The following is a 72089-nucleotide window of genomic DNA, read 5'->3' as shown; positions in this document are numbered from 1 at the left end:
AATAAAGTACTTACTCTTACTCTAATCTAATCTAATTATTCATTTAAACTAGATAAAACTTGATCTTTATAAATATTATAACTACTCCCTTAATTCTGCATTATTTACAACATTCTTAAGTATTTAAAAGGTTTATTTTGTTGTGACCCTTATTGTACCATTTACATTAGTCAGTTAACTGCTTTAATTTAGATCGCAGAGATCTTTGAGTATCAGAAACTTGTCTGAATCTTTCTTTGCTCTGTCTACCTTTTGGTTGTTTATTTCTGGCTCCATCCTCTCCATTTCTAAATTCATCTGGGTATGTCCTCTACTTTTCCGGGGGTTTTTTCAGCCCCACCCTCTCCATGTCTGGATAATTCTATCTCCGCCCCTACAGTGTACAGTTTTTTTATAGCTCCACCCTCTGAATCAGTGACTAGATCTTTTAGCTCTGCCTTCTCTTTATCTGGATCTTTTTGGCCCCACCCCATTCTTTTCTAAGTTTATCTGGATATGTCCACTATTTTTTCTGGATCTTTTTAGCTCCACCCTCCTAATGTCTGGATCTTTTTAATTCTGCCCTCTCCTTTGCTAAAATTATCTGGATCATTTTGGTTCTGCCCTCTCTTTTTCTAAATTCATTTGGGTCTGTCCTCTACTTTCTGGATCTTTTTTTTTAGCCCTGCCCTCTCCACGTCTGGATAATTTAGCCCCACCCTCTTCTTTTCTAGATCTTTTTTGCTCCGCCCTCTCTTTTTCTGAATCTTTTTTGCTCCGCCCTCTCTTTTTCTAGATCTTTTTTGCTCCGCCCTCTCTTTTTCTAGGTCTTTTTTGCTCCACCCTGTCCTTCACTAAATTAATCTGGGTCTATCCTCTCCTTGTCTTGATATTTTTTTAGCCACACGTTTACCTTCTCTGGATCTTTTTGGTCCCACCCCCTTCTTTTCTGTGTTTATCTGTGTTATCTGGGTATGTCCTCTACTTTTCTGGATTATTTTTAGCCCCGCCCTCTCCTCCTCTGGATCTTTTTTAGCCCCGCCCTCTCCTTCTCTGGATCTTTTTAGGCCACTCCCTCTCCCCGTCTGAATCTTTTTAAGCCCCTCTACTTTCTGGATCTTTTTTTTAGCCCTGCCCTCTCCACGTCTGGATAATTTAGCCCCACCCTCTTCTTTTCTAGATATTTTTTGCTCCGCCCTCTCTTTTTCTAGATCTTTTTTGCTCCGCCCTCTCTTTTTCTGGATCTTTTTTGCTCCGCCCTCTCTTTTTCTAGATCTTTTTTGCTCCGCCCTCTCTTTTTCTAGATCTTTTTGGCTCCGCCCTCTCTTTTTCTAGGTCTTTTTTGCTCCACCCTGTCCTTCACTAAATTAATCTGGGTCTATCCTCTCCTTGTCTTGATATTTTTTTAGCCACACGTTTACCTTCTCTGGATCTTTTTTAGCCCCGCCCTCTCCTTCTCTGGATCTTTTTAGGCCACTCCCTCTCCCCGTCTGAATCTTTTTAAGCCCCTCCCTCTCTTTTTCTGGATCTTTTTGGCTCCACCCCCTCCTTTTCTAAGTTTATCTCGGTATGTCCTCTACTTCTGGATCATTTTTAGCTCAACCCTTTGCCTGTCTGGATCTTTTTGGTCCCACCTCTCCTTTTCTGGATTCATCTGGCTCTGCCCTCTTCTTTTCTAGATGTTTTTAGCCCCATCCTCTCCTTCTCTGGGTTCCTCTGGGCCTACATCTACTTTTCTAGATCTTTTAACCCCGCCCTCTCCTCATCTTGATCTTTTTAAGCCCCTCCCTCTCCATGTCTGGATCTTTTTGGTTCCACCTCTCCTTTTCTGGATTCATCTGGGTCTGCCCTCTTCTTTTCTAGATCCTTTTAGCCCCGCCCTCTCCTTATCTGGATTATTTTGACCCCACCCCTCTTTTTCTAAGTTTATCTGTGTATGTCTTGTACTTTTCTGGATCTTTTTAGATACACACTCTCCATGTCTGGTCATTTTAGCACCATCTGTGTCTTCCCTCTTCTTGTCTGGATCCATTCTATCATTGATTGATACTTTTTGATTGATGGCTCCACCCATCCATGTCCCAATATTTCTGGCTCCACCCTCTTCTTTAATTGATTTTTTATCCATTCTATCTTCGATTGATCTTTTTGGCTCCATCTTCTCTCTTATTGGATAATTCTGGCTCCGCCTTCTTCTTGTCTGAGTCTTTTTGGCTCCCCATTATCCTTATCCCAATAATTTTAGCTCCATCCTCTCACTGGCTCCATGCTCTTCTTGTCTGGAATGATCTGGGATCAGTCTCATCCTGGTAGAATCCTTATGGCTTCATTCTCTGCCTGTTTAGATGTTTCTGGTTCTGCCTGGATCTCTTTGGCTCCACCCTTCATGCTTCACACTTACCCCGACGCAAAGCTTAATGGATCCACCCTCTGTCTGTCTGTAGCTTTCTAGCTCCTCCCTGCAATAAAACCCCTTCAGTGCTTCTGCACATTTATATACAGTATCTGCTGTGACTCACTAACTCCCTGCCTGTACAGTAGATCAGTGATCCAGAGGAAGTGATGAGCGCAGGTCATCCAAAACCACCAGCATCTCCAGTATCTCCTGAGACTGAACACCCAGCTCTTAATCTGGAGGTGTGAAGACAGTTTTCAGAGAAAGAAGCCCAGAGGAGAAACACACCTAAACCAGTATCTGAATTCACATCCTCACCTCTCACACACACTCCTCTCCCAGTCCTCCCACAGCTCCCAGTAACATAGAACAATTTCCACCCAGTCAGTCAGAGTGACATGTCCTCTGTGTGTGTAAGATTCTCAGCTCAGGTCATGTGAGTAATGGTGTTTAATGTTTATGAATCATTATTATCTTCTCGACAAAAACCTGTAGAGAACAATATATACAGATTATAATGAATTAATATATTGGGTTTAAAAGGGTATTTGCCCCTTTGTTTTTGCTTTTTGGTATTTTTCAGATTATCAGTATTAGAGAAATGTCAGAGAAAGATAACCTGAGTAAATAAAAAAAACGTGATTTTTAAATGATAGTAATCTATTCAAACTAATCTGGGCCTATATGAAAAAGCAGTTAACCCCCATGAATTAACTGTGTTTAGCTGAGCTCAATTTCACTACTAGCCACAACCAGACGTGATTACTGCCAAATCTGAAGAATCAAGAAATCACTTAAATTGAACCTGTCTGACAACATGAAGCAAGTACAATATCCTAAAAAGCAGCACATTATTATACTCTGATCTAAAGAAATTCAAAAACAGACAAGAAAACAAATGTAAAACACTGGTGAACCTTCCCAGGAGTGATCAGCCTACCGGTATTACTCCAAAAGGGCATGGACAACTCATCCAGAAGGTCACAAAAGAACCCAGAACAACATTTTAAGAACATCTAAGGTCAGTGTTAATGATTAAATTATCACATATATATATATATATATGCCATATAGACCACTTCTGTTTCTGAATCAGTTTCTCTGATTTATAGGTTTATATTTAAGTAAAATAATTGTTGTTTTATTCTATAAACTACGGACAACATTTCTCCCAAATTATGCATAAATTATTGTAATTTATTTGCATAAAATGAGAAATGGCTGAAGTAACAAAAAGATGCAGAGCTTTCAGACCTCAAATGATGAGGTATATTCATATATTCATAAAGTTTTAAGAGTTCAGAAATCAATATTTGGTGGAATAACCCTGGTGGTTTTTAATCACTGTGTTTTTCATGCATCTTAGCATCATGTTCCCCTCCACCAGTCTTACACACTGCTTTTGTATAACTTTATGCTGCTTTACTCATGGTGCAAAAATTCAAGCAGTTCAGTTTGGTGGTTTGATGGTTTGTGATCATCCGTCTTCCTCTTGATTATATTCCAGAGTTTTTTAATTTGGTAAAATCAAAGAAAATCATCATTTTTAAAAGGTGTTTAACTAACACACACAGGCTGTGAGAATGTATCATTACTCATACTTGTGCGCAGGCTGATTGTGTGGAATGTGTGTAAAATGACTAGTGTGTACTATTAGGTTCTGTTTGTAATATTAAACACACACACACACACACACACACACACACACACACTGGAACACAGTGGGTGAGGAAGCTCTCTCCGGCCCACTCAGCCATGCCTGTCACAAAAATGATGCCACCAAAGAGAGACGTGTTAAACAAGCATGAAAACGGCAATGACTCAGCCGTCTCTCAGAGGGACAGAGACGGGGGGATTGATAATAACACCAACACACACACACACACACACACACACACACACACACACACACACACACACACACAGGAAAATTTACACCTACCTTAAATCTCACTCTTAATCCCTATTCAGATTGAATATGTTTATAAGTGGGATGTGTGTATCTATATCCTCAGTGAGAAATATAGTACACACTCATAAACAAGGAATAAAAAGGAGTCTGTGCGTGTGTGTGTGTGTGTGTGCGTGTGTGTTTGTGTGTGTGTGTGTGTGTGTGTGTGTGTGTGTGGGATTGCAGAGCTATTCAGACACCAGGAACAAAAAAATGATTAAACATTTACAAGACCTATTTTAGTAATCTAGAGTAAACCGTTAACTTTACACTCTGCAGCCGGATTTAGATGTGCCAGTGTGTCTTTGCTATCATAACGACGGGAAAAGTACACCAAGTATAGATACTAGAGTTTAATAAAATACTTCTGTAGAAGTTGAAGTACCAATTTAAGCTTTTTACTCTTAAGTAAAAGTGTTTAAAAAAGTGCTGCTTTCAAAACTCCTTAAAGTATAAAAGTAAATGTAACGTAAGACTAAAAACAAAAGCTTAGGCCACACCCACAGAGTCCTATAGTGCACTAACCCCGCCCCCTCCCCAAAACACATTTTTCTAAAAGCTGTAATGACTATAATGTTCTATTATTAAAATGTTAATGTTGATCATATAATTTGGGATTTTGCACTAGGCTCCTCCCTAGTGTTTCAGCTGCATATATGCTGATTGTAAATGAATGTATTTTAGTAGAATAAAGTAAATATATTAAAGAAGTTTAGTTGGGCTGGAGTTTGTCTGGAGTTCTCTTGAGTCTCTGCACGGATCATCTTCATACTAGGCTATATACGTCTGCTATGTTCTTACTGGAGTGTTTGGGGTGTGATGGATCACAGTATAAACCAATAGGGTGTCAGAATGGTATATGTTTATACGTCTCTACATCCAATCACAATCAGATTCACTCTATCTGGATGGAGAGATTTATCTGGATAGGGGTTTTATTGAACGATGAGAAGCCGGAATGAAAACGAGCTGAAATGAAATAGGAGTAACGAGGCTGTTTTTATTTAAATGTAAGGAGTAGAAAGTTCAGATAAGTGTGTAAAATGTAAAATAATTACTCCAGTAAAGTGTAGATATCCAACATTTCTACTCTTAAGTAAAATAACAACACCTCTGAGTATGACATTGTCTCTCTTGAGCAGACTACTGAAATAATCAATAAAGATAAAGCCGCTACACTTCTGGGGTTTGATAGCATCAGATCAGCCCATAAGGACTCAGATTATACTCTCCTCCTTCTATCTGGTGTTAGAGTAAATGGAATAGTTTATCTATATTATGTCTGTACTTCCTCGTGTTTTGTTTCTTTATTCTGTGCTGAATTGTAAACTCTACACTCGCAAAAATCAATAAAAAATAATCATAGAGTAATCAAAGTCATCAAGCCAAACAATGAAACCACAAAAGGGCAAAAGAAACAAGAAGAAATGATAAACTGGTAATCAATACTAATAAGGCAAGAGATCAATAACAGGTTGGTAAAACACAGAAGATAAGGTTTAGTACGCAGCAAAGAGGTTGGCAATACTTCGCTCAAGAAAACAGACCAACAAACAAAAGATAATATATATACAGCTCTGGAAAATAATAAGAGATCACATAAAATTATGATTTCTTTGATTTTACCAAAATGAAAACCTCTGGAATATAATCAAGAGGAAGATGGATGATCACAAACCATCAAACCACCAAACTGAACTGCTTGAATTTTTGCACCAGGAGTAAAGCAGCATAGAGTTATCCAAAAGCAGTGTGTAAGACTGGTGGAGGAGAACATGATGCCAAGATGCATGAAATAAACTGTGATTAAAACCAGGGTTATTCCACCAAATATTGATTATTTCTGAACTCTTAAAACTTGTGAAAATGAATATGAACTTGTTTTCTTTGCGTTATTTGAGGTCTGAAAGCTCTGCATCTTTTTTTTATGTTATTTCAGTCATTTTTCATTTTCTGTAAATAAATGCTCTAAATGACACTATTTTTATTTGGAATTTGGGAGAAATGTTGTCTGTAGTTTATAGAATAAAACAACAATGTTCATTTTACTCAAACATAAACCTATAAATAATAAAATCAGAGAAACTGATTCAGAAACTGAAGTGCTCTCTCTCTCTCTAATGTGTACCTGACACACATATCTACACCTACATCATTATTTCCACTGAGGCAGAGTGTAACACCGTGCATAATTACGTTAGATTTAACGCCACACATCATCCTGCGTGTGTGTGTGTGTGTGTGTGTGTGTGTGTGTGTGTGTGTGGCTGAGTAAAACTCCATGTGCACACACACACACACACACACAGAAACATGGCCATGGTGCAGCTGTGCAATCTCCCTTCATCTCAGCTGGGAACATCTGAGCAACAACTCTCCCTCCCTCTCTTTCACTGATACATAATTCACACTGGAAGACTGGATACAGTGAATTTACTTCAATAATGCTCACTTTATTTGTCATTTTAAATTAATTCATGTTTTATTTTACATAAATTCTACACAATTCTATGTTCATGATCAGATAAATAAAGTACTGGTGGTCTTTTTTATTACATATAACTTAAATATAGACATGAAAATTTAAATGTGGTAATAAAACAACACAGAGGGCAGTGAGTTATCGTTATAGAATCATAGAAATAAGTAATTAAAGTTTAGTTACTAATAAAATAATTTACTTTAGGGGTGGGCAATATGGCCCTAAAATAATATCACGATACTTCATGTTATTTTCGCATTGGACTAAATAAAAAATATAATTTAATCAGATTTGTAACAGATTTGTAATAATGCACTCCAAATATCTCCATATATCCAGGATTAAAGTAAAATAAATGATACTGGACAGATATAATCTGTCTCTAGTAGATATATAATGGGAAATAATGAGAACAGTGTGAATTTTTCTTTTGCTAAAAATAGTAAAAAAAAGTAGTACCCAGAGCTGTACATTTACAGTGTTCAAAATGTAGGGTTAGCAACTTAAATGAAGCATAGTGATTACCCGTTGAGCAAAAAAATAGCCTGCTTACATGCAGCACAATGTTTGTGTTTTTTTGTGTGCAGTTGTGTTCTATACCTGGCAACCCTGAGTGTGGAAATATAAATAGGGAATGGCAGTGGGCAGATTTGGAGGCTAAAACCCACACAGATTACTGTGATGCACCGCACAGTTCCAATAAGAAAATACTGTCTGAAGCTCTGCTGACAAGAGCTGCCAGTTTTTAAACTCAGCATGTTTTTTTCCCTTAGTATCTGATTATACATCCTGATTATGTTTTGAGTTACTAATGATCCTTTAAATTATGTATTTGAGTTGTAATTAAGTAGTTAAATTAGATATAAAATCCAGGCTAACAGTATAAATGAACATGTGTCTTCATATAAAGACCTGAAAGCAATAAAGAACAGCAGTGTTTACTGTAAATTACCCCCTTCCTGCCCAAAAGAGCCTAAAATGTGCTATATCTGCAGGGGTGGTAGGTCTGTAGGTGGATGGTATGAGGTCAGTAGGATGAGATGTGGTTTTGTGAGCTGCTGCAGCTCCGTCTGAACCTCCAGCAGAAAGACCTCTTTCAGAAACCAGCCCTACGTGACTGTGCTGGAGGTAACCATAGCAACAGTTCAAAAAAACTAGGACGCTAGGTCACCGACAATTCGACAAACACGTACGAGAGCGAGCACAGCCAGCCACCTGTGAACAGCAGAGGTTACTGCTACTGCCATCCGTCAGAACTGAAACCTGAGATTCTACATTCAGGAGAAACATGAAGAGAAAGGATTACAGGAAACATGAATGATTAAACCTGTAGACTGATGTGGGAAAGTAGTGTGTAATGCTTGCGTAATGCATGCACCGTAAACCCATACATCATTTGAACTCAAATTATTCTTTAAGTCTGAAGTCTGTTTTACATAAAATGTTATTTTTCGAAACATTATTCAACTATTTTGAGTTAGTTGAAGATTAGATTTGTGGGCACATATACTGTACTATTCAAACTGACATATTTGGGTTGAACCAACTTATAATAATAACTGAGTTTAGTCTGTTTTGTCATTAGCAGCTTTTTTTCCATTGGCTTCTGTCACAATCTATTTGCATACTGGGTGTGTCCAACAGTTTCTCAAGTTTTTACACATTACTTTAAAATAACCGGCTGCCTTAAAAAAGTTAAGTAAACTCAACTAATCCGGTCTTACAGTATAAGAAAAATAAAAAAGTTAAATCAGCTTCCCCTTTAGTTGTAATAACTTGATGTTCTAAATTATGCTAACTCAAGTTTTCATTCCCTATTACTTAACATTGTTAAGGCAAAGTAAATTCAACTTATCCGATCTTACAGTGTGGAGTTGTAGAGGTTCCTAATGGAGTTCTGGAGTTCAGCTCCAATTTTCTCACACAGTTCCTGGAGTTTTGCAGTAGGAAATTTTGCAATACCATCCTACACATTTCCATCAGGGATACTCTTTTTTCACCAACGTCACCATCGGCTACCAAAACGAGGCTGTGGGGGATAAATAAAAGTAGTGTATAAGTGTTAAAACCCTCTAACGTGTCATAGACAGTGTTGGGCACGTTACTTTGAAAAAGTAATTAGTTATAGTTACTAGTTACTTCTCCAAAAAATAACTGAGTTACTCCACTATAAAAGTAACTAGTTACCAGTAAAAGTAACTATTGTTCTGTCTGTTTTGATCGGGAGACGAGTCTTTTTAACCTGCAGAAACAGATCCAGAAACAGTGTAATCACAGTTAATATGGTTAGCTCTGTTACCTTTCTTTTGGAAAAATCTCTGTATATCCAGATCTGTTTTAACGTCAGCTGCTCCGACTAGCTGCCCGAACTCACAGCGGGGCGGAGGGGGGGCTTCCCCACACTCATCCTCCTCTGCGCTCCGCAAACCCAGCAAGCTGATTGGCTGTTTCTCCTTGAACTGATACCATGATTAGTGTTAAGAGATTTAATAATTAAATCTCTCATTAATAATTATTATTATTATTATTTTTTACAATACAGGAAATTTACGGGAAAATGCTAATACGGGAGGACGGCGGGAAAGAGGAGTAAAATACGGTAGTTTCCGGGCCAAAACGTTAGACTTGACAGGTATGCTTTTGTAAGAAAAAGTTCATTGAGCAGCTAAAGTAACGTTGCATTAACGGGGTGTAATGGGGAAATGGTAACGGTGTTATAGTGACAGTCAGAGTAATTAGATAGTAGATAGTAATTAGATCACTGATCGTAGAAACCAAATTATACTCTTTGAACTCTTTAGGCCTGTCGCGATAATTACATTATCGACTTATTGCATTATCTTTTTTTAACCACGATAATTGGTTATTTTTGCCGACGTCAATAATAGCCATTGGGTTTCCATGTGAGAACAAACCGCAGCTAGATTTCAGCGATTCACGGCCGTCTCTCAAAAAATCGCGACATCTATCGGTTAGGAAATCAGTGTAGTGCAGCAGTGACGGTGTCTCCACACACACACACAGAGCGGGGGAGTGTGTGTGTGGAGGTGTGTTAGCTTGCGAACGCATTTAAAGCTAAAAGGACTTTCTCAAAACGAAACAGCTTTAGAGAACGTTTAGAGTAGTCCACTCTGGATGGACTTTGTTTTACAGCTCCAGTGTGGAAGTATTTTGGGAGTATTTTGTAAATCTTTTTGTTGTTACTTTAATTTGTTTAAAGTTCCGCTTAGTGCAGTTTTCTCAGAACCCAACTCTACAACACGAGTCATCTCACCAACCAGGGCTGTCCATGGTGCTGGAGATCAGGATTTCTGTGTACAGTCAGGACTCAAGAATCCATGCATGGCTGGTAATGCATGATGTGTTCACCTGACTGAACTCACCTGGCCTCCAGCTGCTATAAACCTACAGCTCAGAGATCAGTCCAGAACCACTCTTATACACCTCTCGTATAGGTAAAGGTATAGATAGGTATTATATAGGTTATTTTTGCTTGATGGCACCAAAGGGACTTCTACGGTGGCGGAGAAAGCCCAACGCAGTGCAAATTGAAAAGCGCTGCAAAAGCACAAAACACATCCATCAAAATTACAACACAGGCGCTGCAAATAGAAAAACGCGCTGCAAATAGAAAAACGCGCTGCAAATAGAACCACAACACAACGGAAGTGAGTCACAACACAACGGAATTTTCCCGGGGACCTTAAAAGATACTGTACCAGCTAAGCTGCGTCTTCAGTAACGTCTCGGACTTCACTATGTGTACAAAGGACAATAAGTGGCAAACAAGGCGTTTTGGGAAGCAGAACTTTTAATGATATGCACACAACCGTGGTAATCACAGGTAATAAACATAACTTACTTTTCAGAAGCTTGTTTGCCACTTATTGTCCTTTGTACACAGCTGGTACAGCATCTTTTAAGGTCCCCCGGGAAAATTCCGTTGTGTTGTGACTCACTTCTGTTGTGTTGTGGTTCTATTTGCAGCGCGTTTTTCTATTTGCTGCGCCTGTGTTGTAATTTTGATGGATGTGTTTTGTGCTTTTGCAGCGCTTTTCAATGTGCACTGCGTTGGGCTTTCTCGGCCACCGTAGACTTCAGTTCAAAATGTGAAACTCTTTTATATATTATATAGATGTAAAACACAGAGTGATCTATTTTAAGTGTTTATTTCCTTTATTGTTGATGATTTTGGCTTCTAGCCAATAAAAAAAATCAGTGTATAAGAAAATTGGAATATTAAATAAGACCAACTGGTACTTTTAGCAGCGTGGGCAGTGGACCAATTCCTGCTGGAAAATGAAATCCTCATCTCCATAAAAGTTAGAATTCAGCAGAGGGAAGCATAAAGTGCTGTAAGATTTTGTGGGTAAACAAAATGTATTAGAATGTATTATATGCCATCCATGTGTTGAGACAGTGTAATATGTGTGTTTTAATAAAAAAAATTTAAATTTCAGGAATTATAATATATTATGTATCATAAATTATTTGAGTAATATTGTATAAATTAAGTAATTGTAATTAGGTAATATTGTATGCAGAAATGAAGTGAAGTTCACTAAAAGAAAGGATTGACTGAAGTTCAGTTCACGTACAGGGTTTGGATAATGAAACTGAAACACCTGGTTTTAGAGCACAATAATTTATTGTGGTGACGGACAGTTCTGGTGGAAGCAGGAGAGTTGAGGTGCACATTGAATTCTGCCGTGATTTGATCAGCCGTGTTTTTATGTTTTTTGGATACAATCCGGGTTAGCACCCGAACATACCTTTCAGACAACTTCCTCTTACAGCATCCACAGTTAATCCTGTTGGATGTGGTTGATCCTTCTTGGTGGTATGCTGACATTCCCCTGGATACCGTGGCTCTTGATGCATCACAAAGACTTGCTGTCTTGGTCACAGATGCTCTAGCAAGACGTGCACCAACAATTTGTCCTCTTTTGAACTCTGGTATGTCTCCTATAATGTTGTGAGCATTGCAATATTTAGAGCAGAACTGTGCTCTTACCCTGCTAATTGAACCTTCACACTCTGCTCTTACTGGTGCAATGTGCAATTAATGAAGATTGGCCACCAGGCTGCTCCAAATTAGCCATGAAACCTCCCACACTTTCATTGTCCAACCCTTTGTATATACTTTATGTAATATTTAAGTCTTGAGTTAAAGTTACTTAAATGTATCTGAAATTAAATTTACTTAAAAAAAGCGAATGCAGAAAGTTGCTCATCATTTTTTTGTGTGTGTGTGCAAAAGAGCTGCTCTGCTGGTGAACCCTGCTGTTTCCTGGCTCCTCTGGACTCAGGTTTTCCCAGATAAAGAACATCACAGACAGGAATCACCTTCCACTGCCCAGAACACCAGAACACCAGAACATTGTCCAGCTTCCACTGAAACTGGGTCAGCCATCATCACCCGCGAGGGGACCGGAGAATCAAAGCTCCAGCCCAATAAGCCGACTGACACACTGACTCTACTCGCCTTCATGCTCTTTCTGCTTCTGAAATATACTGCTTCCATACTGTACTCCACTCTTTTAGAGTATATTCACACTGGAAAATATATAACAGGATGTTGTATACCATGTGTTGGTAGATATTGTAGTAGAACCACAGGTGTGAATCTCTAGACTCCACCAATTAGGTCTCTAAAAATTCCCTAATTCCTTCAAAATCGGCTCATTTAACAAAAAAAAAAAACCCACCCATTCAGCTGCTACTCAGCTGTACATCCCCCATCACTAGTGATGCCTCAACACCAGGAAGGTGAAGACCAGCACACGCCTCCTCTGACACTTGTGAAGTCAGGCTCCGCCTCTTTTTTGAACTGCTGCTGATGCAGCATTGCCGAGTAGCATCACAGCGCTGATGCTCGGAGGAAAGCACAGCAAGTCGGTTCTGATACATCAGCTCACAGACGCAGCCTTGTGCTGATCCACATCACCCTAGGAGTGATGAGGGAAAAGAAAGAGGGCCATCTACTGTACCCACCCAGAGAGAGCAAGACCATTTGTGCTCTCATGGGGCTCTGGCAGCTGATGGCCGATTTTATTTTACTTTGTTGTACATACTTAAGGAGCATCCCTTAAGTATGTACAACAAAGTAAAATAAAATCTGGGTTGTATTCTAGGTTTAGGTTGTATTCAGTAAGTGGAGCACCTGTGTTTTCTGTTGCCAAGATAGCAATACACCGGAAATTTACCTGAACACACCCATTCAATTTCCAGATCACCTTACCCATCAGTGTAGATATATTCAGAAGCACTGTTGCTATTTAAACGATGCAGGTGGAAGGCATGCTTTAATAGACTGTTTGTGGGGTGTAAGAAAGCAATGAGCATGTTTAATCATTTTCTGAGCATGGTAATCTTTATCTTTATCTTCTGGATGCTACTGAACTAAACTAGAATTGTAACAGTGGATTTTTTCCACTCTTTTCACCTCTCTTCTCTCTCTCTCTCTCTCTCTCCCTCTCTTCATCTCCTGCCCTCTTTCTCCCCTTTGCACTCTCTCCCATGCCTCCCTCTCTCACTCTCTTCCTCTCTGTTTCTCTCACTCTCGCTTTTCCTCCCTCCTCTGTCCTCTGTCACCCTCTCTCACTCTTTCCCTCACCCTCTCTCTTTCCCACTCTCTGTCTCCTTCGCTTCATCTCTCTCTTTCTCTTTTTCTCTCACTCTTGCTTTTCTTCACTCTTTCTCTCATTCGTTTCCTCTCCCGCTCTCCCTTTCTCTCACTCCCCCCTTCTCTCTCTTTCTCTCTCTCTCTCCCTCTCTCTCTCTCTCTCTCTGTATCTCTCTCTCTCTCTCTCAGTATCTCTCTCTCTCTCTCATTCTCTCTGTCTCTCTCTCTCTCTCTCTGTATCTCTCTCTCTCTCTCTCTCTCAGTATCTCTCTCTCTCATTCTCTCTGTCACTCTCTCTCTGTCTCTCTCTCTCTGTCTCTCTCTCTCTCTCTCTCAGCGGTGGGTGACAGGTGCTGTAATCCTGTGTGATGTGGGATGGGGAGTGGATTTGTGAGAGGAACACCAGTAAGCCTCTGGTTCTACAGCACTAATGGCAGATTAAAACAGCACTGAAATGCCACTCGCAAAGGTTACACTATCATTCACACGCTAAACAGAGAGACAGACTGTCTGACAGACACAACAGAGGGAGACAGGTGGTGAGACACAGAATAACAACACAATCTCTGCTCACCTGTAACCTGTAGCACGATAAACACACTCTGCCATGAATCACAACCAGGCTGCATCACAATTGCGTAACAATAAATAATACAGACTCGTTTTTTGAGAAAGAAATACAGCTCTGGGAAAAAAGAGACCACCTAAAAATGATTTGATTTGACCAAATTTAAAGAATCTGGAATATAATCTAGAGGAAGATGGATGATCACAAACCATCAAACCACCAAACTGAACTGCTTGAATTTTTGCACCAGGAGTAAAGCAGCATAAAGTTATCCAAAAGCAGTGTGTAAGACTGGTGGAGGAGAACATGCCAAAACTGTGATTAAAAAGCTCTGCATATTTTTTGTTATTTCAGCCATTTCTCATTTTCTGTAAATAAATGCTCTAAATGAGGATATTTTTATTTGTAATTTGGGAGAAATGTTGTCTGTAGTTTATAGAATAAAACAACAATGTTCATTTTACTCAAACATAAACCTATACATAGCAAAATCAGAGAAACTGATTCAGAAACTGAAGTGATCTCTTCATTTTTTTCAGAGCTGTATTTAAGATAGATAACATTGTGAAAGTTGAGTATGCTTATATACAGAGGTGTGAAAAAGTATTTGCCTCTTACAGATTTCTTTTCTATATATATTTTTTTATATTATAATTGTATTTATTAAAGAAAAAAACAATCCAAACCAATCTAGCCCTGTAAAATAAAAATATTAAAATATTCTCATTTAGCGCATTTATTTGAGAAAATGAGAAATGGCTGAAATAACAAAAAGATGCAGAGCTTTCAGACCTCAAATAATGCAAAGAAAACAACAAGTTCATATTCATAAAGTTTTAAGAGTTCAGAAATCAATATTTGGTGGAATAACCCTGGTTTTTAATCACAGTTTTCATGCATCTTGGCATCATGTTCTCCTCCACCAGTCTAACACACTGCTTTTTTTTTTTTTAGAGCTGTATGCATACTGTAGTGTCTTTCAGTACTGCATTCATCCACTCAGCCACAACACAGGCCTGAATTTGTCTACAGCAGTGTATAGAGTGAGAAGTGAAGCTTCTACAGTATATATGAGACGAGTATCTCTGCATCACAGTGATCTCCATCAGCTTTGTGTCTCCACTAAGCTCCAGTTTCTGTCCATTAGAGTAAAGCGCTGTCTGAGTAAACGACAGAAACACCTCATTATCCTCCAATCCGTCCAGATGCCGGGTTTGGAGTCGAGTTTAGCCGCTTGGACGGGCATTAACTGATCCAAGAAGAGTGTGGAGCAGAACTCACAAACACGCCACGCTGCCAAGTGGCTTTCATGGATCAAACGCATGTTCAGAAATCACTCACGCGGTCTGAACGTGACACACATAGCTCATGAGCGTGTTACGAAATCGCTGCATTGTGTCTTCAGATCTCCTGGGGTGGCGCCAGGCAACTGGCATCGTTTCTTTTCTTCTTTTCTTTTAACAGAGTGAATGTAGATCAAACGAGGCTTGGAGGTAGAAACCACACTCTTCATTTAATAACGTATAGAAGAGTGATCGCAATCACAACTGTGCTGATTTACACCGTGAATATACAGTATACATCTAATATCATCAGCTAATTTTAGGTGACACGGTTTATTTTGAGACATATATCGTCGCTGTCCTATGAAAAACACTTATCTCCATTTTTGACGATGTTTAGTTTACTACATAATTTGAACACACAAACTGTCCCTTACACTGTGCCAAAATTTCTTGATGAACGGACCAATAGAAACTCTTAAAAATGACCTGAATTAAACTCTTTTTACATTGACTTCCATTGAAAGTTTACAAGGTTTTTTGTCTCTCCTGTAAAGTTGCTGTTTTGGAGATAAGTGTTTTTCATTGGGCCGCGACGATATTCAATCTCCTGTTTTTTCTCTATTTAACATTAAAGGTGTGAAAAGTATCTCCGTTCATTACTCTGTAGGTAGAAGTATAGATACTAGAGTTTAAAATACTTCAGTAGAAGTTGAAGTATCAACTCAAGCTTTTTACTCTTTAAGTAAAAGTATAAAAGTACTGGTTTCAAAACTAATTCAAGTATAAAAGTGAAAGTAATTTAAGGAGAAAAAATAGAGCCATTAAGACTAAAAACAAAAGCTTAGGCCACGCCCACAGAGTCCTATAGTGCACTACCCACCTCCCCTTCCTCCAGGGGGGGTGCAGGTGTGATGGATCACAGTATAAACCAATAGGAAGTCAGAATGGTAGATGTTTATACTTCTCTACATCCAATCACAATCAGACTCACTCAATCTGGATGGAGAGATTTATCTGGATAGGGGTTTTATTGAACGATGAGAAGCCGGAATGAAAACGAGCTGAAATGAAATAGGAGTAACAAGGCTGTTTCTATTCAAATGTAAGGAGTAGAAAGTTCAGATAATTGTGTGAAAATGTAAAAAATATTACTACAGTAAAGTAGAGAGAACCAACATTTCTATTTAAGTAACGAAACAAAACATTAATGTTAATTACTTTGGAACCTTTTAAAATCGGGCTTGTTTATATAGGGTTTATAAATAGTTTGAAAATGAGTTTATTAAAGGTTATTAATTCATTACTTTATAATGTGTTGTAGCTGCTTATTAACATTTTTTACATTCATTAGAAATATTTACAACCCAATTTACCTATTCACAGGCCATGGGCTATATACCGCTGTTGGACAATGAAACTGAAACACCTGTCATCATTTTAGTGTGGGAGGTGTCATGGCTAAATTGGAGCAGCCTGGTGTTAAATCTTCATTAATTGCACATTATTGCACCAGTAAGAGCAGAGTGTGAAGGTTCAATAAGCAGGGTAAGAGCACAGTTCTGCTCTAAATATTGCAATGAACACAACATTATGGGTGGCATACCAGAGTTCAAAAGAGGACAAATTGTTGGTGCACGTCTTGCCGAAGCATCTGTGACCAAGACAGCAAGTCTTTGTGATGTATCAAGAGCCACGGTATCCAGGGTAATGTCAGCATACCACCAAGAAAGACCAACCACATCCAACAGGATTAACTGTGGATGCTGTAAGAGGAAGCTGTCTGAAAGGGATGTTCGGGTGCTAACCCGGATTGTATCCAAAAAACATAAAACCACGGCTGATCAAATCACGGCAGAATTCAATGTGCACCTCAACTCTCCTGTTTCCACCAGAACTGTCCGTCACCACAATCAATTATTGTGCTCTAAGACCGGGTGTTTCAGTTTCATTGTTGAAACCCTGTATATGTGGGCTACAAGAGTAAGTGATAAAAAAAAACTTTGAGGGCTTTGGAGACCCACCACCCAAATAATGAATATAGATATAGATATAGAAGTTGAGAGTCTGTGAGGTTCTACAGGTGAGATGTTCCTCACCTGTGCGCTGAGGTTGATGGGGGTGAGCAGCACATGTTACTTTAGATACATCATTAGCATTCCCCCCGTCCACAGCGTTACGCTCCAGCTCACGCTCAGCCTCGCTCTGACCTACATTCCTCCCGCCTGCCCTGCCTGACGAGCAGCATCACGTGTGAAGCCTGGACCCTGATGCAGAGCCACACACACACAGATACATACACACACACACACACAGATACATACAGTACACAGTAGTTAACTAATGAGCTCCCACTGAGGAGCCGGCTCTGCTGGGTTGGTTTGGTTGAGATGATTAGAAGAAGCAGTAGCATCTTTATTACACTAACTGTACACTAACACAACCATACCATCACTGTCACTAAATAAAATGTATGTATCTCATGTAATGTAGCTTGTCATCAGCTGCCGGAGCCCTGAGAGAGCACAGTTGGTCTTGCTCTCTCTCTGGCTGGGTACAGTAGATGGCGCTCTTTCTTTCCCCTCATCACTTCTAGGGTGATGTGGATCAGCACAAGGCTGCGTCTGTGAGCTGATGTATCAGAACCCAGTTGCTTTCCTCTGAGCATTAGTGCTGTGATGCTACTCGGCTATAATGCTGCATCAGCAGCAGTTTAAAAAGAGGTGGAGTCTGACTTCACATGTATCGGAGGAGGCGTGTGCTGGTCTTGGCCCTCCTGGTGTTGGGACAATAAATAGTGATAGGGGAGTCGACATCTTGTTTAGACTTTTCTCAAGAACAAAAAAATGAGGAAGAAGATGAGGTTCAATGGTTCGTAAAGAAGATCGGTAAGTATAACGAGCCTTTTAAAGGAAACATAAAATGCAAAACTCACCTGCTCCAATAAAAACTCCAAAAAAAGATTTTGGTGTCAGGAATCATTTGCTTCTTTAAGCCTTATTGTGACATCACAATAAAAAACCTGCATAGAACCACTCTGGCTCCATCCCTCATCCGTCAAACCCAAACAAAGCCCCACCCACTAGATCAGTTCATTCTGCTGGCTGAGCACCTGAGACAGTACACAGCAGGATTAGCCAGTAGACTTCGTCTGAGGGAGGGATCTGTACCTACTCTCTGTGGCTAGTCATTAGATGTAAGTAAAATAATGAGTTTTGTGCTTCTATCACAGTTAAGCATGAACTAGCATGTAGTAAATGCTCACAATAAACATGAGGCAGGGCCAAAAACAGCGTATTTGCATAAAAGTGACAGAGCCCTTAAACATCTCATTCTGAAAGGAACTCAAACTGATGAGAATAGAGCTGGTGAGATTTTATCTTTATGTGAAAGTGATTTTATAGCCCATATACCTATTCTAACTAAAGAGAGATATAATATGTCCCCTTTAAAGGTCCTGAGTTATCCCAAGTTATCAGTATGTAAATTAAATGTTAATGTAATTCAAAATATGTAACTAAGCATGTAAGCTACCGTGCTATTAATTATGCAATTACACATTAATTATTAATCAATGACACAAATGTAATGTATTACAAAATGACTCTAACAGCCCTGGACTTCAAAGCGTTAATTCTGCATATATTTACATACAATCTGTATCTCTGTCCTATCCAATTAAATTCAGTGTATCTCCTGCTGCACACCTGGACGTGTTGGCTCCGCCCCTAATTTGCATCGCTGAGAGAGTGTCAACCAGAGACAACCCAGATAAGCAGGAAGGAGAACCAATGAGAGGAACCAAGAATCTACAGGAGAACATCTTCAATATGATACAAAAAACAATTCTATTTTACCCCTTGGCCCTACTTTTTATCCCTACCCTTCTGTTTTGTGTGTATCTTTCTTGTTAAAAGTGATGATCAGTACTATATTACCACATGTTAATGTGTAGTTTTAATGTTTTATGGGTTAATTCTTCATAACAAGCATAAAAAAGATCACTAGTAGTTTGTCTCAGTAGCTAGCTAGCTTATCTAACGTTCCCGTTCCACCTTAAATGGTGCAACAGACAGCAGGGGCTTCAGAATTTAAAATAAAAGCTAATCAAAGCTAATTTCAGCTCCCCATCACAGATTAATTAAGGAATGGACAGTAATAATTCATTTCGGAAGACATAAAGCCCTAAAGTTAACTAGTTATACAGCAGCAGCTAGGTTACTGAACTTTGGGGATTGGGCCTTAGAACATGACCCAAAAGAACCACATGATTCAAGATAAGAAGCTTTCCAGGAAAAAGAGAAAGGTAATCTAAGAAAAAGCAAGACTCAAAAAAAATTATTCAATAAGTAAGAATCTGAAAAGAAGATGAAATTAAATGAGAAAAAGGAAAAACAACAAAAATAGCCTCAGAACCTGCCCACTACCATTCCCCCAGTCCCATTTCCATCCCCTGGATTGCCAGGTATAGAACACAACAGCATGCAAACAGTGCTCTGCAGCCATGGAAACGGATGAGATGACTATTTATCTGCTGAACAGGTAATCACTGAGCTTCAGTAAGGTTTGCTAACCATAGTTGGATAATTAACCACCGCCACTAGCGTAGTAGAGATGTGCATTTGAACACATTCACTTGCATTTATTACGATTTGTTCCAATATAGAAGAACCTCTCTTATAAGTTATGGTTGGTGGAGTGATGTATGGTGACTGTGTAATGTGTGTAATGTGCCTCATGTTGAATGAATCTCTTTAAAATGCAAATTGATTAAATGTGTAGTAACATATTACAAACAGTAATTACAGTTGAATATTATGATAACATTAATAACATTAAATGGTATATAATAAAATAAATATATTTCATTATTCTCTATGATTAACTCAGAGGGAAGAGAAAACTGAGATGTAGTGAGTGTGTGTGTGTGTGTGTGTGTTTTATGGGACAGTGTGTAAAGTAAGCAGCTTTTTATGGGTGCAGACTGGAAGACTGCAGTGTGTGTGTGTGTGTGTGTGTGTGAGCAGCTTTGATCTGGCAGTGCTGCAGCAGAAGCAGCTGAACACCCAAAGGGTTAAAACACAAAACATTCTAAACCACCACGCTCCACTGGCCTGCCCAGCCTTTATACAGCACGCATTAGCAATTCAAATCAAACCTCTCTCTCTCTCTTTCTCTCTCTCTCTCCCTATCATTCTCTCTCTCTCTCGCTCTCTGTCTTCCTCTCAATTTTTCTCACTCTTGATTTTCCTATCTCTCTCCCTCTCGTTCTTTATTTCTCTCACTCTTAGTTTTCCTCTGCCTCTCTCTCTCCCTCTCTCTCTCTCTCTTTATCTATCTCTCCTCTCTCTCCTTTTTCCCTCTCTCTTTTCTCTTTCTCTCATTTTTCCTCCCTTTTTCTCTCTCTCTCTCCCTATCATTCTCTCTCTTTCTCTCTCGCTCTCTGTCTTCCTCTCAATTTTTCTCACTCTTGATTTTCCTCTGCCTCTCTCTTTCTCTCTCCCTCTCACTCTCTCTCTCTCCCTATCATTCTCTCTCTCTCTTTCTCTCACGCTCTCTGTCTTCCTCTCAATTTTTCTCACTCTTGATTTTCCTATCTCTCTCTCTCTCTTTATCTATCTCCCCTCTCTCTCTCCTCTTTCCCCCTCTCTCTTTCCCTTTCTCTCTCTCTCTCATTTTTCCTCTCTTTCTCTCTATCTCCCTCTCTCACAAACACTCTACATCTACTTCATTCTTTCTATTTCTCTCTCTCTATGTCTCCCTTCTTCAAATACATGATCCCTCTCTTTCCCTCTCTCTCTTTTCCCCTCTCTCTTCTTCGCCCTCTCACTTCCACTCTCCCCCTCTCTCTTTCTCTATTTTTCTCATTCTCACGTTTCCTCTCTCTCTCTCTCACGTACACTCTATCCACTCTCTCTTTCTGTCCCTCTTTCTCTGCCTTTCTCTCTCCCTCTTTCCCTCTGCCTCTCTCTCCCACTCTCTGTCTCCTTCGCTCCATCTCTATCTCTCTCTCTCTCTCTCTCTCTCTCTCTCTACAGGCCAATCTAAATCACTTCTTTCAGCTCCATTTCCCCATCATACACAACTATGGGGAAGGCAGCACTGAGAACCCGCATTATGTTGGGTGTTTATATATGTATATATGTGTGTGTGTGTGTGTGTGTGTGTGTGTGTGTGTGTGTGAGTGTGTGTGTGTGTGTGTGCGTGTGTGTGTGAGTGTGTGTGTGTGTGTGTGTGTGTGTTTGGAGGCATTCTGCCATCTTAACCAGCCCTCTCTTTTCAGTTTCCATCACGCGAGTCATTCTGAGAGAACAGCTCCATATCTGCTGCTGCTGTGGGCAGGGTTAGGTGTGATTAGAGCATGGTCTTTTAGAAAACAGTCAGAACCCAGATGAAGCTCAGGGTGGACGGGCAAAATAGGAATCAAATAGTCGGCAAATCAAATAATCGGCAAAATAGGAATTAATCAACCTTTAATTCAACACAACCTTTAAATTCTATAACAGTTCTGTTAGAGAGTATTCACATTAGCGCATTAGAGTCTTGGTTTACCTTGGAAGTATTTTTTTGTATTGTAGATTAATACTAAAGTCACTCAAACAGTGAAGAAAAACATACAGTTTTATTTATTAACCCTTTAACATGCATGGTCCAATATACGGGTTACAGGTGTCGGTGACACATTCTGAAACCTTTGAAATCTCCGATAATTCCAGATCAGTAACAGGAAGCAACCCCAATTCTGCATGTTTGAAAACAGATGTAAAAACTAGACAAACATAATGAAACTAAAGATTTGGAGGACAATAACTTTTTTATTTTTATTCAGGAACATATTGATTTTAAAATGAAATTGATGTTTTATAATTTTAATCATTATATTTTGACATTAGCAGATTTACTTAAATATTATTTGTAATATTTTCTGTTACAATTACATTATGAAATTATCATTTTCAGTAATGTTCCTTATCAAACATGACAACTATTTATGTAATGCTTGAAGAGAAATCCTCAAGGTTTAGTGGTGTAATTTCTGTCAGAAAATGGACAAAATCCTGGCCTGTTAAGAGGTTAAACAAAAAGTGTTAAACAAACCAGAATATGTTTTATATTTTAGATTCTTTAAAGTAGCGTCTCTTCCTTACATTAGACAGTTTTACACATCTCTGCTGGATTTTCTCCGTCAGCTTTATGAGGTAGAGTCACCTGGAATTCAGGCTTTCAGTTAACAGCTGTGCTGTGTCTGGCGTTACAAACTTAATTTTTCATTCCCCATTACTTAAAAAAATTCAGCCTTAAAAAAGTTAAGTAAACTCAACTTATCTGGTCTTACAGTTTAACAAAAATAAAAAAGTTAAATCAACTTCCTCTTTAGTTGTATTAACTTGATGTCTTAATTTATGCTAACTCAAGTTTTTATTAACCATTACTTAACTTTTTTAAGGCAACCGGTTTCCTCAAATTTTTTTTAAAAGTAAATTCAACCTCAGTGTATATAAAATTTGCTGATGGTTGTCCCTCTGTTTTTTTAGGTTAAGTTAAGTTTTAAGCTCCACTGTTGGGTTTTCACAGATGCTCGGTTAATTCCTCACTGGTGTAACTTGGTGCCAAAGACCTCAAGATGTTCACCAGCTTCCCGATTTACACCCCGGCTAATCAGGATCTTTTAAAACACAATGTTCCCCACAGCTCAGTCTCAGGAGACTATGCAGATGGATTGAACCGACGTGTCCGGCTCCTTCTGCCAGTGGACTCCTGATTAACAGCACATGCTAATCAGGGGAGGCTCTGTCTCTCGTCATCGCGGCTCTGCGCCCGAGACACAATGTGGATCCTGTGGAGGCGGCTGGGCTAAGTCAGCTTATTTAATGAGGCCTTTTCATTCCAGCAGCTTTACGCAACATTCAGCCTTTCACTGTCCGCATTTGCATATTTTCATCGTAAGAAAGCGTTCATTAAACATTCATTTGTTCACTCGCTCTCATTTGCATGCCTTCGCCCCTCTCGCTGAGTCTTAACACACTTTCAGATCAGATCAGAGACGGAGAAAAGAAAGACGGGGAGTTTTAACAGATTTGACGCCCAAACAGAAAATCAAAGCTGACAGTAATCCCTAAACATCCAGGACCCGTTTCTTCTTCTTTTCCTCCACATGAAGAACAGCAATCTACAGCAACGGCTGCTCCCTCGTACAGAAAGAAACAGTGCTCTATATAGGCGGCAATTAAGGGTAAATTTGAATTCCTGTTTAACTGTACCCTAGTGAAAAAAAAGTATTATGCTATAGTGCACTAAAGTGTTTTTGTAATCAGCATAATTAAAGAGTGCTAAAATGGAACAACTTTTTTTGTACTTATTAAACTTTATTTGTATAAAAATAATACAAAAGTCTTACTTAAATTGTGCTAAGTGTGCTTAACTGTACTAAAATTGAACTATTTTACATATTTCATTCCCATCCAGAACGACCATGTACGTGTTTTTCTCAGACGTCCTCTGAGAAAATTACAGCCTGAATTATCTACTGTTTTTCTCTGAACTCTTTTCGTGGTCCTCGGGTAATTTTAGTCCTGTCCGGAGTAAAGCTTAGATTCTCTGCCCGAACCCGACCTGACCCGAGGCCCGACCCGAAATCGGTCGGTTCGGGCCGAGATTTACCACCTCATTCCTCGGGCCCGGTCGGGTCGGGCTCCAGAAAATAGTCTGAGATGTAGGCATCTGTTTTTTAATTTGATTTTTATTTTTAAATAAAGCTCTGGTGTGATAATCACAATGTTGCTAACTAACCAATTATTATTGTAACCAAATAACGAAAACTGAAAGTAAAAAAACTAATTTATTTATAAGCGCTGTTTTCAATCCCATAGTTCTACAGCGGGGGGTGTTGTGCCAATTCTGTCCACGAAGCAGGGTGTCAGGGTGGGGTGCGGGAAGGACGCAAACGCAAACTATACAAACATGTATTAACAAAAATGAACACAAAATAAACATGGAATACACTTAACAAGGAAACCAGGACTGAGCATAAAAGAAAAACATGAGGACCACTAACAGACGTAAAAACGTACAAGGATCGACACGAGAGAAGGGAACACGGACTTTAAATAGTGGTGGACACACACGGGAAACAGGAAACACCTGGGACTAAGGGGCGGAGCTAAAAATTAACACAGGTGAGTGGAACACTACTAAGACAGGAGACACAGAGGAGCACAGGTCACGTGGGGATATAACAGACATGATACAGGGCCAGAAAAGGTAAATAAACACAGAAACATGAGAACAGACAGGGACCACGTGCTGGAGCTGGAGCAGCGGGAGCTGCTGGTGCTGGAGCAGAGCCTGAAACTGCTGGTGCTGCAGTGTATGCAGATTCCAGGGCTGTGGGAGCAGCATATGCAGGTTCAGGGATGGCAGGAGTCGAGGAGCGCGGATGAGCCACGGGAGTCACGGAGCATGGCGTCTCAGCCGCTAGAGTCACAGGGTGCGGTTTAGCAGCCGCGATAGTCACGGAGCGTGGCATCTCGGCCGCGGGCTTCACGAAGCACGGCGTCTCGGCCGCGGGCTTCACGGAGCGCGGCGTCTCGGCCGCGGGCTTCACGGAGCACGGCGTCTCGGCCGCGGGCTTCACGGAGCGCGGCGTCTCGGCCGCGTGCATCATGGGAGTCGGGATGGCCTTGGGAGCTGGGCGGCCGAGAGCCGAGTAGAGTACAGCCCCTGGGGGAAACGGCAATGGAGTGCGGGCTGGTGCGGGGTAGAGCTCTTCCTCCTCCTCGGAGCTACTGGGTGCACATCCCAGGTAGTCCCACAGGCTGCGCGTCACCTGCCTCGGGTACTCATGGCTACTGCCTAACACGGGAAGAGACCCGAGGCTCACCGCACCAACCCGTAGCGCCCCCCCAAGAAAATCCTCCCCCATGAAGGGTACTTCTTCGGGCAGGCGGGACCCTTTAGAGCGCTTACCCCGAGGCTTCCTCCGGCTTCGGTGCCTTGGGGTCTCCTGCGCCAGGGTGCCTAAGGGGGCACGGCGGATGGCCATCCTGGACCCGAGCCAAGGGTTTGCTGCGTCCATTATAGGTCGATCCTTCCAGAAACATGAGAACAGACAGGGACCACGTGACACAGGGAGTCGGATTCGGCACAACAGCGGCAGCGCGGTGGCACCACATGGTCCGCGGTGTTAGTTGTAAGCGCTCGCGCTAGCCGCAAAATACGACAGAAAACACTGAGGGAGCTGCAGAATTATGTATTGGACTAGAATATGAGCACGAGGAGATAAAAGAGAAACAGGAGATACAGTGTATGAGAACCTTTACCTGTGAGTAGCTCACACCAAAACAAATCTCTGTCTGTCTCTCTCTCTCTCTCTCTCTCTCTCGCACGTGAACTCCTCCGTGTTTGACTTGCAGCACTGTGTGTAGCTGTTCTTAAAAATCATTTTAATTAAATAATAGTTCTATGCTTCTATGTTCAGTGTTAATTAACATAATTCTGATCATATTTCGCTCATTCAAACAGCCCGAAAACAGCCAGTTTATGGGGCGGATCGGGTCAGGCTCGGGCTCATAATGATAGTTCATGGTTCGGGTCGAGTCGGGCTTGGGCAGAACGTGCACGGGCTCGGGCTGGGTCGGGTCGGATTTTTTGTCAACAGCGAGTGGAAATGGAGGAGCTACTGAACATGATGTCACGTGACCCAGAAAACAAACAACTAAAAAAAAAAAAAAAAAAAACTCACTGGTGCTCCTGTTTTTTTTGTTTCAATTTCAATCCGGATGCAGGAGTTTTGTCACTGAGTAGAAGTGTGAGAAACTAATCCCATTTGGATAGGACTTAAGGAGTTGTCCATATAATGAATGTTAAGGATTTTAATTTTATATTTAATATACTGTATATTTAGGCGTAGATAAATATAAAGCATTTAATATGGATTATCTGTTTAAATCCACAGGGAGGAAGACGCTGTAATAAGGAGTGCGCTCCTGTTAAAGGTGTGTTAAGACGTGATGGCCGTGTCCTCTGGTCCTGTGCAGCGATGTGAAGGAGAGGCATCAATCTCACTGACAGCATTGGAACATCCTGTCTGTGAGCCAGGACTATAACAGCTGTGCCATTTATCTCCCTGCCCGACTGCAGCCGCATACAGAGCGCCGCCGTCCCCATAACATACATCATCCTGCCTTTCTGCACTTCACCGCCATTTCTGCACCTTTCAGCTCAGACTGACCAACAGTACTGGAGCTGCAGAGAGGCAGAGAGCACCTGGAGGTGAAATATTCATCCTGAATTGTGTGGCTTTAGAGATAAAATCCATCACAGCAGCCACAGCAGAGTCAAACGCTCTGACCGCTGATAACGTTCACGCCATAATTCAGACGCTCAATTCATCCAGAACAATCTGAAACAGTTTTCCAGTGAAAGTAAGTCTTGCTTCTGTTGGTCTCAAACTCTAGAAGAGGCCAAATGACACTCTTGCACAGTAAACTGAACTTCTTTATTAAATAATCAGTGCAATCCAAAGCCTAGGCTGCAAAATGTTACCAGAATATGTTTTAGATTTTACGTTCTTCAAATTAGGCACCTCTTGCTTAGATGCCAGGATTCATGGGGCCCGAATTGTGAAAGAGTGATTCAGGGTTCAGGGAGCATGAGATCATCATTTTCACACAGAGACTGTAAAAAAAAAGATGGACGCCGTGTCGCTGTTGCCATTCATTCAATGAAAATGAAGCCAAAATCTTCCTCCATGTTGGCGATCCTGATACCCGAGTCTGCGCATTAGAGACCAGAGGAGGGAGAAAGACTGTGGAGAGACAGCCTACTCATTTAAATAACCCCGCCCCTGAGGGCTGCCTCGAGGTCACAGGCTGCGGAGCGAAGCAGAGCGGAGCTGACGGTCTGTTATTGGTCCCGCCCATAACCAGCCCTTTTTTTAATAGAGCTGAATAACTTTTTAAAAAACGAATTCTTTGGGGATATAAAATTTTGACAATATAAGCAGAGGTTACACTAGCTGTTACAATTGAATAATCGAGGTAGAATTGCAGTATATTGGAAAAAAAAAACGTGATTGAAAGTTGTCTGTTTTGCCTGTTTTGAAACCTATGGGGATGGGTGGAGTTACACAGCTATCTGAAACCGAACAGCAGGGGGCGCCCGACCTGTGGTGGCTTCACTTTTGAGAGACCATGCTCTGTCCAGATATACACAGTCTATGTTTTCACACATGGATTGAGAGAGAGTTCACCACAGAGTCCAGATCTTAACCTCATTGAGAATCTTTGGGATGTGCTGGATGGAGAAGAGCTGCTTTGTGCAGTGGTCAGACTCTACCATCATCAATGCTGCTGCAAGATAAAATTAATCCAGAAAAATTAATCCAGTGAAAAATTAATCCAGCAACACTGGATTGAAATAAATCTTGTGACTTTTTTTTCTAGAGATGAACAATGATATCGGAAGTATGTTGATATCAGCCGATAATTGCGTTTTCAGAAACATTAGCATCAGCTGATTTTAACTTGCTGATGTATGTATTGTATTTTCATTACACTACATTACATTAGATAGCATGTAATAGGTGCTTTCATCCAAAGCGACTTACAAATAATTACCATAATATTTGGACTATAAGGTGCACTTAAAATCCTTTAATTGTCCCAAAAATTGTCAGTACGCCTTATAGTCCGGTGCTTCTTATGTATGAATTCTACCAGTCAGGTATTAAGGAGCAGTAAAACCACTCCGCTAAAGTACAGAGTTATACAGGAGTTTCACTTTAGTTTTTTTAGCTTTACCACCGAGGCTGGAGCAGTATTAGCATTAGCCGCTAACCGCTGTTTCTCCATTCAGAGTATTATCAACCTGTAGGCTGCTACTATCCCTGGCTAGCACTTCTGGAGCAGCATTAGCATTAGGCAATAACCACACTAGCTCTTTCGACGTTCATAGGTGAGTATATCGGACTGTAGTCTGCATATTTACCGTCTAAAAACAAGCTACATGGGACAAACTGCTAGCTAATATCGCCCTGGCTTACCTGAACACTCAGGGACCCTCAGTGTAGCGCTGTTGGGCTGTCAGTTAGCCGCTAATGCTAATGCTCCAGCCTTAGTGCTGGAGACATTTGGGAATCTAAGCTAACTGTAAATAAACAGAAGCGCTGAGAGACCCAAGAGAGACCTGCTGAATTAGAAGTTTATTATAGTGTCTCTTAAAATCCACCCTATAATACAGTGCGCCTCATAGTGCAACAAATTTAGTGTATATATTAGCAATAGAGGACATAGAAGTTCAGGGCAAAAACAATTTTTGTCTGTATATGGAGGCATGAATGTGTGTGTGTGTGTGTGTCTGTGTGTGTTAAATCTGTATAAATTCACCTCACGAGAATGATGTGTGCGATACGTTATCAGCACAGGACCATAATATCCTGCTATATTTAATGAACTCTCTGCATCATCTTCAGATGGCAGGTGACAGTGAGCTAGGAGCTTCTGTGACTCTAACAAGCCCCAAACCACACCACCCAATCACATGATACAGCTCTGGAAAAAAAGAGACCACTTAAAAATGATGAGTTTCTTTGATTTTACCAAATTGAAAACCTCTGGAATATAATCAAGAGGAAGATGGATGATCACAAGCCATCAAACCACCAAACTGAACTGCTTGAATTTCTGCAACAGGAGTAAAGCAGCATAAAGTTATCCAAAAGCAGTGTGTAAGACTGGTGGAGGAGAACATGATGCCAAGATGCATGAAAAAAAAAACTGTGATTAAAAAACAAAGTTATTCCACCAAATATTGTTTTCTGAACTCTTAAAACTTTATGAAAGCTCTGCATCTTTTTTTGTTATTTCAGCCATTTCTCATTTTCTGTAAATAAATGCTCTAAATTGCAATATTTTAATTGGAATTTGGGAGAAATGTTGTCTGTAGTTTATAGAATAAAACAACAATGTTCATTTTACTCAAACATAAACCTATAAATAGCAAAATCAGAGAAACTAAAATGGTGTTTTGTGTGTATAGGATGTTAATTTGATTCCTGCAACAATCTAATATCAAAAAAAGTTGGAACTGTGACATCTGGCTCTTAATGGGAATACGCCCAAAACACACCCATGATTAATTAATTAAGAGCATTTCGAGCTGCGTAAGGTGTACTTTTCCCATCGTTACGATAGTGAAGACACACCGACTCGCCCTAAATCAAGCTGCACAGTTGACTGCCTGCCTACAGATCATTAAAACAGAAAGGGTGGTGAGAGCTACACATTTAACTCTGAACATCCTTAACATAAAGACTATAAAAGACAATTTCAGATCTCCTCATTTTCTCAGACGTTTGGACGAGGCAGTGTTTCTCTGTCTACAGCACTAAACAGAATTTATCTAAACATTAAGTGAAAGGAATGGCATATTTTATGACAGAAAAGTGTGCCCCCCCCTGTAATGTGGATTATCCTGAGTGGAAGTGGGTTGGGGAAGTGGGTGGGGGTTTAATGTTATGGAATTGGAATGATGTGAAAGCTGCTGCAGGGCTGAGAGAGACACAAGAATACCAATTAGTCTCCCCCGGACACGGAGAGGACATCTCCCTCCACAGCCCGCCGTCCTTAATCAGAGACTATTAACACACACACACACTGCTGACATGATAAGCCTCTCTGACAGCCATCACTGATCCCAGGCCACACATCGTGAGTCGTCGCTCATAATCTATAAACACGTCCATTTATCTGCTGCCTTTAGCTACAGCCATCGATCCACATCGGCGCACGCAGGGGGTTTAAACCCCCCCTACTGGGCAAAACCAGTCATTAACATCACGTCTCATGTAATTAAGGCTAGAGCAGAAACTCAGGCTTAAAAATGTCTAGAATTATACTGTAAATCTGATTATGATTATACGCACATTTGTTGACAGAAACTGAGAGATTCAAAAGCAGCATCCGAAGTGAGAGAAGTATTAATATTAGAGTTTAAATCAGGCCCAAAAATTCAGCCCGACCCATAAACTGTCATTATGAGCCCAAGCCTGATTTAAACCCCACATTTTTTAAAGTAAGTAAAGCCTTAAAACTGAGCTTTTTAAATCATTTGTTGTATCAGGCTGTTTAAATGAGAGAAATCTGTTCAGATTGATGTAAATTAACATTGCAACACTGAAGAAGCAAAGACCTTTTATTTAATAAAAACGTTTTTACAAAACAGGTAGGCACAGCGCTGCAAGTCACATGTGTAACGCAGAAAAGTGGAGAAGCTCACGTGTGCATGAGCCCCAAGGCTGCGTAATTATAACATTTTAATCTCTAGTGCAACTTTTTTATTTAAAACACAGTTTGATTTGTTACTTTGCTATATTGTGATTATCATATTATAGCTTTATATAAAATTAAAATAGCCTTTAAAACAGATGCATAAGTCACAGACCATTTTTTTTTTAGCATGAACCGACCCGGCCCGAGGAAAGTGGTGGGAAATCTCGGCCCGAGTTTGGACAGAGAATCAAAGCTCTAATTAATATACAATACAATACATACAATTAGGTCTGGGAATCGAAATTTGACATCTAAAAAAGACACCGAACGAAATGTCTCAGTACTACTGAGTACCAAAAAAAAGGTTAAAAATAAGTGCCTGTTTTCGATTCTTTGCATGAAACGTGCATAAACACGGCAAACTCGGAGAGCATGCACAGCACGGTAAAAACAACTGCTACAGTGCCCTGCTGAACATAAGCAGAGAGTGCACAAAGACACAAGATCATTTAAATTGTCCACACACTGCCACTGTGCTGAAATCCCTTAGGCACTCATACTGTCTCTTTTATGCTCGCTTTCATTCGTGATGTCTCTCCTTCTCTCTTGCTCTCCCTCTCTTGCCAAATAAATGTCCTAAAATACAGTATCTTCAACTAATACTTGGCTAATACTTGACTGATGACTGATGGCTAATAGATATAGCGCTAGAAATAGAACTGCTTGCATTTGGTCAACTAAAAGCAGTGTGTAAGACTGGTGAAGGAGAACATGATGCCAAGATGCATGAAAACTGTGATTAATAACCAGGATTATTCTACCAAATATTGATTTCTGAACTCATACAACATACGTATTATTGTTTTTAAATTGATAAAGTTCTGGAAAAATTAAGAGACAGTTTCAGTTTCTGAATCAGTTTCTCTGATTTTGCTATTTATAGGTTTATGTTTGAGTAAAATGAACATTGTTGTTTATTCTATAAACTACAGACAACATTTCTCCCAAATTCCATATAAAAATATTGTCATTTAGATCATTTATTTACAGAAAATGAGAAATGGCTGAAAGAACAAAAAAGATGCAGAACTTTCAGACCTCAAATAATGCAAAGGAAACAAGTTCATATTCATAAAGTTTTAAGAGTTCAGTAATCCACATCTTGGCATCATGTTCTCCTCCACCAGTCTTACACACTGCTTTTGGAAAACTCAAGCAGTTCAGTTTGGTTTGGTTTGATGGATATATTCCAGAGGTTTTTAATTTGGTAAAATCAAAGAAACTCATCATTTTTAAGTGGTCTCTTATTTATTATTGTCTAGAAGAAAACGATTATGGATATTTTAGCCGTTAGACTTGATGAAAGCAGCAAGAAAAAAGATCTCAAACTTACCAATGTGTCACGTCCTAGCCCTGTCTCATGTCTCTCTGTGTTATTCCCACGTGACCTGTGCTCCTCTGTGTCTCTTGTCTGTAGTTTTCCAGCACATGTCTCATTTGTAGCTCCGCCCCTGCCCCAGGTGTTTCCAATTCTATTGTGTTTCCTGTTTGTTAAATAGGTCCCCTGTGCCACTTGTCCTCTGTCGGTCTTTGCACTAACCTCTGTTGTTTTGTCTCTCTGTGTTTCTCCGCGTCTCTATAACCCTAGCTCCGTGTTTATTCCTAGTTTGTTTCCTGTGCTCCTTATTCCGTGTTTTTCTCTGTTTATCTTTAGTTCCCTGTTATTTTCATTTGTTTTCTCCCTTGCCCTGCTCAGTTTAGTTTTCCTAGTCTTCTTTAGCTTCTTGTTTATTTCCTTGTATATATTTATCCCTGCCCAGTTTAGTTTTGTATTTATCCAGTTCCTCGTTTGTTTCTTTGTTTATTTACTCCCTGTTTGTTTATCATTAGTACTTCTTGTTTGTTTAGTTTATGTTCTCTAGTTTCACTGGTTTGTTTTGGTTTTTGGTTATTTGTTTATCTAGTTTTAATTTATTTGGTTCACTCCCTTGTTCCTTGTATATATCTCCCTGTTTTATGTTTTCGTGTTTACTTGTTCCTTGTTTACTTGTTATTTATTTATTAAATTATTATTTATTGATTTCACCCTACCTGCACTTGCGTCCGTCTCCTCGTCTCCCTGCCTGGGTATTTCCTGACACAATGAAATTAGAGATTACTGCAATATATGCAGACCTTAAATACATAAAACATATGATTATTCCATTGATGAATACAATGAACAATTAATGACATGTTGTTATTTTGTATTCCACTATGAGCACCTACACAGCTTTAAGGTGACTTCTGGTTCACGCATATATAATGGGAGTCTGGCCATCTACAGGTATGTGTTACTATTCTGTGTGGTTTCTCTGACGCTGTATATCTCTGTATATCTCTGTATATCTCAGGCTTTCACTCTTCCTGTCTTGAGGTATCAGTCTCAGGTTCATCCTGTTGTAATATTACCAGCCCGGCGCTGATGCTGATGTGAAGATTAGCCATCAGGGCTACAATAACAGCCTTCTGATGTTATGAAGAACAAAACAGATCTGATGATGAAAAACCAAACAAGAGCATAAAGGATTCACTTTGTTCTGCTCTTATATCTGCTCGTCATCACCAGCCGTCTGCGGTAGTTCCTGTAGCTGCTCTGCACTGCAGAAAACTCTTACAGATCATTATCAGAGTACTGTTCCTTATGGCCCTTAAACCTTGCACAAAAGTTTAATTCGTATGACTCTTTATCAAATTTATATATTATTATTTTTAAACTGAACAAATAAATCATAATTTACAGCCTAATCACTTTTTATTTTCACTTATTTCTGGACTGGACAATTTAAGGGAAAATTAGCATTCAGTGTTAACATGTGTCGTCATTAGCTGTTAGCTTTTAGCCTCATAATCCTTCAGACACAGGGCTAGGTTTATGGAAAAAAGGGGGTTCTGGGAGTTTTAGTCATTAAACTTGATGCAAGCAAGAAAGGTGGCAATTGTGTATTTCAAATCTCAAACTAAATGTAATTAGAACATTAATACCTGCAGATTAATAATTTGATGGAAACATGGGGCTAGTACTGCTAGCAACCCTAACAACCAGGCTTGGAGCATCTGGCTAGCATTGTTAGCGCCTCCAGTGACTGGGCTTGGAGCGTTGGGCTATCACAGTTACAGCCTCCGGCAACCAGGCTTAAAGCTTTGAGATAATGCGATTAGCGGCCTTGGAGCATCAAGCTATCATTGTTAGCAACCGCAGCAACCAGGCTTGGAGTATCAAGCTAGCACCGTTAGTGAATCTGGCTACGCAGTTTGGAGCGCCAGACTAGCAACATTAGTGACGTAAGCAACAATGGCTTGGAGCATCAGAGTAGCATTGTTAGTGACCCTCGCTAGCAGGCTTAGAGCGGCGGGCTTGTGTTGTTAGCCATCCCAGGAACTGGGCTTACTTAGTCAAGTTAGTGCTTTTAGCGACCTCACTGACCAGGCTTGGAGCGTCGGATTAGCAAAATTAGCGATGCAGGCGACCGGGCCTGGAGCACCAGGCTAGCATTGTTAGTGACCTCCGCAACCAAGCTTAAAGCTTAAGGCTTGGAGCACCAGGCTAGCGTTGTTAGTGACCCTGGAAACTGGGCTTGGAGCATCAAGCTAGCGTTTTAATGACCCCAGCAATCGGGCTTGGAGCGTTAGGTTAGCGTCGTTAGCGACCCCAGCAACCGAGCTTGGAGAGTCAAGCTAGTGCTGTTAGCGACCCCATTGACCAGGCTTAGAGCATCGGAATAGAAATATTAGTGAAGCAGGTAACCAGGCTTGGAGCACCAGGCAAGCGTCATTAGTGACCCCGGCAATCGGGCTTGGAGCAACAGGCTAGCGCTGTTAGCAACCCTACTGACCAGGCTTGGAGCATCAGACTAGAAACTTTAGTGACACAGACAACCAGACTTGGAGTGTCAGGATAGCGTTACTAGTGACCCACGCAACCCAACTTGGAGCATCAGGCTTGGAAAGTCAAGCAAGCACTGTTAGTGACCCCAATGACCAGTTAGCATCGAGTTAGCATCATTAGTGACTCCCGTAACGACTCCAGGCTTAACGGGCTATAGCGATGGCCTGGCCAGGCTGCCCAACATGCAAAATAATGAGCCTCCATATTCGCCAGCTGCTGTATTCATCAGATAACTAGCCTGGGAGCTATCTTAGACAAATTATCCATTTGACCTTGTGAAAAGCTTCAGTTTCAGCTAACCAGTTGCCTGATGAATTCAGCAAGATTTACTGTGTATTTCCTTGCTAGCTAGCAATTCTACAACATGATATATATATATATATATATTTATAGCTAGATATTTATCTAGTCACCAGTTTAAGGAGTTATTGTATTTGTGGTGGTATTGTATTGGTGGTTGATACTAACCCTTATATAAAATATAACTTTTAAATAAGTGAAAATGCATAAAAAATAAACCCAAACAACACACAGCTGTGAACCCTTTTCCCCTAAAGATCCTAAAAGTTGCAGTATTTCTTCATTGTTCTGGGAAGCGTGGTTTAATAGTGAAGGTCAGAGTGAATCTGGTTAAAACTTGGTAAATGTTACACATTTATAGGCATCACTACAAAGAGGCGCGTCCTCCAGAGGAACAATTAGCAGTGAAGTTCTGAGGAAAAACAAGGGGTGATTTGCATGAGTTCATGAGGGACCGGGAAACTTTTGACTCTTTGAAGCACGCTGCCGTCTTCCTTACATAATTAAGGCTGGAATTGCGCAACGGACGCTCCGGCTGCACACTCTGCACTCGCGTGAGCGACGGTGACCTGGTTTAAATCAGCAGACAGAACGCTAAGCCAGCAGCAGCTTCAGCACCGCTCAGTGCAGCATCAGCTAAACTTCTCCACATCATAAACACCATCATTCACTGCTCAGGGCCGAGTTTGGGTGGTCTGTAGAGGTGGGCGATATGGAACTAAAACAACATCACAATATATCACATTTTCCTACCAAAATACTTTCTCTCTCGTGTGATTTCTGAGGCTGGTAACTCTGATGAACTAATCCTGTACAACAGAGGGAACTCTTGCTCTTCCTTTCCTGGGGCGATCCTGATGAGTGCCAGTTTCATCTTCTTTTCAGATTGACTGATCTTCATTTTATCTTTATTTAGTTGAGTAGTTCTTGCTTCTCATAATCTGGATTAGAACATTACTCAAATATTCACTATTCACTGTATACCTGTAACTCTACCTCTTCACTACTTTACTTTAACTGATGCTCTCAAACACTTTATTAAGAGACAAGGAATTCAGCACAGCTGTTAACTGAAAGCCTGAATTCCAGCTGACTCTACCTCATAAAGATGACTGAGACAATCCAGCCAAGATGTGCATCTGAGGTGCTACTTTAAAGAATGTAAAATATAAAGTAAAATAAAATATGAATATGCTGCTTTTCTACAGCAGAGCGTTTCTCAAAGTTCTGTCCCATGTTGCTTGAAACCTGTAGCCTGCTCAATAATGTGGAACATCCTATTAAGTAGTTTGTTAAGTAGTTTTCGTTTAATTGGGCTCACCTGGCAAACTAACTATCACAGGTGTCAGTGATTTCAGTGATCCAAAGATCCCTGAGTTTAATTGAGAAACAAAAAAATATATCTTTATGACACTTAAGTCAAATTTGCATAATAATTTGGAACACAGTGTATGTGTATTATAGGCAAACATATACATTAAAAACCAATACATATAAAAAGCTTTCTAACAGGGTTGAGTTTTATCCATTACAGTAATATCAGTGTAGCTGAAACCCTAAACCACCGGCTGCTCTATTGACCCGCCGTCCGCAGCCGACCCCACGCTGACCAATAGGGGAACAGAAACCACAGCCGAAGCTTTTAGTACAGTCAGAATGATCCTAAAGCACAAAAGCATGCCAAAAAAAGAATATTATTTTGTTATTGGAAAACAATGCAATTTCCATAATGTGTGTCTTCTTCCTCTGAGCTAAATGGTGAATGATGGGATTACTGGGGGGGGGGGGGGGGGGGGGGCTGTGGAGGATTAGGGAGCGCAGAGGCATGAGCAGAACAATAGGGGCTACTGTACAGAAATAAACCAAACCTATTTCTGCTTTTATACAGAGGAAAATAAAAAAAAATAAAACCCAATCTGAAAATGGAGAGCAGAGAGAGGAGATGGTGAGGAGTCAGTGTAACGTTTAGAGATTCATTTTCTGACTTTATCAAGCTAAGTTCGAAAATAAAGAAGAAATAGGTTTTCATCCAATTTTTTAATCATTTATTTATTCGTTTTAGCCTTTTCCCAAACAGAATTTCAAGAAAAAATTCAAGAAAAAGTTGAATGCTCAGTGTAACGTTTATTAATTTAATTTTAAATGCAAAATTTAAATGCAAAAATAGAAAATTAGATGTAAAAACTCATTATTTAATTTTTTATGTAATGCAGTGTACAAGCAATAAGTTTTCCATTTGAAATTAGAAATAAAAAATCCTTTTTACCAATCTTAGTTTTTCAATCTCTGCCCCTAACAATCGTAATTTCAGGAAAATTTAAAAAATAATCTTTTATTTTCTGATTTTTAAATTTTTGCATTTTCCAAGTTGGATTATACCATCAGATTTGTGTTACAAGATGCACAATCTGGAGATGGACAAATAAAAAAATTGAGTGAAAAAAATTTAACTTTTCATTTTTCTTAAAATTCTGTTTCCGAAAGTGTAAAATGAAATGAAAAATTAGATGAAAACCCATTTCTTCTTCATTTCGAATTTAGCTTGACACAGTCAGAAAGTTAAACTGCTAAACATTACACAACTGACCATGGATAAAACTTATTTCTAGCACACTGCACTACATTAAAAAAAAAAATTAAATTAATAAACGTCACACTGACCTTGAATCTCGAAATATTCAGATTTGTCCTTTATTGTGCCTTGTAACACATATATGATGTTATAATCCAGCTTGCAAAATGCAAAACGGAAAAAAACTGACAATAAAGAAAAGATTCATTTTTTTTCATTTCTTTGCTCTGGAATCAGGAACTCTCTAATTAGTTATTAATAGAGCAAGGACTGAATTATTCTCTACAGAGCTGCTTTCCCAGTAATTCATCTTCACATAAGAGTGGAAAAGCAGTGACAGACTATAGTAGTACAGCAACTATCGATGATTTTGATAATCAATTAATCTATCTTTTTTTTTTCTTCCAATTAATTGATTAAATAATAGAGTAAAAGGAGGGAAAGGAAAATCTGATTTCCAGCATTTATTAAATGTTTTTAGCATAAGGGGCCCCGAGTGGTCTAAAGAAAGCACAGTTGGCCTTGCTCTCTCTCTGGGTGGGTACACTAGATGGTGCTCTTTCTCCTCATCACTCCTAGGGTGATGTGGATCAGTACAGGGCTGTGTCTGTGAGCTGATGTATCAGAACCCAGTCGCTTTAAGGCTTGAAAATACTGTTGATGGGTTGTAAGCCAGCATTGAGCATCGCAACGCATCTTGTGCAGAGTGAAAGATAAGGCCCTTAATGTTTAATCATTTATTGTTGCTGTAAAACTGTTACTATATCTTTCTTACAAATAGAATTGCAATCCAACACTCTCTTCTTTGTGTATTTCAAGTAGTTTTAAAGCATTTCTATTGGTTTATTCATCATTAAATTTAGACATATCTAAATTTAAATGTAATATCTAAAATCAAAATATAATAAAGTCAAAAAAATTACCACGAATCATCTCTGCATGGATGTTACCTGTGGAAGCCGTGGGCAGCAGAACAGCAACTATTTGCTCACTGAGGCAAAAAGAGCAGCAGAAGAGTAAACACAACCTTGCTGGAGGGATGAAGCGTCCCCTGCTTCTTTATTTTTTTATTTCCTACTGTAATATATGATTTTTTTAGACCTGTGTACGGGCTGTGGATGGACCAGTAAGTTAAATATTATCACCAAAATAATAATTTTCATTTTTAACTGACCTGTTTCATAATTTAAAAACACATTTTTGAAAAAAAAGACTTTTCTGCTGGAATCAATTTGTGTAATGATACAATTACAGATGTAAATAGGAAATTATATATTTAATGTTTCATTAACTAAATAAAACTAAAATTTCTAGATTTCTAGATTTCTGTTGAACTTTTTTTACTGTCTGTTATTTATTTGCTGTCATTTAAATATGGGGTATTATATATATATATATATATATATATATATATATATATATATATATATATATATATATATATATATATATATATATATATATATATATTTATTTATATTTAAGCAATAGAACACGAGGGGGAGTGTGTTATCACGAATAACATCACGTCTGTGATTCGGTCGCACAGCCGTGATGTTATTCGTGATAACACACGATCTCGAGTGTTCTATTGCTTTTATACAACATTTTATTTTTACAAAATGAATAAAGAAAATAAATCAAAGAACTTTAAGAAATTCAGTTTGAACATGCTTTAATATGGACTGAGCCTTCCGCCAAAAAGTAGTTCCACAACAACTGTAACAGAACTGAAACTTATCTACAAAACGGTGTATGGTTCATACAGACTAACTAACGTTAGCTTGAAAGCAAAATAATAAGTGAAGATGTTAATGTTAGGAGCGTGAAATAACGCTAATACTCTCCTCTCCTGCTCCGTGGAGTCGTCTTCAGGTGAACGCTGCGCATTTTTAGAGCATTTCTGTTTGTTTTGCTGGGTGGTGTTGGTTTTAGCTAGCTGGCTGGACTGTGGTTAGGTTAGCGTAGCTTGCTTTAGCTCAGCATTAGCTTAGCTTAGCCTAGCCTGCCTGGTTAGCGTTCTGGCTGTCAGACGGCATTAACCGAGCGATTTTCTTTCCCTTTTTTCCACGAAAGACGAGTCAGCGCTGCGGGCGAGCGTGCCGCGGCTGAGCGCTAGCCTGTGCTAAGCTAACGCTGCTGCGGGTGTCCTGTGTTTATACACTGTTACTCGGCAACGCGTCGGCGGAGTGATACAGGTTTAGTGTGAGAAGGCCGTGATGTTATCACGAATATCATCACGGCTAGATCACTTCTCAACCAATCAGATTGTGAGGTCGGAACTAACTGTTGTATAAATATCTATATATAATATGCAAATACATACTAATGCACCGCACCGCAATGTTGATTTTTCTTTTTTGACTAATTCTGACTAAACAAGTTAATAAATGTGATTTTTTTTATTTAATACCCTAAATACATCAGGGGGCGAAAATAATTTTGAAAAGTCTTATTAACTAAATTAAAATAAAATTTCTAGATTTCTAACTTTCTGTTGAATTCTTTTTTTTTCTGTTATTTGTTTTTCTGTTTTGTATCATTTTCAGCTGTGATTTAAATATAATGTATTATATACATATCTATATATAATACGCAAATACATACTAATGTACCACATCCCTCTGTCCTCTTTTTTCGTTATACTTTTCTTACAATGTTGTTTTTCCTTTTTTTTTGACTAATTTTGACCAAACAAGGTAATAAATTAGATTTTTTTTTTTATTAAATGTGGCTCCCCACAGGGGCTTCACTCACACTAAATACATCAGTGGGCGGAGCTAAGAGCTTGTATATATGATATCAGCAATCTTTATATTATATCATTATATTAGAGTAGACGGGGAGATTGGTCCTTTATAAACACTTTATTTAATAATGGGTTTATGCTTCTTCAGTACTGCAGTGTTAATTAACATCATTCTAAACAGATTTTGCTCAGATTTGCCCGAAAATTATTTTTAAAAAGCTCAGTTTTAATGCTTTTAATACTTTCTTTAAAAAAAGTGGGGTTTAAATTGGCTCGGGCTCACAAAAACAGTTTATAGGTTGGGCCGGGTTGGATTTTTTGGGCCTGATATAAGCTGTACTTTTGTGTACTATGTATAGCTGCAACTGGATGTATAGAATATCTATCTATCTATCTATCTATCTATCTATCTATCTATCTATCTATCTATCTATCTATCTATCTCTCTCTATATATATATATATATATATATATATATAGAGAGAGAGAGAGAGAGAGAGAGAGAGAATATAAAGGCTCTTCACACTTAAATATCTCCATAAAAGAGCAAAAGAGGTTCTATCTGAAGATCTGTATGTTTTTTAGATAATGATCTGTTCAAACGCACAACACAGTGATTAAGAGACGTTCATGTAGAACAGAGGTCATTAATAGGCGGGCCGTGGTCCAGATCCGGACCCAGACGTTGTCCAACAATAATGTGCACACCAGAAAAATTAAAATACTACCTTTATACAACATACTAACATTAATTATATTAAATAAATTAAAACTGCTGTTTTTAAACAAAGCTGATATTCAGGCCAAGTTTAGCAAACATTTCTCTATATATTGTACGATTTGTCATTTATGTAATTATCATGATAGGCAGGCCTGAATCTAATATAAATAAGATCAAATAGAATAAATATAGCATTCTGATGCACATTAATGTCTGTTATTAGTTTTTTTTTGTTTGGTATCATTTTCAGCTGTGATTTAAATATAGTGTATTATATACAAATCTATATATAATACGCAAATACATACTAATGTACCACATCCCTCTGTTGATTTTCCTTTTTTAGACTAATTTTGACTAAACATGTTAATAAATGTGATTTTTTTTTTTTTTTAAATGTGGCTCCCCACAGGGGCCTCACTCACACTAAATACATCAATGGGCGGAGCTAAGAGTTTGTATATATGATATCAGCAATGGCAGTGAAAGTATCAGTATCAGTATTAGCCTGAAGACTAACTACAAACAGATTGTTAATTATATTAGAGTAGACGGGGTGATTTAATAAGTTAAATTATTGATGGTGTTTATTGTATTTTTTGTATGATATCGATAATGTCGATAATGTGATTATTGTGACAGGCCTATTTAAAACAATACATATTGTTGAAATATACTGAATAGTATTTGTAATTTGTTTTGTCTTTTAGTTGTTGATGACATTAATAAAACACTGATAGAACGACTATAGGCTTCTTCAGTATACAGGATACAACACTGAATGAAAACACAAGTTAAAAATGACAATGAAATGTTCTCTAACTGGACCAAAATTAATTCAATTAAATACCCCTGATATATAATTTATAGACCTGGCACTACTGTTGTGTTTCATTGACATCATTGAATTGGAGAGTTTAGTGTTTAGTCTCAGCTTCTTCTTATTTGAACCCAAATGCAACGTTTTTTTTTTCACATTGAAGAAGCTGATAGAATCAGTATATTATGGGATATTTCAGGTTTCTTGTCTCCATCTGCTGGAAGAAAATGCAAGAATTTATTTTAACCCTTGTGTGGTGTTCATATTTTTGTTACTTGTTTACTTTGTTACTTGTATTTAATCCAGCAAAATTAAGCATTTTTACATTAAAATGCTTTACACATGCTTGCTTCACCTAAATTGCAAGCAATATAAACAGCTTACATGGTTAAAATTTGCCCTTTACCTTTCTTATGTTACATTTCTTTTAAAAAAGTGCTACTCTTTTTTATATTAGTTTTTTAATAAAATGTAAAAGAAAATGAATTAAACTCAAGATATGAGTAGAAAATGTGTTTAGTTTCAAATTTACAAATGAAGCAATGTTTATTAGCCCTTGGCCAAACATACTGTATGTAATATAAATGTGTAGGGGGGTGGGAGGGGGGTGTACAGTGTGTGTTTATCGAAAATGTGTTTTGATATATGTTTTTCACAAAAAATGAGCCAATGCCAATGAGTTTGAGTTAGAAAAAATATTTTTTTAGTGTCATTTGATGAAAAATTAAAACGGGTCCCACAGACCCGAACACCCCACAAGGGTTAAACACAATTTGTCCAAATATTCATGGACACCCTTTCTAATAAATGCATTTATCTTCGTGTTTGGTCCTTGTAGATGAGCAGTTCCAATAGATTAGGACTCTCTGGATCAGATACTTTAACATGAACCTATCAGCACTGGGCCTAATGTCATCTGTTGCCTATGATAGGATATACAGCCCCCAGCATTGAGCTGTTTTTTTTTTTTTTTTTTGGTGTTTTTTTAAGCACTTTTTAAGTTATTAATGCCTCATTTTAAATGTCAGGGCTCTCTGGATTCCAGCAAGGTGTAAGGTGTGGAGCTACTTTGAGCTGGATTACGGTGGAAAAAGTGATTTATTGTGGCAAATTATGCCCAAATAATGACCCAGCCTGAAGGGTGTTTAGAGAAACTGTTAAAAAGGTGTGCTATTTATCAAAGGTAAGTCCTTTTTATCATGTTTTACTACAACAAAAGTCAATTTTAGAACAGAATTCTCCTTTAAGACTAAATGCATTGTTAAGAAGGAATAGTATATTGTGGTGGCTCTGGGTTGTGTGTGTGGCTGCCTGCAGGTATGTTTCTGTTCTCCTGTGTGCGAGGATGACAGGGGTGGGGCATCTCCCTTGGGAGGGGTTATGCAGAGAGGGTGGGCACCACTCTGGATCTGCCATCTGGGAGACACACAGCTGGGTTGGTGGCCTTTGGGCTATTTGAGCTCTGTGGTTATGGTTTTAGCTCTCCTAGTCTTGTTAAAGACTGTAAGTGAGTGGCAAGCCTGTTCAATAAAGGAGCTATTGAGCACTCAGCATGAGTCTCACGGGTCTTCCTTCCTTTTCCACGCCACAATATGTTTTTATTAATTGTATGAGTTTGTAGGAAAGCTGGTGATTGGTGTATTATTAGAATTTTCACATTTATCATCAAACCACAATTGAAAAAAATGAGTAAAAGATTATACTGAAGACACTTCTCTCAAAAAAGACCCAGGTGGGACTTGAACCCACAATCCCCAGCTCTGCAGCTGATGCCTTATCCGTTAGGCCACTGGACCTTTGATTGATTGACTGATTTATTGCCTTCTAGGGGTAGGTGATATGGCCCCTTAAATAATATCACAATATTTCTTGGAATGATTGTGATTACTAGATTACACTATCACAACAAAATGAAAATTTAATGTTATTACTGCATTCAATATGATATGGCACATCCCTAACTGAGATATATAAAAAAAGAGTTTATCTGGCTTATGTTGCAGAGTTTTCAGTTTAGCTTTTTCCTTTTCACTTAGAAGACACACAGATGTTATATGCTCCCAAAGTTAAAAATAAAACCCTAGAAATAATTTTACCCTCCTATAATTTGCCTAATTTGGCCATTAGACCACTCCCCCTGATGCATACTTACCTGATTCATATTTGAACAATTCCCAATTAGTTCTATATGCACTGTCTGCCACTGCCTTATTCCTATAGCAGCTATTATCATTTAATCGTTATGTGCTTTTGTGCCTGAATGCATGTGCACAGGAAAAAGAGAGGACAATAGACACTGCTTTATGCCACCCCCCCCCCCCATGTCCACTGCCTCTTCCTATTTGCCTACTGCCCCCCCCTCTCCCCCTTTATCTTTTTTTATTTATTTTTATTTTTATTTTTTTGTGCAATCATTAATTGATTGATTGCCTATTTTTATATTATTAATGTAATAATTATTATTATTGATTGGTTTTCAGTATGTCTGCAGGAGTGCCCGGAGCTTTGTGATCTCCTGTTTGAGCTGCCGGGTTTCAGCCAGGGTCTGGAATCTAACAGTCAGCACACTGAGGTACTGCTTGAGAGCATCTTCCAGGATATCCCATATTCTGAATTTGGACTCAGGGAGGATGTTGGCGGTGCTCTCCCAGTCTCCTGAGTCATCAGCCCTCCTGCCCCGGGTCACCGCGTCCTCGCTCCTAGAGACTTGACGCCTCTTGCTGTACTGGGCTGTGAAGGCTTTAAGAACCTTCACTACCTGATCAGGACGGACGATGTCGGACGAGCCCATCTTTTCCCGCTGTTTATATTCTACAAAGAACTCTACTAGTCCATGCAGATCCTCTATTTTCTCAATCCCCAATGCGAAACAGATGAGCTCTATCTTTATAAAAGTCTGCTCCTGCTTTGGCATACAAGAGAGCAGCTGCAGGAGATCAGGGTCTAGCAGGAAGCTCGCCTCTTCACAGAGCAGTTGCAGCACTCTCTGTTCTGTCTCAGGGTCCACTGCTGTTCTTGCAGACTTTGAGGTGCTGCTTTCTGCTGCTTCTGTCTGCTGGGGCTGGTATGGAGACCTCGCCTTAAATGGCATTGGTGGGGGAACCCAATCCAGATCTATAATATGTGCCTGGATCTGTTGGTCTAAGCTCAGAGCCCTTTGGATCAGATCCATGGCCTCCTCTTCCAGCATCTGCCGCATCTCCTGGTGTGTTTTGGCAGCATTTGCTGCAAAGTCCCTCGAGCGCTTCTGCATGTCTCTGTATTTCTGACTGGCCTGTTTGTTAGCATCAGTCAGAGCCTTCTTCCCCTCCAGAGACTGCTTATTCGCTTGGGTGCACTTCGCCTTCAGGTCTTTGAGGGTGTCGTACAGTTTTATGAGCTTCCTCTTCTGCTTCGATTTGATTTGGCTCTTTTCCATCTCGCAAAACCCAACCACCTGCCGACTGAAGTCCAATTTTTCATCGTTGAGAAATTTAGCGGCCTTGGCCTTTTCTAGTTTCAGCTGCAGAAGGTCGGCCTGAGTCTCTAAAGTGCGTTTCATCCTGGTGAACTCGTTTATTTTCTTCACTTTCAGTTCATCCAGCTGATCCTCATGCTCCTCCTTCTGTTTCATCATCTCCAGGAACTGCTCCTGTTGTTTGTATGGGATCTCCTTCCTCTTTTGCTCCCATTTTTCGTAGCTGCTTGACAAAAAAGCCTTCTCCTCGTCTAGAAGTGAACTCTGGATCTGGTCCAGCTCTTTTCTCTGCAGCTCTTTGAAAGACGACTTCAGCTCCTGCTTCTTTTGTACCATTAGATAAATTTGTTCTGCATCTCGTTTCAGTTCTGTCTCATAAGAAAGATCAGCTTCTCTGATCTCCCCCAGCAGATCCTCGATGACCTTCTTCCTGACTTCAATCTTCTCCGCGCCGAGCTGCTTTAGATCTTCCAGAGCTTCGAATAACTCCTGAGGAGTATTCTTTGCTGTGGCCTCGGCACACTTTTCCTCCATTAACTTTAAATCCTCAAGGTCGGATTTTGCCAAGATCTCCAGCTTTTCCTCCCTTAATCTTTGTGCCTCCAGTATCTCCGAGCTCCTAATTAATAATCTGGCATCTGATTCTACCTGAAAGCTGCTGATTGTCTCTTTGTACTTGTCTATGTCTTCCAGCATCTTCTTTTGACTCTGTTTCCACTGTTTTCGAGTTTCCGGAAACGCTGCTGGAAGCTCCTCCTCCTTCTTCTCGACCTGCGGCTGAGCTCCTATTCCGAGCTCTAGCCGTTTCTCCGCCTCCTTCCGTGCAGCTATTCGCAGGCGGCGCGCTGCTATTCGCTCCTGCGGGCTTTCGGACTCCAAAGACGGGGCCGAACCGCCGAACGGCCCCTCCCGCTCCTCACGCTGTGCAGCGTCTGCCATGACGTCCGCGTTCTAAAGAGTTGTCTGGTTCAAAGAACGCTCTCTTCTATTTATAACCCGGGGCTGGTGACGTCATCGCGCGCAGAGAGCGGGAGCGCGGGCGATGACGTCTTCACCGCAGCTGGGCGCGAGTGCGCGCGCGCGCGTGAGGGAGAGAGAGAGCGGCTTGTGTGTCTGTGTGTGTGTGTTTGTATATATATATATATATATATATATATATATATATATATATATATATATATATGCGTGTGTGTGTGTTTGTACATATACATGTGTGTACATATACATATATATATATATGCGTGTGTGTATATATACATATATATGTATGCGTGTGTATATATACATATATATATGCGTGTGTTTGTGTGTGTGTGTATATATATATACACACACACACAAACACAGCATATATATATGTATATATACACACACACACGCATATATATATATATGTATATGTACACACATGTATATGTAATCAATTATGTAACCGCCATTTTATGGACGTTTTATAAACATGTTTAATATCCAAATGTGTTTTTTTTTACTGTAAAATATCCATAATAATATAACTGCTGTCCTGTTAGTTCATTCATCCTGCTGTTGTTTTCTTTGGTTGATGCTTTTATTCTATGGATGTATTGGTAAATAACATTCTAGTGTTTTGTAGTATTAATTCCATAAAAAAAGTATAAATGTATGTACACAGTATATATATATACATTTATACTTTTTTTATGGAATTAATACTACAAAACACTAGAATGTTATTTACCAATACATCCATAGAATAAAAGCATCAACCAAAGAAAACAACAGCAGGATGAATGAACTAACAGGACAGCAGTTATATTATTATGGATATTTTACAGTAAAAAAAAACACATTTGGATATTAAACATGTTTATAAAACGTCCATAAAATGGCGGTTACATAATTGAGTTATAAATCGTTTTATTTTGATTGTAATCTGGAAATTACCAGATACTTTAAATTATTAAATTAATTAAACGTATTTTTTACGGAACCGTATTGTTACCACTTATACTTTAAAAAAAAATCTTTAACATGACATGTCCTTATAACAAGAAACAAGAAATCTCGTTTTTACGAGTTTTTCTGCCAGTAAAACAACATAGTATGTCGTAACTATGAGAAAGTATCTCGTTTTTATGAGTTATTATGTTGTTTAAACGACATACTAGGTTGTAATTATGAAGTAAATATCTCGTAATTATGAGAAGGTTTATGTGCGTCTACACTACAGCATTTCTCGGACTAAATGTTGCAGTTAATTGAATTATTATAATTCTATTTTACACTTGGCTTAAATCACAAGGAAATCTTAGTGTCTTAGACTTTGGCAGCCATACGCTTCTGTGTTTTTCATATTATTTCATATTATATTATAATACTATAAAACACTGGTTCATAACTTTAAAGACTAAAAAGGATTTGTAGTCTTTTTTTCTTGTAAGGTTTTTGAAGTCACGTTAAAACAGGTGTCCAGCAAACTCTTTTGCCAAATATAAACATTTATTTTAATTCATTATTTAATTATATTATTATTAAATTATCTTTAATAATTTTTTTACCCAAATTATAGATGTTTTATTTGTCATTTGTTTGCGGCTCCGGGGTGGGTTTCCCAAAAGCTTCATAACACTAGAAACTTCATAAACTCTTACTTAAGACTGATAGTTTATTGAAGACCAAACTTTTACGTAACTAAAGTACTTCTAAACTTACTCGCAAATGAACTAGTAACCCTCGTTATTCTGAAAGAGCTTCTTTAAGTGGTTTCTGCTTACAGTTCAGCACCTTCAGCACCAGAGACGTCATTATTTCCGTGATTAATTCTGTATTATATTCTGTATTTATATTGTATTATAGGCCTGGACAATAATTCGATATCGGTATTTATCGCGATAAGAAATGTTTCAATAATGGTGATATCACTTTTGTGGTATAGCGATATGTATTATTTACAGAATCTGTCACGGACAGGCGTTTTCACTGGCGTCAGCTCGCTGGACACAATCAGCCACCGTAGCTGGGCTACGTCAGTGCGTGATGACGTAATCACACAGGCACGTAGCCAGATAGGCTAGGCTAGGCTAGGTTAAAATGGCTAGGCTAGGCTAGGCTCGAGTCCGCTCCGCTACGCATCTAAAATGTCTCGTGGGTCCAGTACACGTACAGCACTGTGTAAAAGTTTCAGGCAGCAAAGCAAATTACTAATCCACTAATCCATTTATCTCAGCAATATCAGTGTTTTTACCTGAAAAAAAAAACACCACATATTATTTGAACAGATGCAAATAAACACACATACATTAAAACGTAATTATGATGTTATATCCTTTGAGCCTGAAGCTGAAGAACAAAGTGTAGAGATTCCAGATTTCTCCTGGATGCTCCTCAGCCAGCATGTGTATATATATGTTCAGTTCCGTCAGCAGCTCACCTGATTTACCACATTTACCAGCAACTTACCAAACCAGGTGTTGATTAATATGATGAGAACTAGAAATAACTCTATTAAACTCAGATTAAGAGGAGAGATTAGGAGTAGTGATGGAAAGACACTTTTTTCAGCTCTGATCCGATTCCGATATAAAACTGCCGAAACCGATACAAAAACAAAAAAAAAAGGTCTTTTTTAGTTTATTTATTTTTGGTACTATGATTAAGGTTACATAATGAGGCTGAAACGGACCACACAGCCCTTTGAGGAGTATACACACAAGTGCATTTAATGTAAATGCATTCCAAAATCATTTATTTGACACACTTTATATGCAAATACACAATAGTTGTCTTCTTTAAATTAAATGTTTTAATTTTGTATTTTTTTTAGTTAAATACGTTAAATATTATATACAGGGCTCTCGACACATTTTTTTGCACTGGTTGGGCAGGAGACTTTTATTTTGACAGGTAGCGTAGTGGATTAGCTGCAATAGCTAACGACTAACCGGCAACGCTAACTGTATTTTCGAACTGAATTAATCACTGTTTTGTGTTTTTTAATTACAGATTGATTTCTTACAGCTGGTTAGAGTGGATAGGATCTGTGGTTTGATATTTGATGTGGATTATGGCTGTAGTTCTCTTGAGTTAGTTACTTATTACATTCACAATGCCGGAATGCAGCTGTCGGCCCAATGCTAGCTAGGCTAACAGACTGCAGATCTTAATGGAGATGGCTAAAGGCTAACTGGCGATGCTAACTGTATTTCCGAACTAAATTAATCACCAGTCTGTAGTTAATACCTTTACAACACCAGAATGCAGCTGCTGTCAGTTCAGTGCTAGCTAGGCTAACAGACTGCTGGTGTTAATCTGTTCACCCCTCGGATGCTGACTTTACAAATATTATGTGTACCGTTTTGCTGTTCGGCGTTTCCAAAGACTTCTTTTTTGTAGACAAACAGCTAAAGTTTACTCATTCAGCCACAGACTAAAGCTGCTGTACTGCTGGGGGTTCAGGGTAAACTGTGGAACTGTTACGTCAATATCGGCCCCGATACCAATATCGTATCGGATCTGTCCCATCTCTAATTGGGAGATGTTTTAATGAAAACAGGGCTGTAAAAGCTCTGCTTTTTGTAAAATTGCTGTTTGTATTTATTGTAATGCTGTAATGTGTTTTACTGAGCTAATAAACACTTACTTCACAGAACCTTTTTTTACTGAAATTCCCACAGGTCAGAGGTGGAAAGTAATGAATAGGTAATTTTACTTTTACTCAACTACGTTTTGACACAAGTAATTTATTCTGCTACATTGGAAAACTCCCAATTACTGATTAAAAAATAAAATGCTGGGGGAAAAAAAAACAATTGTCTGAATTTAAAATAATTTGGCACGGATGCTCACGCATGGAATAACGAGGCAAAAACTTCCTCATGCAACACAAAATGTGCCCCACCGGACAGAGCTGCAGCTTTCAAAACTTCCACAACAAACCTGAGAAAGCATTTGGTGTAAGTACTTTTATCAATAAACAATCTGCTTAAATAAATAAAAAAAAACAGTTAAAGCACAGCAATGGCAAGTTAAAAAATTATATATTTCCTATATTACCATAACTTTTTAATAGTAAAGAAAAAAAATGGCATAGAAACCTATGCCACTTGTTTTATGGGGTGGTCTGAACAAATACTGCCTGAAAAGGTCCAAATTACTATGTGGAATAATAGTTCATTAAAAACAATTTAATTTGTTTTTACTTTTTTACATCAAATAATTGAAAGTAACTATGTAACTTTTACTGTAAGTACATTTTAAATTTAGTACTTTTTTACTTTTGCTCGAGTAGACTTTTAGATCGGTACTTTTACAAGTCACATCTTTCAGGTCATGAATTCCCGAATCATTCGTAACACACATGTATCTTCAAATGAGCTGCATCTATAAAGCAGCTCCCACACTTAGTGCAGCTATACGTTTCTTCTTCTGTGTGAGAATGCTGGTGTGTTTCTAGATCATTACCACAGTCTGAACTGTCATAGCACTTTTCTTCTCTGTGAATGCACTGGTGTCGCTGGAGATGACTCTGGTCACTAAAGTCCATTTCGCACTTTGGACATTGGAATGGTTTTGAGTCCAGGTGGATGAGCTGGTGTTGCTGGAGATTGTTCGGGTCAGTAAAATCCATTTTGCACTTTGGACATTGGAATGGTTTTGAGTCCAGGTGGATGAGCTGGTGTTGCTGGAGATTGTTCGGGTCAGTAAAATCCATTTTGCACTTTGGACATTGGAATGGTTTTGTGTTCAGGTGGATGAGCTGGTGTTGCTGGAGATGATTCTGTTGATTAAAACCCATTCCACACTCCGGACACTGATATGTTTTTTCACCAGTGTGGTTGAGCTGGTGTTGCTGAAGATGGCTTTGCTGGGTGAAGCTCCTCCCACACTCTGGACAGTCGTACGGCTTCTCTCCAGTGTGGGTGCGCTGGTGTTGCTGGAGATTGCTCTGGTCACTAAAGTCCATTTCACACTTTGGACATTGGAATGGTTTGGAGTCCAGGTGGATGAGCTGGTGTTGCTGGAGATTGCTCTGGTCACTAAAGTCCATTTCGCACTTAGGACATTGGAATGGTTTTGTGTTCAGGTGGATGAGCTGGTGTCGCTGGAGATGATTCTGTTGATTAAAACCCATTCCACACTCCGGACACTGATACGGTTTTTCACCAGTGTGGTTGAGCTGGTGTTGCTGAAGATGGCTTTGCCGGGTGAAGCTCCTCCCACACTCCGGACAGTCGTACGGCTTCTCTCCAGTGTGAGTGTGCTGGTGTCTTCTCAGATGGTTCTGCTGAGTAAAACTCATCCCACACTCCGAGCAGAAGTACGGCTTCTCTCCGGTATGAACTCTCAGGTGTCGCAGGAGATGATTCCCTCGGTTAAAAGCCTTCCCGCACTCCGAGCATTCGTACTGCTTCACACCTGTGTGGATGCTCAGGTGTCGCGTGAGGCAGCCACTCTGAGCAAAGCTCTTCCCACACTGCGAGCACTCGTACGGCTTCTCTCCGGTGTGAACACGCTGGTGTCTCCGGAGATGAATTTGTTGAACAAAGCTCTTCCCACACTCTGAGCAGTGGTGCTTCCTCTCCTTCTTCTCTCCTTTCTCTCTGTTTATCAGCGTTCGGCTCTGAAATGTTTTCTGACTGTTGATGCCTTCTATAGATTCCATATTCACATATGACAGTATGAATCAATTCCTATGGTATTTGGAGATTTCCTTCAGGAAGTAGCATCAAACTTCATTCCTGGAAGAGAAAACCAAAAATGTATGTTAAAAAGTGTTTTCATGGCCCAGAGGCTGATTCTCTGAGGGTGGAAATCAGTGAAACCCCCTTCTTTCAAACAATGGGTCATAGAAGTACTGTCAATGATTCCACTAGAGAAGATGAGATATAATCCTAGTGGCAACCATGCTAAATTTACTAAAACGTGGGCTCCTTTTGTAGAATTTGTCAATAATATGTCCTTACTCTGATACACCCTGTTGTAATTTTCTTATTTATATGTATTGCAAACAAGTTGCAGTGATGCTTAACTAGCCTAGGTTATTAGCAATTTGGTATGGTCCCTGGTCAAGAACCATACAAGGCAGATAAAACTTGTGTAAATGTATCATGTGTGAAGGTGACATGTCTTCAAGCCCTTTTTTTTCTTTCTTTCTTTATGGTTTTATTTTGTGTATATAATTATATATGGGTAAATGCTTGTGACTATGTGATTGCTATTCATAGTATCATGTGATGCATTTTTTTTATATCTTTATGTATTTGAACATTTTATATACACCTTTATGCTGTGTTCTGAGCATTTTTGGGGGTGGGAGGAGGGGAGGGGTGGGATGTAAAGGGTTTGGTGTTTTTGTCGCATTCCAAAGAGGAGACTCATCTACAATGCAGAATTAATGAGATCCTACAAACAGTGGCACTAAACTTGATTACCTGGATTATCACAGGACACCATTAGAAACCTCTACAACTCTATTCTGAGATATCTGGCATGTTGCGTTACACACTACTTCTGTATGTGTAGCTCGTATCATATCAGTGTTAAAAATTGTAGAATTTACTCTCCCTGGCAATTTTTATATTCTGTACAAACAGAATTGCAATTCAACACTTCATTTTAGGTTGCAACTATTTTTTATATATTTACAGCTTACAAAAAATTGACATTACATGAAATAACATAACATTTCGCAGACATTTTTGTCCAAAGCGACTAATGATGTATATAGAGTAATAAAAGTTCAAGGTAAAAAATTTTTACATTTTTTGACAGGCCCTAAAGGAGATCAAAGGGAAATAGTGGGATCGAGGAGGAAAAGAGGGGAAGAAGGAAATGATGAGTTTCTTTGATTTTACCAGGAGTAAAGCAGCATAAAGTTACCCAAAAGCAGTGTGTAAGACTGGTGGAGGAGAACATGAAGCCAAGATGCATAAATACTGTGATTAAAACCAGGGTTATTCCACCAAATATTGATTTCTGAACTCTTAAAACTTTATGAATATGAACTGGTTTTCTTTCCATTATTTGAGGTCTGAAAGCTCTGCATCTTTTTTGTTATTTCAGCCGTTTCTCATTTTCTGCAAATAAATGCTCTAAATGAAAATATTTTTATTTGTAATTTGGGAGAAATGTTGTCTGTAGTTTATAGAATAAAACTACAATGTTCCTTTTACTCAAACATAAACCTATAAATAGCAAAATCAGAGAAACTGATTCAGAAACTGAAGTGCTCTCTTAAATTATTTCTAGAGCTGTATGTACTGTGTTTGTTAGATTGTATGATCTATGTGTATTCCACTGTTGTAGTAGTAGACGTAAGTGCTGCATTTATTCATGCACTTGTATAGACTGCTCTTATTAACATTAATATGTTAGTTAGTGATTGGGTTATTCCTTAAGCCTGTATGTATTAGTGGTAGGCCTGTCACAATAATTGCAATATCGATTTATTGTACAATCAATGAACATGACCTCAATAATATTTGATAATCGTCTTTGATATCGTCTACTGTGTTTAGTTGTATGTTTCTTCTCATGTATAACAGTGTAGAGTTTTTTAGCCAGTCATTCTTCAATAACTGTGACTCCATAACATACACACAGTGTGGAGTAAAGTAGGTAAAGAAATCAGTATATAATTCCCAGACTAGTTATAATAAATGATAAACTCAAATGTTGTTGTCTTTAAAAAGTGTATAATTGCTTTTTCACACTGTTCTGTTTAGGGGCGTCACGATTTCGATATTTTATTGAAATAGATCAAAATTATGTCATGTCGAAGTCAAAAAGTGGATCGACGATCCCTCCCGCAAATGGCGCAGCACGCACGCTACACAAATACGCACACTACGCAAATGGCGCAGCACGCACGCTACGCAAATACGCACACTACGCAAATACGCACACTACACAAATGGCGCAGCACGCACGCTACGCAAATACGCACGCTACGCAAATACGCACACTACACAAATGGCGCAGCGCGTAGACATTCTCATCTCCTTAAAAAAAATGTAAAGTATAAAAATAGCAGTTGTTTTGTCTAGCCTCAAATATGTTAATAGTTAATAATATATCTTTGTTAAAGAAAAAAACTTTTCATTCTCAGAGACCGAGTTTTATTTTTCATGTTTATCTGTTATAGTAGGATAGAGTTCAGTTTGTTAAGGCTCTAATTGTTCTATTATTTTGTACATGAGTGTTCCTGTATTTTCCTTATTTTATGTTGCACATTGCTGTTTTAATAGCGCACACTGCTGCTACCAAAAAAGCCACTAGATGGCATTACATATATATCTTAATTAAATTATTTAAATTTGACCATTAGTGCCTAACGTGGTGTATTACAGATCACTTGTATCACTTTGCATCACTTATATCAAGCCCACCTTTTGAAATAAGACATTGTAAATTTGATGAATCAAACCAATGACTGACCATAGACTAATCTAAAACTGGCATAGGCCTCTCTGCTGTAAAAAAAAAGAAAAAAGAAAATAGAGAATCAAATCAAATCGTGACCCTAAAATTGGAAATGAAATCAAATCGAGGATTTAGAGAATCGTGACACCCCTAGTTCTGTTATTATTATGTCAGTGGCATTTAATAGCCTTAAAATTACAACATCGTGTATCGCAATAATTTCTGGAACAATATATCATCCACAAAAAATTCTTATCGTGACAGGCCTACTTAGTGGTATTATTATTATTACCTTCTTGCAGACTACACATCAATGTCTTAAATCTCACCTGTTGTGGAAGATCCTATTCATAACAACGACATATTACACTGAGCCGAATTACCTGGATCTACCTGTTCTTTACCTGAGTTCCCATAAACTGACATCAGTTAAGCCAAACTTCAGCCTCTATTTATTAATTCCAGGTGAACACCAGCCTGATATACATAAACTCCTTTACAACCTTTTTTAATACCCTTGATTTTACAAGAAACTAGCAGCTGTCCCAATATTTTTGTCCACATAGTGAACATTAGGGTTACAGTATATTCCAATACAGGCAGTTGTAGAAGAAATAAAGCAGATTAAAATAACATAATAACATATATTGTAGTGTGGACAGTCTGAAGGAGAAAGCTAATGTGCTAAAGCTAGCTGTAGATATAAGGCTGCTGTACTGTGGACAGTCTCAGCTACTCCTCACTCAGCAGAGTCTGGAACAGAGAGAGAGAAAGAGAGACTAATGAGGAATAAACTGAAGAACAGGCTGGTTTTACCTTCAGGCTGCAGATCTGAGACTCTGAGACTCCGTGTGGAATCACTGCTCTCATTGGCTGAACTGAAGAACCAGACAAACCTCAGAAACAGCCCCCCACCTGGACTGGAGAAATACAGAATTATACAATTCTCTATATTACTGCAAAAAAAGATAGATCAGGGGTGTCCAAACTACGGCCCGCGGGCCATTTGCGGCCTGTTTCCTTTTTTGGAGCGGCCCGCGAGGTATTTTAAAAATAGAATGAAAGTTGGCCCGCTGTTAAGCAGATTTTTATAATGTGAGATTCAAAGTTTGAACTAGGTGTCAGAAACGAGCCAAAGAGTCTAAAAGCGGAGAGAGTGCGCATTTCTAGCGCAGAAAAACGGGCCAAAGAGTCTAAAAGCGGAGAGAGTGCGCATTTCTAGCGCAGAAAAACGGGCCAAAGAGTCTAAAAGCGGAGAGAGTGCGCATTTCTAGCGCAGAAAAACGGGCCAAAGAGTCTAAAAGCGGAGAGAGTGCGCATTTCTAGCGCAGAAAAACGGGGCAAAAGTGTCTAAAAGCGGAGAGAGTGCGCATTTCTAGCGCAGAAAAACGGGCCAAAGAGTCTAAAAGCGGAGAGAGTGCACAGTTTTAGCCCCGAAAAAGGGCAAATGAGTCTAAAAGTTGCCGTAATTAAGGAGTTTAATATTAAGAGACATCATGAAATGAAATATCAATTTGAAAAAATCTTAGTTTACACAACACTGTCAAAGAAAGATAAAGATAGTAAGTCAAGTAAAATGGTGTGTAAATGAAATAATCAGGAAAATGTATTATAAAGTGGTATATTTCATTATTTGTTTTATTACAGAGTCTGTGGCCCGTGACTTCAAATATATTTCTCCTTCTGGCCCCCAACAAAAAACGTTTGGACACCCCTGAGATAGAGATAAGATTTTTTAGATTATCCTTTGTCATACTTGCAATTTTCTGATTATCAAACAAACTTTTTTACATCATCAAATATCAAATATAACCTGAGTAAATATAAAAATCATAAACGTTTTTAATCCTCCTATTATGTTCATGGTGTTTTGGGGTTAATTTAAAGTGGTGCATCTTTAAAACCCCCAAAAACTTCCATTACTAATTACTCTATCAATATTTAGAGCAATGCTGTTCCTTACCTCTAACAGGTAATGGTTCAATTAGGATAATTCACTCGTTTTTCATAAAAAAAATACATGTTCAAACTTTTTTTTAATGTTTTACTACTTTTAAAAGTAGTTTTAGGTACCTTATAGTACTTTCCTATAGGTATGTTTTGTTTGTTTTTTTACTGTTGTGCTGCAGACACTATTGCTTGTTATGATTTTAAGGCATTTCACAGTAGGGGTGGGCAATATTATATCGTGTACAATATATCGTGACAGAAATATCATGATATTAAAAATCCATATCATGATAATAGGGCTGTTCTCTCTTAAAAGTAGTCTATTATTTACTGTGAAGCTTTAGGTGTATTTATTGTATAATTGTTTTAGTTTGCACTTTATATGCATGCACTAAATATTCTGCAATATTATTTGCTGCATTATATTATTTTATGCTGTATTATTTATTTTGCCACATTATGATTATACTGGTATACTATTATACTATATTCCTGAAATTATTTTAGTTTTCCTATATCGCCAAGTATATCGTTATCGCAAAAATACCCTGAATAACCGTGATATTATTTTAGAGCCATATCGCCCACCCCTATTTCACACCTTATAAATTGCACTGTACCTTCACAATATTCCAATATTCAGTCATTTAGATTGTTTCAAAATGGTTTATTTTGGTATTTGGCATTTATTATACAGGCAGTTTAAAGAAAACGCTACTTACTGTACCTTTACGAACAGCGCCCTCCTTAATAACTGGCACCCAAAGTTAAAATGTGCGAAAAGCCTTAAAGTAAACTTAATTTTTATTAAAGAAGCATAAACTCACCCTGGCAATTATTGACATTTGAAATAAATGTATTTGAACCATTTTTGTCCTTTTTACTGTAGTTTATAAAGTGGATCCAAGTAACTGGGAACCTTTACTTAGTAATTAATCACTTCCTGTTTCTGTAGGGTATTAATATGACTTTGCACAGTGGTCTACTTCTCTTATTCACTCTTAAATCCAAATACCAACTGTTCAGCACGGGGCAGGATTGGTGATGCTGTGGGCCTGTTTCTCCTCTAAAGGATCTGGGAACCTTGTAAAGAAACATGGGATCATGAACTCTTTTTGAAATATCAGGAAATTTTGAATCAGAATATGGTGGCCTCTATCTGAAAGCTAAAGATGGGTCATCACTGGGTCTTCCAGCAAGACAATGACCCTGAACATGTGGCCAAATCTATTTGAAAATGGTTTACAAGGCACAAAAACAAGCTCTTTTCATGGCCATCTCAGTCCCCAGACCTCAACCCAATAAAAAAGTAGTGTGATTTTTTTTTTCTCCCACCAAATAAATGCACTTAAGCTATAGCTTAGATTTTTCACTTTAGAAGCTTAGATTTTTCATTGTCGTCCTATATTATATATAAAATAATAATAATAATAATAATAATAATAATAATAATTTATTAAAAGCCAAAGAACACTTCTTAACCAGGGGAGCCTGGTAATAATTATGGAGGGTGGTGTATCCTTATTGTTGAGTGTTACTCTTGGACAATGAAACTGAAACACCTGTGATTTTAGTGTGGGAGGTTTCATGGTTAATTTGGAGCAGCCTGGTGTTCAATCTTCATTAATTGCACATTGCACCAGTAAGAGCAGAGTGTGAAGGTTCAATTAGCAGGGTAAGAGCACAGTTCTGCTCTAAATATTGCAATGCTCACAACATTATGGGTGACATACCAGAGTTCAAAAGAGGACAAATTGTTGGTGCACGTCTTGCTGGAGCATCTGTGACCAAGACAGCAAGTCTTTGTGATGCATCAAGAGCCACGGTATCCAGGGTAATGTCAGCATACCACCAAGAAGGACCAACCACATCCAACAGGATTAACTGTGGACGCTGTAAGAGGAAGCTGTCTGGAACAGTGAACCAGTAAAACAATGCTTACAATGCTAAAATGAAGATGAATCTAACATTTTTTTTCTACACAAACTCATCAGAAGTGTTACAGCATGTGTGTGCATTGAAAGATCTTAAGTGTCTGAAGTTTTTCCCACATTCAGAGCAGAAATATTTCTCTCCTGTGTGAATGCGCTGGTGCTTCTGGAGGGCACTCTGCCACGTGAAACTCTTCCCACAGTCTGAGCAGCCGTACGGTTTCTCTCCCGTGTGAACCCGTAGGTGGCTCTGGAGAGTTCCCTGCTCGCTAAAGCTCTTCCCGCACTCCGGGCAGTGATACGGTTTATCGCCCGTGTGAATGCGCAGGTGCTTTGTGAGGTTATTTAACTGAATAAAGCTCTTCACACACTCCGGGCAGTGGTACGGTTTCTCCTCTGTGTGAATGCGCTGGTGCTTCTGCAGAGTACTCTGCTCTCTGAAACTCTTCCCACAGTCTGAGCAGTGATACGGTTTCTCTCCGGTGTGAATGCGCCGGTGGTTTCGGAACGTGCTGTACGTGGTAAAACTGGTCCCGCAGTCCGAGCAGCAGTACGGTTTCTCTCCGGTGTGAATGCGCTGGTGCTTTTTGAGATTGTTATGTTGAGTAAAACTTTTGCCGCACTCAGAGCAGAGATACGGTTTCTCTCCTGTGTGAATGCGCTGGTGTCGCTGGAGATGACTCTGTTTAATAAAGCTCTTACAGCACACAGAACAGATATAGGCTTTCTGCTTATCTGCATTTGTTGTATGAGTTTCTTGAGATGTGTTTGATGGGGGAGTACTGCAGCTCTGTACAGATTCCATATTCTCACAGTCTCATCAGTCTCTTCAGTTTGGTTTTAGCAGTCGGAGATCATCTTCTTGGTGTGGTTACTAAAAGGTACCCCTCAGCTCTGAAGACAGCTGAATTTCTGAAAGAGAAAATATTATTATTATAATTCACCCAACAGACAACAACACCAACAACCACCATTACAACAACTAATCAATCAAACAACCAACACAACAACCAACCCACACAACCACAATCCCCCAACAAACCAAAACAACATCCACCGCCCAGTAAACCAACAAAACCAACCAACAAACACGCCCCTCCCAACTAACTAACACAACAACCAGCCAACAATACCCATCAACAACCATCCCCCAACAAACCAACACAACAATCAACCAAAGATAACCAACAACCACCATTACAACAACTAATCAATCAAACAACCAACACGACAACCAATCCACACAATCACAATCCCCCAACAAACCAAAACAACATCCACCGCCCAGTAAACCAACAAAACCAACCAACAAACACGCCCCTCCCAACTAACTAACACAACAACCAGCCAACAAACCCATCAACAACCATCCCCCAACAAACCAACACAACAATCAACCAACAATAACCAACAACCACCAGCCAACAATACCCATCAACAACCATCCCCCAAAAAACCAACACAACAATCAACCAACAATAACCAACAACCACCAGCCAACAATACCAATCAACAACCATCCCCCAACAAACCAACACAACAATCAACCAACAATAACCAACAACCACCAGCCAACAATACCAATCAACAACCATCCCCCAACAAACCAAAACAACAACAACCACCCCAACAAATCAACACAACAACCACCTCCCAACAAACCAACACAACAACCACCCCCCAACAAACCAACACAAAAACCAACCAACAATAACCAACACAACCACCACCCAACAATAACCAACACAACAACCACCCCAACAAAGCAACACAACAATCAACCAACCAACAATAACCAACAACCACCTCCCAACTAACCAATACAACAACCAACCAACAATAACCAACACAACAACCACCCCCAACAAACCAACACAACAAACACCCCCCAACAAACCAACACAACAACCACCCCAACAAACCAACACAACAATCAACCAACAATACCCATCAACAACCATCCCCCAACAAACCAAAACAGCAACAACCACCCCCCAACACAACAACCAAACCAACAATAACCAACACAACAATCAACCAACAATAACCAACACAACAACCACCTCCAACAAAGCAACACAACAATCAACCAACAATAACCAACACAAAAACCACCTCCAACAAATCAACACAACAACCAAACCAACAATAACCAACACAACAACCACCCCCAACAAACCAACACAACAAACACCCCCCAACAAACCAACACAACAACCACCCCAACAAACCAACACAACAATCAACCAACAATACCCATCAACAACCATCCCCCAACAAACCAAAACAGCAACAACCACCCCCCAACAAACTAACACAACAACCAAACCAACAATAACCAACACAACAATCAACCAACAATAACCAACACAACAACCACCTCCAACAAAGCAACACAACAATCAACCAACAATAACCAACACAACAACCACCTCCAACAAAGCAACACAACAATCAACCAACAATAGCCAATAACAACCAGCCAACAATACCCATCCACAACCATCCCCCAACAAACCAAAACAACAACAACCAACCCCCAACAAACTAACACAACAACCAAACCAACAATAACCAACACAACAACCACCTCCAACAAAGCAACACAACAATCAACCAACAATAACCAACAATAACCAACACAACAACCACCTCCAACAAATCAACACAACAACCAAACCAACAATAACCAACACAACAACCACCTCCAACAAAGCAACACAACAATCAACCAACAATAACCAACACAACAACCACCCCCAACAAACCAACACAACAACCACCCAACAATAACCAACACAACAACCACCCCCCAACAAACCAACACAACAACAACCAACCCCCAACAAACCAACACAACAACCAAACCAACAATAACCAACACAACAACCACCTCCAACAAAGCAACACAACAATCAACCAACAATAACCAACACAACAACCACCCCCAACAAACCAACACAACAACCAACCAACAATAACCAACACAACAACCACCCAACAATAACCAACACAACAACCAACCAATCAACAATAACCAACACAACAACCACCCAACAATAACCAACACAACAACCACCCAACAATAACCAACACAACAACCACCCAACAATAACCAACACAACAACCACCCAACAATAACCAACACAACAACCAACCAACAATAACCAACACAACAACCAACCAACAATAACCAACACAACAACCACCCCCAACAAAGCAACACAACAACCAACCAACAATAACCAACACAACAACCACCCAACAATAACCAACACAACAACCAACCAATCAACAATAACCAACACAACAACCACCCAACAATAACCAACACAACAACCACCCAACAATAACCAACACAACAACCACCCAACAATAACCAACACAACAACCACCCAACAATAACCAACACAACAACCACCCAACAATAACCAACACAACAACCAACCAACAATAACCAACACAACAACCACCCAACAATAACCAACACAACAACCAACCAATCAACAATAACCAACACAACAACCAACCAATCAACAATAACCAACACAACAACCACCCAACAATAACCAACACAACAACCACCCAACAATAACCAACACAACAACCACCCAACAATAACCAACACAACAACCAACCAACAATAACCAACACAACAACCAACCAACAATAACCAACACAACAACCAACCAACAATAACCAACACAACAACCACCTCCAACAATAACCAACACAACAACCTCCCCAACAAAGCAACACAACAACCAACCAACCAACAATAACCAACCAACCAACAATAACCAACACAACAACCAACCAACAAATCAACACAACAATCAACCAACAATAACCAACACAAAAACCACCTCCAACAAATCAACACAACAACCAAACCAACAATAACCAACACAACAACCACCTCCAACAAAGCAACACAACAATCAACCAACAATAACCAACACAACAACCACCTCCAACAAAGCAACACAACAATCAACCAACAATAACCAATAACAACCAGCCAACAATACCCATCCACAACCATCCACCAAACAAACCAAAACAACAACAACCAACCCCCAACAAACTAACACAACAACCAAACCAACAATAACCAACACAACAACCACCTCCAACAAAGCAACACAACAATCAACCAACAATAAACAACAATAACCAACACAACAACCACCTCCAACAAATCAACACAACAACCAAACCAACAATAACCAACACAACAACCACCTCCAACAAAGCAACACAACAATCAACCAACAATAACCAACACAACAACCACCCCCAACAAACCAACACAACAACCACCCAACAATAACCAACACAACAACCACCCCCCAACAAACCAACACAACAACAACCAACCCCCAACAAACCAACACAACAACCAAACCAACAATAACCAACACAACAACCACCTCCAACAAAGCAACACAACAATCAACCAACAATAACCAACACAACAACCACCCCCAACAAACCAACACAACAACCAACCAACAATAACCAACACAACAACCACCCAACAATAACCAACACAACAACCAACCAATCAACAATAACCAACACAACAACCACCCAACAATAACCAACACAACAACCACGATTCAAGATTCAAGATTCAAGATTCAAAGAGTTTATTGTCATATGTACAGTACAGAAACAGGTTTCAGTGTACAATGAAATTCTTTCTTTGCCCTTCGCCAAGAATGCCAAATAGAAGATAGAAAAAGTGCAAAAACAATACAATAAGGTTATAAATATTAAACTAACTGTCAAAGACATAAAAAAAATAAAAGTTACTTAAGCAAAGAAATGTATAAAAAAAAGTGCAAGTGCGAAATAATGCAGTTATGGACATTAACTATATATATTAAAAAAAGATTAACAGTAAAGTGACGGCTGCAATGTAAACATGTTGAAGTAAAGTGCAGGGTTATTCCTGAGTTGTGTTCAAGAGTCTGATCCCAGGGTTATACCTGAGGTGTGTTTAGAGTCTGAAGGCAGGGTCATTCCTTAGGTGTGTTCAAGAGTCTGATGGCCGTGGGGAAGAAACTGTTCTTTAACCTGGTGGTCTTGCATTTTACACTTCTGTACCTCCGGCCTGAGGGCAGAAGTGTGAACAGTCCATGCTGGGGATGGGTGGAGTCTTTAAGGATGGATGCAGCTCTCCTGTGGACTCTGTGGTGGTAGATGCTCTGCAGGGAGGGCAGTGGAGTCCTGATGATCTTCTCGGCAGTCTTCACCACTCTCTGCAGACGTTTGCGCTCTGCCACAGTCGTGCTGCCGTACCACACGGTGATGCAGCTGGTCAGGAGGCTCTCGATCACACAGCTGTAGAAGTTGTTGAGGATCTTGGGAGACATCCCAAACTTCCTCAGTCTCCTCAGAAAGTACAGCCGCTGTTGAGCCTTTTTGACCAGCTGCGTTGTGTTTATTGTCCATGTGAGGTCCTGACTGATGTGGACGCCCAGGTATTTGAAGCTGCTCACTCTCTCCACTTCAAGTTCCCGGATGAACAGTGGCTGATGAGGTCTCCTCCCCTTTCTCATGTCCACTATCAGCTCCACCCAACAATAACCAACACAACAACCACCCAACAATAACCAACACAACAACCAACCAACAATAACCAACACAACAACCAACCAACAATAACCAACACAACAACCAACCAACAATAACCAACACAACAAACACCCCCAACAAAGCAACACAACAACCAACCAACCAACAATAACCAACACAACAACCACCTCCAACAATAACCAACACAACAACCACCTCCAACAAAGCAACACAACAACCAAACCAACAATAACCAACACAACAACCACCTCCAACAACAACCAACACAACAACCACCCCAACAAAGCAACACAACAACCAACCAACCAACAATAACCAACACAACAACCAACCAACCAACAATAACCAACACAACAACCACCTCCAACAATAACCAACACAACAACCACCTCCAACAATAACCAACACAACAACCACCTCCAACAATAACCAACACAACAAGCACCCTCAACAAAGCAACACAACAACCAACCAACCAACAATAACCAACACAACAACCACCTCCAACAATAACCAACACAACAACCACCTCCAACAATAACCAACACAACAACCAACCAACAATAACCAACACAACAACCAACCAACAATAACCAACACAACAGCCACCCCCAACAAAGCAACACAACAACCAACCAACCAACAATAACCAACACAACAACCACCTCCAACAATAACCAACACAACAACCACCTCCAACAATAACCAACACAACAACCACCCCCAACAAAGCAACACAACAACCAAACCAACAATAACCAACACAACAACCACCTCCAACAACAACCAACACAACAACCACCTCCAACAATAACCAACACAACAACCACCTCCAACAATAACCAACACAACAACCACCCCCAACAAATCAACACAACAACCACCCAACAATAACCAACAACCACCTCCCAACTAACCAATACAACATCCAACACAAACGAACAATAACCACCCCTAAATAAACAATACAACAACCAACCAACCAACAATAACAAATAACCAACACCACCAACACACAGCACACTATATTAAATGGTCCACTGCCTCAACTTAATATCCAAAAGTAAAGTTAGTAAAGAAGGGGAAATAGTAGAAAAGTAAAAAGAAAAGCCAATTAAATTTTCCATTTCCATTTAATTTTAGTAAATTCATAATCTCAGTCAATGGTTTCTATTTAATTCCTTCTCTTTTTTATGACTTTAATTTTTTATCTTACAAGAAAAGGCTCCTCTTAGCGCTGTGACTATTTTTTACGTTTTTAATCGGAGTCCGTTCTTTACAGACGGTCCCTGAGGAGCTTCAGCGCTGCTGCTGCTGCTGCTGCTGCAGTGATTCCTGCTGTTGTCAGTAGTTAAATATCCTCGGAGGAGCGGAAATTTCGGGTGTTTTGAGAAAATCTAACGTCTGGAAACATTTATCTGCTACTAAAACACCAATAAAAAACCTCAGGCACAAGATCTTCCATCAGCTTGCACTGCTAATAACTCTCCACAGAATCTACACAGGATTAAATATAACCCAGCCTGGTACTGAACAGAGTAAACATATCTGATATACAGTTTTTACCTGTAGCACTGCAGCTCCTCTTCTTTTACCTAAACCAAGTAAAACGCCTCTTGCTGAGGTGCTTCTTCTTCTTCTTTACAGATTATGGAGGTCGGTAGACCAACTACAGGTGCATTACCACCACCTACAGAGCTGGAGAGTGAAGCAAGACCTCTAAACTCTATCTGAGATATCTTTTATTATTAATATTTATCTATATTAATAGATAATATAGTACAAATAAATCACTACAGTAAAAAATAAAGACTTTCATGAGAGAAAATCAAAGGAATTTGTGAACTTGCTTTTAAACATCAGTGGAATGGCCCAAATATATTTTTAGCAGCAAAACTACACTTTATACGGCCGTCTTGAACTGCACAGCAATTAAAATACAGACTTTAAATTGAAAGAAAAATATAGTCTATGACTAAGCTTAATTTTAAATAACAAAGTAGAGAAAAAAGAAAATATTAAATAAGGTGTGTCCATCTTTTGACTGGTACTGTAAATGTAAAATGTAAAAAAAAAACAAAAAAAAACAAGAAACTTACCTTTTTCCCCTCACCTACAAAACTTTCAGTAGTATGTTTTATGTAAAATGCAGTTGCTCATTTTAAAATGCATGGATGTATACATACACTTTAGGATTATTTGGTTAAATTAAACAGCATTTTCATTTCACATAACTTTAATCTTCTCTGATCATATTGTGTTTAGATAATTATATATTTATGTCAATGTTCGTGCACAGTGCAAGAGTGCACTACCACACCAGTGTCTGCTATATCATCCCTGTAAGCTAATATTGAAGTGTTATACTACCCACTACTGATGATTTTGAAGCTGTTATTCTTACATTCTATAACATTGCTGATATCTGTAAAATTCCTTCACATCTCTTAAGATGATGCAAAATGTCTGGGTTTATTTATTACATTGTTTGTCTTAGTTTCAGAATTGCATGCACACTTATTGATTTAAGCATTATAAAAAAAACACAACCCTTTTAGTTACGCAGTTCTGTTTTGTCTGGTGGTTTGGCGTACAATACAGTGACTTTCACATAATCCAAAAAAAAAAAAAAGTTATCAAATCTCCTACACATTAAAGCAGTTAAAGGTGTTCCCATATTTACATAGCAGTAAAATACAAAAGTTACATGTTCAATTCATACTGAACTAAAGACACGAAATGAAAATAATAACCACAGACATATACATGCCAATTTACAATCACACACATACAGGCATAATTACTGGTTCATTAATTACATACGAAATAATACATTTCTTTAAATTCTTGTTATATTATTCTTAATGTTAAAATGAGGATGAACACAATAGCCAAATCACAAACAAATTTCAGTTTTCTTAACAAATAAGCCAAAATAGCTACAGTCTCACCTAAAATAACTTTTTAAAAAAATTCTGTGTTAGCTTTCTCCCCTGCTATTAGGCCAATACCGGTGCAAAAAGCATTCTAGGATATTGAACTATACCAAGTCCTCACAAGTCAACTCCTGATGCATCCCTGAACACTAGTGGTGGGAATCACAGTGCATCTCATGACACGATATTATCACGATAGTTTGATTCTGTGATTACTCGATACATCACAACACAATTCTCTATGATACTTTACAGCTACAGAAGTGTTACAGAAGTGGATAAAATATGGGGGGTTGGGGAGATCGCTGCACTATTTGTTAAGGGGGAGAGATTGCAGTGCTATTTGTTGACGGTGGGAGATGGTGCCGCTATTTGTTGACAGAGGGAGATTGCGGCACTATTAGTTAATGTAGTGTTTGGGGAAATTGTGGCCCTATTTGATGGCGGAGGAGATCGTGGAGCTATTTGGTGACGTGGTGGTTTGGGACATTTTGGTGCTGTTTGTTGATGGAAGAGATCACTATTTGGTGATTGTTGGGGAGATTGCAGCGCTACTTGTTGATGGGGAGATCGAGGAGCTAATTGGTGATGTGGTTGGGGGGATTTTGGCACTATTTGTTGACAGGGGAGATTGCAGAGATTGCATTTGATTATATGGTGGTTTGAGAGATTGCAGCACTATATGTTGACGGGGGAGACTGCGGCACTATTTGTTGATGGGGGGAAATTGTGGAATTATTTGGTGATGTGGTGGTTGGGGAGATTGCGGCGCTATTTGTTGACGGTGGGAGATTGCGGCGCTATTTGATGATGTCGTGGTTGATGAGATTGTGGCATTATTTGTTGACTGTGGGAGATTGCGGTGCTATTTGTCGACAGGGGTGCGGGATCGCAACACTATTTGTTGACAGGGGTTAGAGAGATTGCGGCGCTATTCGTTGATGGAGGAAGGGATTGTGTTGCTATTTGTTGACGGAGGAAGATTGCGGTGCAATCTGTTGATGAGGGAGATTGCAGAGCTATTTAGTTATGTGGTGGTTAGGGAGATTGCGGCCCTATTTGTTGACAGGGGAGTTGGGCGATGTGGGATACTGATAAGGAGGGAGCATCAAGAACACATCAGGATATCAACTGTGCTTGGCTGGCTGTAAACCCTTGAAAGTAACAGTATGTGGGTTGTGACTGATGATGTTTCCCGAATCGTCTGGAACAAAGAAGCATACAGACATAATAGCAGAATCAGAAACGGCTAAAGTTTCTGTTTAAACAACTTCGTTGGGCATCCGAGAGCACGTGTGCGCATTAAACGTTTTCAAATGTCTGAAGTTTACCCCACATTTAGAGCAGATAAACGTCTCTCCGGAGTGAATGCGCTGGTGGTTTTTGAGATTGCAGCGTTGGTTGAAACTCTTCCCACACTGTGAGCAGTGAAAGGGTTTCTCTCCTGTGTGAACACGATGGTGCTTCTGGAGAGTACTCTGCTCCCTAAAGCTCTTCCCGCACTCAGTGCAGTGATACGGTTTCTCTCCTGTGTGAATGCGCTGGTGGATCTGGAGAGCACTCTGCTCCCTGAAGTTCTTGCCGCACTCCGTGCAGGGGTAGGGCTTCTCTCCTGTGTGAATGCGCTGGTGCTTCTGGAGAGTTATCTGCTCGTTGAAGCTCTTCCCGCAGTCCGAGCAGCAATACGGTTTCTCGCCTGTGTGAACGCGCTGGTGGACTTTAAGGTTGTAGTAATTGGTAAAACTCTTGCCGCACTCTGAGCAGGAGTACGGTTTCTCTCCTGTGTGAATGCGCTGGTGCTTTTGCAGAGCACTCTGCTCCCTAAAGGTCTTTCCACACTCTGAGCAGTGATACGGTTTTTCTCCAGTGTGAATGCGTTGGTGCTTCTGAAGACCACTTTGGCCCCTAAAGCTCTTTCCACAATCCGAACAGTGATACGGTTTCTCTCCTGTGTGAATGCGCTGGTGGTTTTGGAGACTATAGTTATTAGCAAAGCTCCTCCCGCACTCTGAGCAGTAATACGGTTTCTCTCCAGTGTGAACACGCTGGTGAGCGTGAAGATTACTCTGAGTGTTAAAGCTTTTCCCGCACACTGAGCAGGAATACGGCCTCTGTCCGGTGTGAACGCGCTGATGCACCTGGAAATTACACAGATAATTAAAGCTCTTCCCGCACTCCGAGCAGCTGTAGGGCTTCTCCGCAGTGTGAATGCGCTGATGCCTCTTGAGGACGTCTTGTCTGGTAAAACCCTTTCCACATTCCGAGCAGGAAAGCGGTTTCTCCTGCGTGTGGAAGTGCTGGTGTCGCTGGAAATTCCTCTGATGATTAAAACTCTTCCCACACTCCGAGCAGTGATACGGCTGCTCACCTGTGTGAACGACCTGGTGCGTTTTAAGAAAACTGAGTTCTATAAAACTCTTCCCACACTCTGAGCAAAAATACGGTTTCTCTCCTGTGTGAGAGCGCAGGTGCCGCTGGAGATGACTGTGTTTGTTAAAGCTCTTTAAACACACAGAACAGGTGTGAGTTTTCTTGTCGTCTGTGTTCGTTGGCGTTTCCTGAGGCGTGTTTGAATGGGCAGTATCCACGTCCTCACCGTCTCTTCTGTTTTCAGCAGCCTGATCTCTTTCTTCTAAAGGTTCATCCATGCTCTGCAGACAAAGAAAAGTGCATAATTTTTAAAACATACTTTCAGACAGAAGTTTTAGACTCTTACATTTTCACACAATTATCTAAACTTTCTACTCCTTACATTTTAATAAAAACAGCCTTGTTACTCCTATTTTATTTTAGCTGTGATCCATCACACCTGTACACATTACTTTTACTTTTATACTTTAAGTAGTTTGAATCCAGTACTTTTTTAAACACTTTTACTTAAAGAGTCAAAAGCTTAAATTGATACTTCAACTTCTACATTATTTTAGTATTTTAAGCCCCAGTATCTATACTTCTACCTACAGAGTAATGAATGGAGGTACTTTTCACACTGCAAATGAACTAATACAGAATTTTTCACTAGAATATATTTTCCAATTTCCAAAAAAAAGTTTTATAAAGGGCTTAAACACAACACATTCCATCAGATCCATAATGTATGTTAAGTTTATGTCATATTTTTTAAATAAACGGCTAGCCTCAGTTGTACACCTATGGGCTTAAACACTAAGATTTCAAATGTTAAAAAAAAAAAAAAAGAAAGAAAATATAAAAGAAAATAAATTAAATAAAATTAAAATGCAATGGAGTTTTTTTGTGTCAGAATTGTTGGTGATAGTATGTGATGATTTTAAAAGTAGCTTTAAAACAGTAATTTTAAAGCAGCGCGCAGTACTACTGTAACCCAGTCTCTGTTTATTTATCAACCTCAAAATATATCTGCAAACATTCATCTTAATTTCTACAACAATCTGCTCACTGAACATTATAATTTGGAAGGACTTACAATTACCATAAAAAAATAATAAATATCAGTCTAGAGCACCTGTTTTTTTTATTATTATTTTTTAAGATTTGAAGCAGTCTAAAAAATAAATAAATACTTAATAAAAAAAATCAAATAAAATTATGCATAAGATATCAATTTTCTCTAGTTTATGCAGTGTATGCATTGTCCAAATTTTAAACAAACCTCATTTTCATTGCAGCCGAGCATTTACAACTTAAAGGGACTTTAATAATAAAGTTAAAATTAAAATCAACTATTTGATTGGGGTAAGCTAAAATAACGAGCTTCATAAACAGAACAATAAAAGTAAAAAAAAAAAAACAATAAATGGCAAAAGCATTAGAAAACACTTTTTTATGTGAATACTTTCTCTCTTCTTTCAACATACCTGCTCAATACTAAATATTACAATACCCATTGTCTGCTTGTCTGTTTTGTAACTACCTCTTTCACTGTTGTTTCACCTTATACTGTTACATATTTGTGCATCCAGTATATGCACTCCAGCATTTAAGCTGAAGTACAAAAAAACACCAAAGCCCCGATAATTCCTTATTATTTATCTGCTACCAAAACATAAACACAATCTCCCACACAGGAACTGCATCAGTACAGTCAGATAACACTGAATCCAGAGCTGCAGAGTCTTTCTTATACATTAATCAGCTCCTCTAATACAGTCATTAAATCTAAACATCAGAAACTCCTCTTACCTTCAGCTTCAGAGCAGCTCCTCTTTTATCTTCAGCACAGTAAAAATCCTCAAACAGCTTCAGATACAGTGACTGGATACAATCTAACTCCTCCACCTCACCGAGATCTCAGAACTACAGAACTACAGAAACAGCGCCATCACCCGGACTGGAGTCTCTATTCAACACTGAATCAAAAGCTTTAAAACATATATTTTTTATTTTATTTAATTAATTTTTTTCTACATTGTTGATTAGTATTAAATACATGAAAACAGTTAGGGCAATGAAAATGTATTTATATAGCACCTTTCATACGCAACATTCATTCAAAGTGTTCTACAAATGAGAAAATAAAAAAAGAAGTAAAATTACAAAAACATGTAAAAAAATAACAATAAAAATAAAAACTAAAAAAGAATAAAGCATGAATGATCCAAACATGATAAAAACGAAGAGAAGTCAAATAAAAAACATGCAAAAGATTAACAATTAACAAATAAATAAATAAAGCATTTTCAATGCAGCCGAGCATTTACAACTTAAAAAAAATAAAATAAAATAAACTGTTTGAACAGGTTAAGCTACAATAATGAACTTCATAAACAAAACAAAAAAGTTACTAAGACGAAATAAAATAATTCAGAATAAAATTATAAGTGGACGGGTAAAAACGTAAAGCAGTCAAATAAAGAAAAAAATACTTAAAATGTATAAAATTAATAAAAAATGTACATACATTTTCTCTAGTTTTTGCCAATAGATTTTTTTGCAGTGTATGCATTGTCCAAATTTTAATCAAATATTATTTTTCAGTGCAGCCGAGCATTTACAACTTATAGGGACTTAAATAATAAAATTAAAATTAAAATCAAGTATTTGTTTGATTAGGGTAAGCTAAAATAAGGATCTTTATAAAAAAGAAATAAAATAAAAGTACTACTAAGATTATTAAGAGTAAACGGTAAAGATAAAATAAAACAGTAAAACACAAAATAAAATAAATAAAAGGAAATATCTATTTACACCT

The 72089-nt window shown here is 39.0% G+C and overlaps 2 protein-coding genes across 2 annotated transcripts; both read right to left on the bottom strand.

The window, feature by feature from the left end:
* Window positions 1-48755: 48755 nt before the first annotated feature.
* LOC125780493 (zinc finger protein 501-like) lies at window positions 48756-52119 on the bottom strand. Its single transcript, XM_049482731.1, has one exon. The coding sequence runs from the start codon at window positions 51737-51739 to the stop codon at window positions 50420-50422; it is 1320 nt and encodes a 439-aa protein (XP_049338688.1). The 5' UTR covers window positions 51740-52119; the 3' UTR covers window positions 48756-50419.
* A 4975-nt stretch (window positions 52120-57094) lies between these two features.
* Window positions 57095-71237, bottom strand: LOC103023752 (gastrula zinc finger protein XlCGF26.1-like). Its single transcript, XM_049482734.1, has 3 exons — window positions 71081-71237; window positions 68251-69570; window positions 57095-59109 (listed from the first exon to the last, which is right to left on the bottom strand). The coding sequence occupies exons 2-3, from the start codon at window positions 69565-69567 to the stop codon at window positions 58426-58428; spliced, it is 2001 nt and encodes a 666-aa protein (XP_049338691.1). The 5' UTR covers window positions 69568-69570; window positions 71081-71237; the 3' UTR covers window positions 57095-58425.
* Window positions 71238-72089: the final 852 nt, after the last annotated feature.

The sequence above is a fragment of the Astyanax mexicanus genome, chromosome 8 (assembly GCF_023375975.1).
Source record: "Astyanax mexicanus isolate ESR-SI-001 chromosome 8, AstMex3_surface, whole genome shotgun sequence".
Classification (NCBI taxonomy): Eukaryota; Metazoa; Chordata; class Actinopteri; order Characiformes; family Acestrorhamphidae; genus Astyanax; species Astyanax mexicanus.
The sequence above is the reverse complement of the archived record's forward strand: the minus strand, read 5'-3'. Positions and strand labels throughout refer to the sequence as shown.

Coding starts and splice junctions, on each gene's coding strand:
- LOC103023752 (XM_049482734.1), bottom strand. CDS start 69,567: ATGGATGAACCTTTAGAAGAAAGAGATCAGGCTGCTGAAAACAGAAGA. Junction 59,110..68,250: donor TTATCTGCTCTAAATGTGGG/GTAAACTTCAGA, acceptor AATGCAGATAAG/CAGAAAGCCTATATCTGTTC.
- LOC125780493 (XM_049482731.1), bottom strand. CDS start 51,739: ATGGAATCTATAGAAGGCATCAACAGTCAGAAAACATTTCAGAGCCGA.